This window comes from Impatiens glandulifera, chromosome 1 (assembly GCF_907164915.1).
Source record: "Impatiens glandulifera chromosome 1, dImpGla2.1, whole genome shotgun sequence".
NCBI lineage: Eukaryota > Viridiplantae > Streptophyta > Magnoliopsida > Ericales > Balsaminaceae > Impatiens > Impatiens glandulifera.
This window is the reverse complement of record NC_061862.1, coordinates 41,179,913-41,235,024: the sequence shown is the minus strand read 5'-3', so window position 1 is coordinate 41,235,024 and position 55,112 is coordinate 41,179,913. Positions and strand designations below refer to the sequence as shown.

Below are 55,112 nucleotides of genomic sequence, written 5' to 3'. Positions count from 1 at the left end.
GAGTCCATTAGACCGCCTGGTCTAATAGAATTAGACTTACGTCTAATTACAATCACTTCAGACTAATCTGAAGGAGTTAGATTTACGTCTAACTTTCACTTAATTAGACTACACGTCTAATTATCCAATAACCATTAGACTGCACGTCTAACTCCACTGAGTTAGACTAGACGTCTAATTCCGGTTCTACCTCAGACTTGTTTGAAGAAGTTAGACTTACGTCTAACTTTCACTTAATTAGACTACATGTCTAATTATCCAATAACCATTAGACTGCACGTCTAACTCCACTGAGTTAGATTGCACGTCTAATTCCGATTCTACCTCAGACTTGTCTGAAGGAGTTAGACTTACGTCTAACTTTCACTTAATTAGACTACACGTCTAATTATCCAATAACCATCAGACTGCACGTCTTACTCCACTGAGTTAGACTGCATGTCTAATTCTGGTTCTACCTCAGACTTGTCTGAAGGAGTTAGACTTACGTCTAACTTTCACTTAATTAGACTACACGTCTAATTATCCAATAACCATTAGACTGCACGTCTAACTCCACTGAGTTAGACTGCACATCTAATTCCGGTTCTACCTCAGACTTGTCTGAAGGAGTTAGACTTACGTCTAACTTTCACAATCCATTAGACTGCACGTCTAACTCCACTGAGTTAGACTGCATGTCTAATTCCGCACATATTAGACTGCACGTCTAACTCCGCTGAGTTAGACTGCATGTCTAATTCCGCATATATTAGACTGCCCGTCTAATTCTCTCATTCCAATAGACTGCACGTCTAACTCCGTTGAGCTAGACTGCACGTCTAATTCCAAATTCTAATAGACTACACGTCTAACTCCATTGAGTTAGACTGCACGTCTAACTCCATTGAGTTAGACTGCACGTCTGATTCCGAGATCTATTAGACTGCACGTCTAACTCCGTTGAGTTAGACTGCACGTCTAATTCTGTGCATTCATTAAACTGCACGTCTAACTCAACTGAGTTAGACTACACCTATAATTCTTTGCATTCAATGCCAAAATTGGTCTAATGACCCTCATTAGAGTCAAGTCTTACGACATATGATTTCGATACACTTGCATCAAAACTCATAAGTCATTTCATCATCAAAATCTCAGTGGTTAAATTATTTCAACACTTAGTCAAAATAATTTGACCCAACAATTTCCCTCTTTTTGATGAAGAAATTGGAAACCTGCATATATATATACCAAAATATGCATTCATCATATAAATAAAACAAACCCTTGTTCACTTACATCAAACTTCCAAAATCCAATATATTCAGAGAACCATTAAAGAAACATTGTTTGAAAGACTTAAATAGAGTAGAAGAAAATAAATTATTGTTCTTCCCTTTTAACTCAAGGATCGGTTGGGCTCATGTCTTGGTCGGTTAGCATGTTGAGAAAAGGAGGAAAGCTGCGACCACCACGACCGCTTCCACTTAATCCACCACCGTGATCACCAACACTAGCACGACCTCCTAGATCAACACCAGATAGCCTACTACGGCCACCACCACTACTTTTTCCTCCACAATAACCACCGCTTCGACCTCCACCCCTCTTGGTTGGTCTAGGATTATCATCATTGCTTGGAGCTCGTCTGGATCTAGTGTCGGTTGACACACCGTCACTTCTTCTACTTGACTCGTCTTGGGTGATTCTAGGTTGATCTCTTTCAGCATTAGTCTTTGCGTTCTCCTTTGCTTGAAACTTCCTTGCAATGGAGTCAACAAATTCTTGTCGTTCACTATCATTTCTACTTAAACAACCCTGAATTTCCACCATCTGATTCTTCACCAGACTGAATTCTTCCAAAGTCTCTTTATGACGTTCATCATTGATTTGCCCTTCAATGTCCAACTATTTAGTTTGACGGCTGAAGAGTTTCTTTTCAAACTTTGAGAAGTTTAAATTTGAGACATGAGTCTCATACGTGTTCTTCTTCAGGGTGTTATCCAATTCAGTAAAGACCTTGATAATCTCGCCAAAGCCCTTTCTTTCTTATTCCTTCGTATTCATGGCCTTTATCATGCTCTTCTGAAGAGATGAGATCACAGACTTCATAGATTTTAACAGCTTGTTACCTTCGGCAGAGGATTCTTCATTTGATGAAGTCTCTTGAGACTCTGCTGCCATACTCTAAATTGGCTCAAAGTTTGTATGAATCTGCAAGGATTGCTCCGGTTGATCCTTCTCAGCCACCTTAGCAGCTTCATTCTGCTCCTCTTCTAACAGTTCTTCTTCGGCTCTCTGAAATCTCTCAAATAGATTTCCAGAGTAGTGAAGAGGAATGTTGATATTTTTATGAACATTTCCCACAATGGTGTCGGGGAATAAGCGGGGCTTTTTATAGATTGCGTCTTGATCCTGCTCCTCAGATGAGGAACTTCCTTCTTCAGCATTCTTATCTTTGGAGGGTTCCCCCTCAGATCTCATAATCTCTGGCTGAGTTACCTCGACCATTTTTTCTTGAGCTTCCTCTGTTCTCACAATAGAGGATATCACAACATTTTCTTCAATAGGAGCTTGAACAGCCTCCTCAATCACATTTTCTTCATGAACCTCTTCTTCATTTATTACAAGAGCTTGTTCGGGTTCTTGGACAATTACTTCCTCTTCTTCTGTATGAGGATTCTCTTGAATTGGTTCATCCAGAATACGTCTCTCTTCAGTAGAAAGATTCCCGAATTCGATCAAAAGAGCAGCGTCTAGCTCATCGACATCATTGTCATCACCAAGGATGTCCATTGGTTCATCATCATCAAATGTCTTTGCACCAGAGCAATTAGCGCCATGAACGTATCGGGAAGTAACCGAGACATAACTGTCCATGATATCATCCAACCTCTTTAACAATTTCACTTCAATTTCAGAACATTTCTCAACAGAATTGAAATTAGTCTTTCTGGCTTCAAGAATTGGAAAAAGGGCTCTTCCATATAGGCATGCTTCAACGAGATCTTTTCTCTTCAGAGCCTCAGCTACCTCTGAAGTTTTAGCCCACTTGAAAACTTTCTTCTCATTGGCAACACGCTTCTTCCACTCTCGGGTTATCGCAGAATTTGACAGAGTTTCATCGTACTTGAAAGACAATCTTTCCAGGGACCATGATTCAAAGACTTCCAATTTTTCAGCCGCAATGGCCTTAACTTGATCCAACACGAGGTCAACAATGCTTGTTGCCTCCGATACTTCTTTAGGAACTGGAGTCGCAATGTCTTTGCCTTTTCCAACAACCTCGATGGGTTTTGGAGTAGGTCTGGGTTCACTGAACACAATTCCGCATGACTGCGTTGCGGACCGCATCAACTCATATGCAGATTGGGGTTTCTTACATAGCTCGGCAGGGAGCTCTACACGAGTAACCTTTCCGACTACTAAAGAGTCTTTTACAACAGATTCACCAGCAACAAGGGTAAGAACAACACCTCGTTCTGGTTGAGCACTTTCTGTAGCACCGACGGCTACTAGATCAGGTTGAACAACATGAGACACATTCCTATTAGCATTTTTATCATTTGAACCGGCTGAATCAACAGCGGTCCCTTCAGTAGATTCTCTTAAAGGAGAAAAAATGGATTCATCTTGTTCCACTACAGGAACATCAAACTTAGGCATAGAAGCCAAAGATTTAGAAGATGTTACCTTTAAAGATTTAGACGCGCGGGGCGCCTTCGTCTTCTTTTCCTTTGAGACACCGGATCTCGAAGGCTTTATTAAAATGATTGATGGAGTGGATAGAGAGGACATAGGAGTTGCAGCAAGAACGCCTAGACCTTGCTTTAACCTTGAATCGACTGATTTAGAGTCTTTCTTGTTTGAACTTTTCAGACTGGAGGAACTAGCCTCCGATTCATTTACTATTTTCGATCTTTTTGCCCCTGTTGACATGACAGAAGTAGACGGTTGCTTGGATCGGGTAGAGGGCTTTCCACCTGTTTGATAACTGAATGCACCAGAGGCACTTTTATGTTGTTCTTCATCCTTATCAGTGTACTAGCGACTGTAAGGGCAGGGAATACCCTCGGATAGTTGATCTGCTCTAGTTCTCCCACGGGAACTCCCAAATGCTCCATAAATAGACTCAGTTGAGCCGCATACGTTATGTTTTCCTTGTTTGATTGACATATCGAAAAGCAAAGGTTCTGGAAAAGGGTAGATGCCCAGTTTACCTGGATTCCCTTTGAAATAGCACACATATAGTCAAAACGATCTTGACTATAGAGATGGAAGGAGCCAGATTTCCCTTGTAGCGCTTTTGCTACCACGTCGTTCAGTAAAATGAAGTGGGGTTTGAGAATCTTCTTATTTCCATTAACATGGATCATCGAACCGTCAGCAGAAAAGGTCTTCTTCATCTCTTGCATGACTTCAGATGAAAGGATCAAGTCAAAAGTGTGCCCCTCCATCGGAAGTTCAAAGAACTCCGCATATACGGATTCATTGAAAGAGAACTCCACGCCGTTGACGGTTTCTACGATGGATTCACCCACCATAGATTTGAAGAACTCGCGAACTTCTTTCTCATAGAATATGAACAGACCACCGAGATATTTCCTCAACCCAGAATACTCAGGGTTCTGAACATATCCACCACTTTCGGTTGATCGAAAGTGTACACCGATGGAAAATCCACCTGCAAAGTACAATGATCCAAAGTGATTTTCTTGTTTACCATTTTTGAAAGAATATGAACCGACACAAGATTTCAGAGAGATTTAGAGAGAGAAATGCAAAGAAAACTAGGGTTCTTAAGGATTTCGAGAGATTGAAAACTTTCAAACTCATGCACTAATGTCCTAATATAGACAAAAAAGAGATACACAGAATAACCGTCACTTTTCTTAAGGGTATGGCCCATCAATAAATGTTAGACGTCCTTTTTCAAGGAGTCATCATTAAAAATGAGGGTATATTAGTCATTTTCTCTAAACTTGAAAGACATGTGTCTTCATGTTAATAAGAGATGACTGTATAATATTTTGAGCGGGAAAAACGGATATATCCTCACGTATGATAGCTGTCCTTGATCAGTCTAATCGGCACGTAGTTAAACGTTTTTCTTACAGCAAAAATTCATATATCCAAACGTCTATTAGATGGATGGGTCTATTAGACGCATACGTCTAATTCCATGTTGTATAGCAATATGTCTAATGTCTATTAGACGTGTGCGTCTAATCGCGTAGGTCTAACACCTCAACATATAGACTTAGATGTATAGATTTTGAGCAAAAATACGTCTAAGTACAAACCGTTTCGTTTAGACACACTTGTCTAATAGACCGATTAAGAATATTCATCTAGAGGATATCCTTACTTCCAAAGTAATTTTCCCTCCTCATTATGTATATGAACAAAGAGGCATAAGAAACAGTTTTTGTGGTCCAAAGACCAAAAACATTTTTAACAAATAAAAAAACATTTATCTACTAGAATGACAAAGGCCATTGTTGATCTTCCATACTGTGTACTCAAAAGAGTATTCTTCTTGCTCCCTTCCTGCAGTCCTCCTGCATCACCTACAAAAGAAACTATTTACACATTTTGGTACCTATACTCAATTGGGTCCTCGATCAATTAGTCCCTTAGGAATCCATATTTGAGTTATTCTTATGGATTTCCCGTTTTGTGTTGTGATTAATGCATAAGATTTTGACTTAGCAAATGACTTCCTGCTAGTCACTGATCCTTTAGCTTTTGAAGAAGACTTTCTTTTGAAACTCCTTGACTTAGAGTCAGGTTTTAAATTTCCAGACTTGTTAGCTGCTTCTAGCTTATTCTTAAGCCAGCTAACAGTAGGCGAAACATAAACTATTTCATTTTTGAAAGCAACTTCTTCATGAATAGGATCGGATTCAATGTCAGTCATACTCCATTTGACAAAACTTATTGGCTTAAGCTTGTCAGATGAGTTGGACTTTTTGCATGACAGGTTAGAGTCATTGTTATAAAACCCCAATCCGGATCTAGATCCAGTAGGTTTCAACATGCTGATCTGAAGTTTGACAACTTCTCCAGACCTTGTCCATGCACAGACAACATAGTTTAACCTTTTGTTTTCAGATGAAAGGGTTTGAATTTGTTCTTTTAGTATCTCATTCTCAGATGAGATCTCTTCAATCTTCTTTTCAAAAACATTTGACTCTTCAGCTTGAGACAGATTTGGTTTGTTTATATCTGTAGAAGATTTAGTTTCATTTAGGGATTCTGCTAGCTTTCTGTACTCGATGACCATGTCATCTAGTGCAGCTACCAGTTGTTTCCTTGAAAACCTTTTGGAAGAGAAGTCAAATACCCCAGTCTCCTTAGTTCTTTCTTCATCTTCTCTTGCCATGAAGCATGCCACCTCTTCTTCATCACTTTCACTGGATGAAAAGTAGGAACCACGGCTGCTTCCTCTGTTCTTCCCGTCACCTGCCATAAGAGCCTTCAGCTCTTTTCCGTCATCCTTGACATCTTCACGTTTTGGCTTCCGGCATTCCGATGCATAATGCCCATTAATACCACAGTTAAAACAAGTAACATTAACTTTAGATTTTTTTTATTGTCATTAGAATTTGAAGAGTTTGAGTTAGAGTTGCTCTTCTTCATGAAGTCGCCAAACTTCTTCACAAAGAGAGACATGGCATCGCTGCTCAGCTGCTGAGCTGCCATCTTCACATCCGGAGCGGTTGGTGGCTCTTCAGCAGTCACCAGCGCCTTGGCAATGATAACGGATGTGGGTTTATATTCTTCCATCCTACAGTTCAGCTCGAACTCATAGGCCTTGAGATCAGCAAAGAGATCAAGGAGAGAGATCTTGTTAAGATCTTTGGATTCTCTCATCGCCATTGTCTTTATATCCCATTCCCTTGGAAGAGCACGCATGACCTTGATAGAAAGCTCCCGGTTGTTATAGGTTTTTCCTAGGATAGACAGAGAGGAGACGATCTTGCTAAATCTGGTGTCGAAATCGTTCATTGTTTCACCAAGACGCATCTTGAAACTGTCAAACTGTTGAGTGGCAACCATGATCTTGTTTTCCTTGGTTTGCTCGTTGCCTTCACACAGTTGGGTGAGTCTGTCCCAGACCTTTTTTGGCAGTATCGCATTCGATAATGTAGTTGAACATGTTGTCATCGAGAGATCTGTACATAACATCAAGAACCATGTTGTTGAGGTTGTTCTGCCTCTTTTCATCAGCGGTTCAGTCAACCTTCTCCTTATCAATCTTGATAGGACCTTCTGTGACAACGCTCCACATGTCTTCATGAACAGAAGAAAGATGAGCACAAACTCTTTTCTTCCAAACAATGTAGTTTTCTCGAGAGAAAGTTGGAATGACTGTAGCACTGGCATCTTTGGTTATGGTCGACATATTTCAGGAAAGGCTTGAGAATAGAAACAGGGCTCTGATACCAATTGATAGGATCGGCTTTATCTATAGAGACGTGGGTCTGGCTATTGATGAAAGCTTATGAAAAACGGTTTGAAAGAAATCCTGTTAGGGATTTAATTAACTTTTTATTCTACGCAAACACTTGTAAACACTTGAAACAAATTCAAGGCGGAATTGTTTACTTGGGTTTGAAGTTCAATATGAAATATGAAAAGATGACAGAAGTGAAAGAACACATCATTTTGTTTATGGATGTTCGGAGAAACTCTCCTACGTCACCCCTTCTCCCAACCACCGGAAGGATTCACTATAATATGATTCGAATTAAATACAGTTTACACACACTTAACTTACTATTGAACAGTACACACTTTGTTCAATATACAATATTAAGAATATCACTCAGCTAAAGGTGTTTTTTGATTCTAGCTCTCTCTTTATTCACACACAGTACAATTAGAAAGCAGCTTCACGGTATGAATGTTCAAAGGCTTGAATTCTCTCTCTTGAATAGCAAGCAAAATTGTAGATTAACTCTTTGTAAAAACTGGCAGTTCGTGAGGCAGATTGTCCGTTGTCCTTGAGATTTGTTAAATACTGAACAGGAGCTAACGGTCGAATCTTTTAGAATGATACGTGGAACTCTTCTATTGGAAAGCCTCCATTGTACACAGCAGGTTCTGAGCACAAGGATCGTGGCCGTACACCACTGGTAGTGCGCCGAATATTCCATCAGAGATGTACCTGCAAAACAAGTAACATGAGGAAAATTCTCTTACGTGGCATTCGTTGGTTGGTTGCATATAGATGTTGTACTGATCTTCACTAGATAGTGGAGCAATAGTAGGGTACAACTATAGCACGTGGGTAGGCGGGTGCTAGCTTCAAGCATACTGCTTAAGCTGAGCATTAGACGTATTTCAGTTAGACGGATTGTGAAAATCAGTCTAATAAAATCAAACGTCTCCGTCTAATAAAAGAGTCCATTAGACCGCCTGGTTTAATAGAATTAGACTTACGTCTAATTACAATCACTTCAGACTAATCTGAAAGAGTTAGACTTACATCTAACTTTTACTTAATTAGAATATACGTCTAATTATCCAATAACAATTAGACTGCACGTCTAACTCCACCGAGTTAGACTACACGTCTAATTCCGGTTCTACCTCAGACTAATCTGAAGGAGTTAGACTTACGTCTAACTTTCACTTAATTAGACTACACGTCTAATTATCCAATAACCATTAGACTGCACGTCTAACTCCACTGAGTTAGACTGCACGTCTAATTCCGGTTCTACCTCAGACTTGTCTGAAGGTGTTAGACTTACGTCTAACTTTCACTTAATTAGACTACACGTCTAATTATCCAATAACCATTAGACTGCACGTCTAACTCCACTGAGTTAGACTGCACGTCTAATTCCGGTTCTACCTCAGACTTGTCTGAATGAATTAGACTTACGTCTAACTTTCACTTAATTAGACTACACGTCTAATTATCCAATAACCATTAGACTACACGTCTAACTCCACTGAGTTAGACTGCACGTCTAATTCCGGTTCTACCTCAGACTTGTCTAAAGGAGTTAGACTTACGTTTAACTTTCACTTAATTAGACTACACGTCTAATTATCCAATAACCATTAGACTGCACGTCTTACTCCACTGAGTTAGACTGCACGTCTAATTCCAGTTCTACCTCAGACTTGTCTGAAGGAGTTAGACTTACGTCTAACTTTCACTTAATTAGACTACACTTCTAATTATCTAATAACCATTAGACTGCACGTCTAACTCCACTGAGTTAGACTGCACGTCTAATTCCGGTTCTACCTCAGACTTGTCTAAAGGAGTTAGACTTACGTCTAACTTTCACAATCCATTAGACTGCACGTCTAACTCCACTGAGTTAGACTGCACGTCTAATTCTGCACATATTAGACTACACGTCTAACTCCGCTGAGTTAGACTACACGTCTAATTCCGCATATTTTAGACTACCCGTCTAATTCTCTCATTCCAATAGACTGCACGTCCAACTCCGTTGAGCTAGACTGCACGTCTAATTCCAAATTCTAATAGAATACACGTCTAACTCCGTTGAGTTAGACTGCACGTTTAATTCCGAGATCTATTAGACTGCACGTCTAATTCTGTGCATTCATTAGACTGCACGTCTAACTCCACTGAGTTAGACTACACGTCTAATTCTTTGCAATCAATGCCAAAATCGGTCTAATGACCCTCATTAGAGTCAAGTCTTATGACATATGATTTCGATACACCTGCATCAAAACACATAAGTCATTTCATCATCAAAATCTCAGTGGTTAAATTATTTCAACACTTAGTCAAAATAATTTGACCCAACAGAAACTTTTTTTTGAGAAATGGCTTACGCCATTATTTAAAAAGACCCGAAAAGGATAAAAGGAGTATAAGAGCTAAAATTGAGCTTACAATAGTTTATTCAAAGTCAACACACGATGGCCATAAGAAATCCACAATTGGCCTAAGAAATGCACACGAACATGAAATCATAGTACAAAAGTGAATATGGAATGAAACTAACAATCAATAAACTAAAACAAGATGATAGGGGTTGATTTCCTCGGACTCGTCTCTTGGAGAAATTTGGAGCACACTATTTTGAGAACATGCTCCAGAAGATCAACAAGTGGTACATTTGCCACTCTTATGGACTAAGTTTTTCTTCCTTAAAAATATTTTTGGTCTTGAAGACCTCAAATCATTTTTTTAATTATTTATTTTAACTATGCATAAATTGAGGGGAAAATTTAATATTTAAAATGCTCAGACAAATGCACGCAGACGAAAGCTTTAATCGGTCCATTAGACGAGTACATCTAAAAAAAGCAAGTACTTAGACATATATTTGCTTATGCGGTCTGTGATTCTGTGTTGGATATTTGTCTTGGTTTATAACCTACACAGGTTATACGTCTGAGTCTAATATAAGTTTAGACATCTATAAGACAAGTGTAGTTAGACGCTCACATCTAACCAGACACACATCTAATATGTGTTGTTTAAGCGTAATTAGACGTCTACGTCTAATAGACGCCTAAATGTTTGTAAGACAAACGTGATTAGACGCATGTGTCTAATAGACTCCTACGTCTAATAGACGTCCATCCAACATAACGCCAGAATGTAGAAGCAAGTTAGACGTCTAACTACATGTGCAGTTAGACACTTCATCTTCAGATTAATTGAGGATAGTTGTCAACATACGCTGTCATCCAATCTTTCCCACCCAAACATCAAAGCAATTATTTTCTAAACTCGAATAACTTAAAGACACGTGTCTTTCAATGTTAAAGAAAATAACTAATATACCCTTAAATTTTAAAATTATTTTTGAAAAACTCGATTAATGATGACTATTTTTTGGGAAAAGACGTCTACCATTAATTGAAGGGTTCTCTTTCTCAAAAGTGACAGTTAAACTTGTGACTTTTCAGATTCTTTTTAAGGACAGTTTGCATGTGTTCTGGATTCTTACGCTTCATATTTTCTTAAGAACCCTAGTTTTCTCTCTGCCTTCTCTCTAAGAAATCTTGTTCATCTTTATCTCCTATTCTAAAAAATGGTCGACAATAAGCTTATTTCTCTTGCTCACAATACCCTACAGGTAGATTTTGATTCGGTTTACTCTTTTGATCAACAGGATGTTGGTGATATGTTCTTCTCTCTTGAGTACTCTAGTCTTCGGAAGTATCTCGACGGTCCTTACGTTTTTAACTAAAAGGAGGTCCGTGAGTTTTTCAAGACGGCGAATGTTGTCAGAGATTCTATAACGACGATGATCAATGGAAAATCTATTTCCTTCAGTGAATCTGTATATGTTGAGTTCTTTGAATTTCTATTGGAGGAGGGTCATACCTTTGACACAGCGCTTACAGCCGAAACCATTTCAGAAATGTAGATCGTCTTCTCAAAAGATGGCACTTCTATCATACTAAATGGGAAGAAGAAGGCCCTGGAACCGCATTTTATTCTTCTTAACAACATTGTGGCGAAGACTCTTCAGGGCAGGGCAGGTTCGTTCGACTTGTACAGCCAAGACCGTTTCGATTATATGACGGTTATTTCTAAAGGTATGTCGATCAACTGGGCATCCACTTTATTTTTAAATCTTTGCTAGTTAGTTTATTAAAGGAACAAGCAAAGTGTGGGCTTCTTAGTCAAACTCGGCTAGTTTTTGGAGCATCTGAGTGTTCCTATGGGCGAGGGTGAGACTATTAACGATAGTCGCATATTCACTAGCTTCTCCGTGAAGAGAACCCTTGCAAGATTGAAGCTCTCGAAGGAAATGGTTTCTGGCTTATTTAGTCAAAAGACGAGTGGCCATTGGGTCACTCGGTCTAAGCGCCAAACCACATTCATCCATTCTACGAGGGCTAAAAGAGTCAAATCAGATATGGAGTCTGCGGCTAGCACTAATATCCAAAAGAGTACATTGAAGAAAGATTTTGGAGTTGTTGATTCCAGGGAAAGACAAGGAATTCCTCCCCTTGCCGCTCTTCCAATTTCATCTCTTTTTCCCTCCCCAGCCCGATGAAGAAGCAGACTAAATCTTATGGTCATGCTGTTGATCAGACTAAGGCGTCTAAGGAGTCTAAGGCGTCCAAGGCATCTAAGGCGTCTAAGAAGTCTAACAAGGTAATTTCCTCTTCCCCTCTGGCCACAGTGCCTAGTATTGATGTTCCTGTGTTGGAATAAGTTGAAGCATCGACTATTGAGCCAATTGGTCCAAATATTGAATGCTTTGACAGGAATTTATTGTCTATCCTTCCTAAAGAATCAGTAGCAGCTGAGGCTACTGATAAAGACAATATTATTGATGAAACATATCAGGTTATTGCTCCAACTCTTGTTGCTGTCATATCCTTTGAACAAGTTCCCATTCTGCCGAATGTTGAGCCGATTGTAAATAAAGTTGTTGAAGAACAATCCATTGTTAAGGGATAGGGAGTAGTGTTTGCGCTTCCAGAAGGGGCCATTTCAAAGGCTTTGTCCCCTTACGAAATTATGAGAGTGTTTAGGGGCGCTCCTGGCATAAACATCAGAGAACTCGTGCCCACTCCCAAACCATCTGTGATTCTTGGAAAGGGAAAAGACATTGCTAAGGAAGTTCCGGAAAAGGTTTTGGAGGCAAGCTCATTGTTAATCTAATAATGGAGCAAGTTGAAGTGAAAGCGGCTGAGAAGATTGAAATATTCGATACCTGGCTGAATCATAGGTTAGTCACTCAATTTGATGAAATTATTTCGGAAGGCAAAATTGAGAAAGAATGGAAAAGGTTGATCAAGATGGAGAAGAGAGTCTTGAAATGGGCTAAGACAGATGAGGTCTCTAAAGCCCTCAAAAGAAAGGATTTAGTGGTGGCGAATATCATGGGTCGTATTCTCTTTCCCACATTTGAGGCAAGAAAGACCAACTTCAACCTGCTTGACAGGGATGCTCTTGCAGAGCAGAATGCATTGAAGCGACTTGACTTGATTATGAACAACTATTGTTCAATAGTCTTTCAACACGTTCACTACACCAAGTCTTCCGGGTTGAATTTGTTTGATGATTTTTCTTCCAATCAAGATGAGCCGATGTAGATCTTTGAAGGTGATCAGATTATTTCCGAAGAAGATGAGAAGACTGTTGCCCATCTTATTGAGATGGCCACTATTTCATTTGAAGAAAAGCGGTTAATGGCCCAGTGTATGATTGAACAGACCCCGGTCTTGGTTCAATCCGAAATCAACTTAGAAGAAGAGGTGGTTGTTGTTGAAGCTATTCAGACGCCTATTCCATATAAGGAGACATCTAAAGTGGCTCCTCCTGATCTTGAAGTAGAAATATCTCTGTTGGATGAGAAAGAATCAGCAAAGTTGGTTGATCAGTCACCTAGATAAGAGGCTAAGGGAGAACCCTTGAAGCAAGTAGATTCTGAGAAGATTCCCTCTACTGAGGGGGAACAATCTGATGAAGATGAGTCATCCTCATCCTCATCTTCGGAAGAAGCAAAATCTCTACATGTGGAAGAAAGTCTTATTCTTTCTCCTCGATCATCACCCATCAAGACACCGGCTGACATTGTTGACAAAGTTGTTGATTTACCTCTTCACTCTAAGGGTATTTCAGAACGTATTCATCAGGTATGTGTCGACATTCTAAATGAAGAAGATCGCTCTAAGGATGGATCAAAGGCGCCTTCTTCTCCTCCCAAAGATAAAGAACCATAGCGTTCTTTACAAGTAAATGTGCATGTGAGTCCCATTCTCACTACCCCAGCTTGTTCCCAAGTCGTATCCTCGACTGCTCGATCTTCTGAAGAAGCTTCTCCCAGAGGAGAAAACTTTTGTAATTCCATGTTGGATGCGATGAATTCTATGCAACATAATATGTTGGAGATGTCGTCCAGATTGGCTAATCTTAAGAAGGGGTCTACCTCAAATAGAGAAGATGTGTCTTCCATTCTTTCTACCCAAAGAGAAACGAGGAAAACCCTGAAGCGGAATACATATGAAGTAAACATCTTGAATACTCAGTACAAAATGTTTGAAAATAACTTCTTTAATCGTCAATCGAAGCACCATGCTGAAACCAAGGCTTTCACTCTAAAGCTTCACCAAGACATTACATCAGCAATGGAACTCATTCGGGCTCGGGCTCAAATGATGGAGATGTCAAACGCATTAAATAGAGCAGAGGCTGAGAGGTTGTAGTATGTTGACACAGTTACAAGGGAATTCCAAACTAGAGAAGAAGATGAAATTGTTACCGAGAAGGAAAGAGCTCTTGTTGATTCTGAACCTGATAATGTTAAAAGGGGGGGAAGGAAGCACAAGAGGGGGGTTAGTGTCTGCTAGAGGAACTCGATCAAAATCAAAGCGAAAAGTTGTTGTTGATGCTGAAGATGACGAAGATGGTTGTAGACCAAGAAAAAGAGGTTCAGGACGTGGAGGCAAAAGAGGTGGTGGCAGTGGAGGCCGAGCAATCACTCGTTTCCATAACATCCTAAATGGAGAACCACTCGAATGAAATGCAGATCCAGTGTTGTAAAGGGAAGGACCCTTAATGTTTCTCTCTTTTATTTTTCGTACTTTAAACTTATGATTGAATACTTTGGTGAACTACTTTGATTTCAATTTTATTTTGATAGGTGTTTATTCTGCTTTACTAAGATTATATAGTTTTAACATCATCAAAAAGGGGGAAATTGTTGGGAAAAGTAAAAACAAAGTAAGAAAATAGTTAATTAAGTGAGAAGTAATTAACTTAGAAATAAACAAAAGCTTTGAAACATTAAAAAATGGAATTCTGATGATGTTTAGAACGGAATTTTGATGATATTTATTTGTGAATAAAGTTAAATTGTCTATTTGGTTTTGTACAGGTGTACTAGACTATGCTAACTTAGACGTGGTCTAAGCAGGCTCTAACTCCATTAGACTTGGTAGTCTAATGAATGTGTAGTTAAACGAGGACGTTTAACTCCATTAGACTTGGTAGTCTAATGTGATACGTAGTTAGACGAGGACGTCTAACTCCATTAGACTTGGTGGTCTAATGGGATGCAAAGTTAGACGTTGACGTCTAACTCCATTATTGGTGGTCTAATAGGATGCATAGTTAGATGAAGACATCTAACTCTATTAGACTTGGTAGTCTAATGTGATACATAGTTAGATGAGGACGTTTAACTCCATTAGACTTGGTAGTCTAATGTGACGCGCAGTTAGATGAGGACGTCTAACTCCATTAGACTTATTAGTCTAATGGGACGCGTAGTTAGACTTGGACGTCTAACTCCATTAGACTTGCTTGGTCTAATGGGATTCGTAGTTAGACGAGGACGTTTAATTCCATTAGACTTGGTAGTCTAATGGGACGTGTAGTTTGACGAGGATGTTTAACTCCATTAGACTTGGTCTAATGGAGCACGTCTAATGTCTTACTTCATCAGACGTTTGAAGTTAGCATACGTCTAACCACGATCAACTAGTTGTCTGCTACTCCTTCTCCACTCACTTTTGTGTAGTCTGACAAGCTAGCTAATTGTATCAAATGAACGAACGTCATGTACACAAATGTCCTTCCAACGGTTTGTCCAGTACAAGACAATATTAGGAGGCTATTCGGCGCACTACTAGTTCGGTACGGCCACGATCCATTTGCTCAGAGTTTGTAGATTTCTAATACTATAGAAGGCCTTCTAATTGTCTCTTGCCATGTGTCCATGAAGAAGATTCGACTGTTGATGTCCTTCTACTATAAATAGATGCTTAAGGACAACGGACGAATCACTCGTTACTGACTTGAACATTTTGCTTTCTCATTCACTCTTGATCTTACTAATTTCTTACATTCATAAAGTTCAAGAGAGAAAATCAATTACTGTCTAGTTGTGAGAATATTGTAAGTTGAACAGAGGTTGTTCTGTTCAATATAGAGTTAGCTAGCTCAGTAAGTTGTATTTGATTCAAAGTATTTAGTGGATATCATTCCGGTTGTGGAAGAAGGGGTGACGTAGGAGGGTTTGCTCTGAACATCCATAAACAACTCCATGTGTTCTTTACTTTCTGTCATTCATCTTCCATTGGTTCAAAGCATCAAATTCGACATTTCCGCACTTGAATCTATTTCAAGAGTTTGAAGAATTTGTGAAGAATAGAAACAGATAGTAATCCCTCACAAGATTAGTATCGAATCGTTTATCATAAGTTGTTATCAATAGTCAGACTCTAGTCTCTATTGTTAACACTGATCCTATCAAATAATATATAAAATAAACAATTTATAATATAAGTAAATATAGAAAATAATAATTAATAAAATTATTGTTATAAAAATTTAATTTAAATATTAAACTATTTAAAAAATACATTAAAAATGAATACTAAGTTATATATAATATTAATAAAGGGTATAATGAGAAATTAAAAATTAAGAAATGTAATGAATAATGATTTGAGGGTCGAAAGTGGGGCTCCGATGGTAGAGCGAATCTATGTGGCATTGCCATGCTGTTATTTTTTAATTAAAAAATAAAATAAAAAATCAAACAAGTGGTGACTCTTTTCCTTCCCTAACCTTAATCCCAATCAATCACTAACCACATTGTCTTTCTCTCACTACTCTCTTCTTGCTCGCTCCTGTCTAAACCCTAATCCTCACTGTCAGTTCTTCTTTGTCTCGTCGTGGAAGCCCTCAACTCTTTCCATCAAATCTCTTCTTTCCATCAGTTGTTCTCTGTCTTGCCGTGGAAGCCCCTCGCCGTCTATTTTTTTTCCGCCTCACCCCTTATTGTATTCTCGCCTGTCTCCAATATCAAATCTCTTCTTGTTGTGTATTCTCTCGCCGTCTAATATCAACATCAATGGATTCTTCCACAGATATCAATGTCCCCTCTACTGTCCCCCTTCTGGTATTGTTCTATTCGATAGAAACCTCGACACCACCGTTGTACCGATCCCGAACGCACGAAAGAGGAAGACCAACTGTGTTAACGACCAATATTTTGGAAGGTAAGTTATCATTTTCGTGTTAGTAGTTATATCTCGTAATAAATAGTTATATTGAGCGTAAAATGTAGTTATATGAAACGTAATAAATAGTTATATGAAATATAATATGCAGTTATATGAAGTTCATTAGATAGTTATATGGAGCATAATATGTAGTTATATTAAGCGTAATAAATAGTTTATATGGAGCATAATATGTAGTTATATAGAGCTAATTAGACAGTTATATATAGTGTAATATTTAGTTATATAGAGCTCATTAGACAGTTATATATAGTGCAATATGTAGTTAAATAGAGTTAATTAGACAATTATATGTAACGTAATATGTAGTTATATGAAGCGTAATAGATAGATATATGGAACGTAATATGTAGTTATATGGAGCGTAATATGTAGATATATAAAGCGTAATAAGTAGTTAAATAGAACTTATTAGACATTTATATGTAACATAATATGTAGTTATATAGAGCTAATTAGACAGTTATATGTAACGTAATATGTAGTTATATAGAGCTTATTAGACATATACATGTAGCATAATATATAGTTATATGGAACATAATAGGTAGATATATGGAGCGTAATAAGTAATTATATTCAGCGTTCGTCTTTGTTATTTTTTCAGTTTGAAGTTGTCAAATATAAGATTGCCGAAAGCAACGATTGCAATCATCCACACTTCTCCTCAAGGCCTCTATAAACTCGTTAATGGACTATCGGACCTCTAGAAGCAAGTTGTCAAGGACATCGGCTTCGGCTCTCTCCTTTCCCTACATGTCTCCAAATTGCCATGCGCAATTGAAATTTATTTGTTTAAACACTTCGATGAACTAACGAGTGCCCCGGTTCTGAGCAACTATCAGAATATGGTAATCGATGAGGATGATGTCCAATGCATACTGAACATCCTCAGATAAGAGATCGTGTAATAATAAACACCATATATCAAACTAATCTAGGTAATAATAATTAATCTGTGTTTTTTACAAGTAATAAATATTAATTTTGAAACACCATATATCAAAATATCTGCACTAATAATAAACACAAAAAAAATCTTAGAATAGTACACGACCAGACCTGACCCAAACCGTAACAAGATTTTACATACAAAGAAAATAATACATTGCTAAATTCTCAACAAAAACACAAATGAATCACATCGTCGATAGCACAACCAAGTAAAGTGATATAATTAAAGGTTAGGGTTTTCATTTCTTAACTTCATCATCAACACAAACAACCGCTTCGTTGCACTATTTCTGTAACTACCTCTGAGGGAGCATTGAAATATCTGCAATCATAAACATTTGTAAGTTGCGCGATGATCTTTCAAGAATAATAAACCATTTTGAGGTTCATAGCATTTGTACACAACTTCAATAATATCATACCAAAAAATCGAAAATCACTTCCAATTTTCAATTTGATGATTCTCCAATGGCAGTTTCCAAATAGACTCATAAGTCATAACAAACAACATAAATAACTAAAGGTAACAATGAAAGAAGGGTACTGTTTCGTTTGGAGTGGTCATAGTATCAATCAAAGAAGGTGAAAATTAGAAAATTCAAACTAGAGAGACTTATTAAGGGTTTGTTTCATTTACATGTAAATGTGGGAATATATTACATATTGAGCTCAATATAAAGGTGTATTTAGCTCAATATATCCGTGTATTGAGTTCGATATAAAGGTGTATTGAGCTCAATATATTCGTGTATTGAGCTCAATATAAATGTGTATTGAGCTCAATACACATTTATATTGAGTTCAATATAAAGGTGTATTGAGCTCAATATAAATGTGTATTGAACTCAATATAACGGTGTATTTAACTCAATATATCTTTGTATTGAGCTCAATATAAAGGTGTATTAAGCTCAATATATCCGTGTGTTGAGCTCAATATAAATGTGTATGAGCTCAATATAACCGTGTATTTAGCTCAATATATCTATGTATTGAACTCAATATATCTGTGTATTGAGCTGAATATAAATGTGTATTGAACTTAATACAAAGTTGTATTGAGCTCAATATATATGTGTATTGAGCTCAATATAAAGGTGTATTGAACTCAATATATCTATGTATTGAGCTCAATATAACCGTGTCAATATAAAGTTGTATTGATCAAAAGATAACTATGTCGAATAGAAGATAACGATGAAAGAAACACAGTATCAAAACACAATAGTTATATGGAGTTACTCGACCACCGTCGATAGGGTTCTCCGGAGCAACCACTGTCGATATGTATTTATATGGAGTTAGATCCTGGCCACCGTCAATAGAGTTCTCCGGAACAGACGAATTTGTTCTAGGGTTTGCAAGAAGAAAGGGTCGATAGGGTTCTCTAGAGCAGCCACGTCGATATATATTTATTTGGAGTTATATCCCGGCCACCATCGATAGTGTTCTCCAGAGGAGCCGAATCTGTTCTAAGGTTTGCAACAGGAAAGTGGTGGTCGTCGGAGAGGATAGTGGAAAGAGAGGGAAGTTTTTACTTTTTTTTCACTTTTAACTTTTCACTTTTTACATTATTTTTCGCACTAAAACCTTTTATATGATTTTTTTACAGTGTGGTAAACCTCTTGGCAGCCACAGAGGATTCGTTGTACGCTCGAAGGCCCAACATCGACCTCCCTATCACACTCTAATAATAGTGTTGTACCTAGGAGGCTAATTATTATTTTATATCAAATATGAGATATAAATTAAATAAAGGTATAAATTTATACCAATAATAAAAATATAACAAACACCATATTAAAACACTATTAAACTATACTAATAATATTATACCTCTTTGTACCACCAACCAAGCACTACCCAATAGTATTATATTGTAATTATCAATTATTTAAGTAATATAATATTTTTTTTAAGAGTTCGCTTTCTCTCTCTAGAGTTGTTGTGTTAAACATCGAGTGTTGCTTCAAATAAGGCTGACTAGTTACTCATTCTCACGAAGATCGTAACTAGTGTCGCACTGATCGTTGGTGTAAAGACCGAACCCGTGACATCCGTCATAGTTGTGTTATTTCCAATACTTAGTCTAGATCTCAATTATCCATTAAACTCTTGGATGTTATCATAAACATCAAAGGAAATGAATATGATAACATCCAAGAGTACAATGGATAATTAAGATCTAGACTAGGTATTGAAAGGAACACACTTGCGACGCAGAAAGGGCAAAAGGTGGCCATAAAATAAGCTTATAGGCATTAGGTTCTGGAGCTTCCGACTTGTTTGCCTCCATTAACATATACACTACATATCCAGATAAAAAAATATGATGACATCTAAGATTAAATAGATAATTTGAGATATGGACTAAATATTAAATTGAAATGCATCTGCTACAGAGAAAAGGCGGAATGTGGTCCTATAATAAGTTTATAGGAGGCGGAAGCCTATCTCCATTCAAGATTCAGAGTTTTGCAATTTAATTTATTAAGAAGATATGAGATGTGAAGTGAAACGATGTAGATTTGAGGTGTAAAAAGACGACGACGGAGGAATATCAACCGGGATACTGAAAGACTTAGATCGAAGGGTTATTAACTGAGATACTGAGCGACCTAGATCGAAGGAATATCAACTAGAATACTGAGCGACCTAAATCTGAGGTGCAAAGAACAATTACAACGAAGAAATCTAATTTCATAAGATTTAGGGTTTTTAGAAAAAAAATAAACAAACACTAAGATTTAAGATTATAGTAAAGTTTGGTTATTTCTTTCTTCATTTATTATTATTATTTTTTAATTAAACTATTGAGTCATATGCTGAGTGTATATCATTCCCCTATTAAATTATGGGTCTAGATATACTGTCCCACAATATATTTCATTAGTTGTCTCTTGTTCAAAATCTTTCAGAAATCATCACATCTAGTAAGATATATTGTAGTACAGTAGATCCGGTTCTTAAATTATCTCCTCTTATCACCGCTCAAAAGATTAATTGATACAGTGTCCCCTGCATAGATCGGTCCCTGGGTTAGAAAAATAGAAAAAACATTTTTGAAAAAAATAAAAGTATTTGTTTTACCTTGTTTATCTCTTTGGAACCTTACTTTACCAAAATGATTTTTTACTTTAAAAATTTATATATCTATAATAATAAAGATATAATTCTTTTATATATACTTTATGTTTAATGTAAAATAATATTTTTTTTTTGTTCCAATTGGAAGAGATGGGTAGAAGATAGGATATGTTAGTCATTAAATATGAATCAAAGAGAAAATATTACTACTACATAAATGAAAATGTTTAAAATAAGAAACCTCGTTTTCAATTCATTTTTCAAACTAACTTATTTTATTTTAAATTAACCTAGTTTACTTTTCAAACTCATTTTTTATAAATTTATTTATTTATTTACATTTAAACTCATTATTATATATATATATATATATATATATTAATTATTATTTTTATAAATTAAATTATTTATATTTTGATATATATTTTAAAATATTAATTTTATAAATTTGATTATTTATATTTTAATATATATATTTCAATTATTAATTTATATAACTTTTAATAAGAAAATTATTAAGTTCACCGACCACATTTATCAATTTTTCAGAAAAGATAATTGTATTGCCAAACATATATTTAAATTATTATTATTCATAAATATTTATTAAATACAATTTTTTTTATTATAAGCAATCTAATATAATTTTTTTATTGTGTTATTTATTCAAAATAAATTTAATATGAATATAAAATAATAATTTAAAATATATATCAAAATATAAATAATCAATTTTTTATTAAAATAATAATTTAAAATATATCAAAATATAAATAATTTAATTTATACAAATAATAATTTAAATATATCAAATCTATAAAAAAAAAATTATATATATAATAATAAATTTAAAAATAAATTAATTAATTAATTAAAAAAAATAAACTAAATTAGTTTGAAAATGAATAAATAAAATATGTTAGTTTGAAAGTTAAACAAGAAACACAGTTCTATGAAAAATATCTTCAAGATTTTTATTTTTAGTTTAACAAAAAAACAAATAAAGTGCTTTCACAAAATAGATTTTTTTTTCTTTCAAAACTTCATAATATAAAATAGTATTATTGATTAATAAATTTGTTGCATTCACAAAATTGAATAATTAAGAAGATCCTATCATACTAAGATAAGGCTTTTTACTTCAAGCTTGGGTTAGAATGGTGAGATGTGATTGGTCATTTCTACTCAAAAGTTTTATTATTGAACTAATATTTATTTAGTTAATAATTATAATCTTATTTTAAAAAATAATTATTTATATAAAAATAATAATAATTTGTAAAACAAACAGATTTAAAAATTGTGTTCCTTGTAATAGACTGTCCTGTGTTCAAAACCAATAATTTTGAGTCAGTTAGATACCCTAATTTTCAGGACTTAGTCCGAGTCGGGGAGGGCATCTGACACCTATCAGTTGCTATGCCTTTGGAATTATAGTTTTCCATTAAACATGTCATCATTCATGTTTTCCAAATAACATGAATAATAAAATGCAATATAATATAGCTGTTGAAGATTGAATTTGTTGGAGGTAGATAAGAATACATAAGAATGAGTGTCTTAACAATTTTGTGTTAGAAAAAATTTAAGGTGAATCAAACCAAACTTTCTTAAATCAATTTTTGACATAATCTTGTGCCATAATTATGAGAAAAATTTCATTCCACATTTTATTTCAGATTGTATTCTACAAACTATACTAATATGATCAGGTTAAGAAGTTTTGTAGAAGTGTGAAATGCATAACATATGTCAAACACCTTAAAGAAATAAATTATTATTTTTACAGAAAGACAAAGCCCCAATGACCATCATTGTGAAGTAAATTAAATACCCTAATTTTGAGGGTCTGAACCAAAGAGGAAGACAGTGGAGGTGTATGGGAGATTTAATGTTGAAAATATGAAAAATCCTCATTTTGTATAAATATGAAATGCCTATTAGGTTTAACCATTTTCTTTTTCAAAATTATCTGGTTAGGCAGTTGGGGTTGGTTTGATTTGCTTGACCCTACCCACATCATATGATTTTGAACAAAAAGCTGTCATAGCACAATTGATTAAGAAATGAATTTCTCAACATGCAAAATCCCATGCCAGATTGATATATGATAATAATAGTTCCCAAGTTAATGGCCTAGTCATAGTCATAGCAGTTGACATTGGCCTATATGGAAACATTTCTGTTTCTAAATCCGGATCTAATAGAGAAATGACAATACAAGTTCAAAAATATGAGTTATACTAAGTTCATATGCATCCCGTTTCAAATGAGATCCCATTTGAATACAAATCCGACAAAATGACAGGATGAACAATCTGACAAAATGATGTTTTTCCGATTAAAGCCATTAACTACTGATTTTTGCTTGCCTCATCCAGTAAATTAGCAAGCACATATTTGGCAGCTGATCCCCTTGCTAAAGGTGAGCTTGGTTGAGCATCGCCTTTAACTGTGAAGTTGAAACCCGTCCCTTTGACATTAACATGGGCTGTGAACCCGCCTGCATCAAAAGGGAAATCAACATTACTTGGGGTAGTCTTGTAAGAACAAAGTTTGCTGTTTCTTCCTTTTCCTAACAATAGTGCATATTTTGCTCTCTATTTGAGTCTATCTGATATAGCTTCTCCTGAACTTCCAAAAAAATCCTAATTTTGCTCTATTTGTAACCGAGACAACTTAATGCCGTCAAGTTTGGAAAAAAGAAAAAGAAATATTCACTGTGACCTACAAAATCCATTTTCAGAAAAGGTTAATTTCTCCTCTATGATTTTAGTTTATTTCTCCATTTCAACAACAAAATATTCAGTCTAAGTAGCTATGTGTAACAGACATGACAGCATTAATGTATCTCGGTTACACAGAGCAAAATCACTTCTTCATTTTTTAACTTCATGGATCCATATTGGCGAAAAATACTAAATGGAGCAAAATCTGACTTGATTGAATGTTCATAAAGAAAAATATCCCTTATCCCTAATATTAACAACGAAATTCAAGTAACTAAGTTGGAACAATGCAAGATGAATCCTTATTATGAACTGAACTGTATGATTATGTAACTTTGACAAAAATCTTACAAGCTGATGTCTTTATATTATATGTTGGTAAGGTCCAGTTGTTCTCATGGCACATATCATCCAGATGCTGACAAGAGAAAAAAGACACTTTATTATCATGTGAATAAATAAACCAAGGCAAAGAAACCCCTTATATAGTTTCTTAAGTACCCTTCATTATATTTACAATATCATTCTCTAAGCAACTAATTTGACTAATTTGTTATTTATAGTAAAAGGGACAGTTAAAAAGACAGATGATCTTATTTGACAAGAACATTAATTTTAGTTATACTATAAAAACTTATCATGGACAACACACGTTATAACATCTATAGAACGACGAATTACAAGAAATAATGAAGATGAAACTTACCTGACATGAATTCGTCAAACAGAGGACAGTTTCAGACGATATTTTTCCGTTGGATTTGTTTGAGGCATCTTGCAGATCAGTTTGTTCTTCAAGGTATGCATCATCATCAATACAAGGTTCTACAAAGGCCTTTACCATAGTGGCCAAGTTCTCCACACTGCCAGATAGTACTGAAAGAAAATGACATACATAAACCACTAAGTGTACTGGACGAATCCCACAACATATAATAGCAATAAAAGTAAAACTAATTGGTTAAGGATTAAGGAATAGTTAAGATTATACCGTAACCATTCTTACTACCAACAAAATCACTTTTACATATTAACACAATTAAGCTTATTTGGAAGCTAGATACATGATTCTGCTTCTGCTTTAAGTTTATTTTCACATATTAACATCATCTACAGTAAATTAAAACAGTTATTCTGAAAAGCTCTCAGACATAACATCAAAAGTCAATTAATACTAAAAACACAAATTGGCTAGAAAAGAATTGAAAGGATTAAGAAACTAGCTTAAAGACCATAAAAAATATACCATCTAAAATTTCCTGGATTTTTTTGTCACATGCAAATATTTCCTCTTCTACAGCTTGCCGTTGAGAGCACTGCAAAAGAAACAATAAAACAAACTGAATTTTACCAGCATATAAAGAACAACTACAAATCAAATGAAAAATATTTTAATACAAATTACTTCTTTTTGGATAAAATACTGCAGCCTTGGCAAGATTAACATTATTATTATTTTGTTTGAAGTAATGAAGAACAAACTGCAATTTGATCATGGATCTTTGCGAAAAGGATCAAATAACCCATTTCCAATTGGCTCAAATTGCCAATAGAACGTGGTCAAAAGGCTCTTTTTACCCACTAATTATTAACGGAGTGGAAACTCACGCAATCCATTGCAGAGGCTATTTTTAACAATCATAACCATTTTTTTTTTCAATCCAACATTATATCTCTTATAATTAACTGATAAGTTATCATGGGAAAACATTTCGTGATTGCATTACCAACTCAAGCTGGGACCAAATAATTCAGTTTCTAAACACAAATACGGTTTTAGTTCAAGATAGCTAAATGTAACTGTACCAATCTAGATCTTTCTTTAAAGACAACTGCAAGAGCAGATCGTGAAAAGGTCTTCTTTGAATCCAGCGTGACAGGAGACACTTCAATCACATCCATCCGATTAGACAATGTTACGCGGGTATCAGCACCCAACTTTTCCTTTCCAGACTCAGCAATAGAGGCCCTCAAAACAGTCTTCATAGGTGCCACCTGCAAATATCACCATCAGATGAAATCAGAGATCATATGGCAATACAAGATGTTAAGACCTCTTATCCTGCGGCATATGCAACTCCCGACTTCTAAATATAATAGCCTTTTACTAGTGAAGACTGAGATTTATCTAACAAAACAAATTTTTTTTTCCAAAACACAACTCAAAAATTGAAAATACATGCACATGCATAATCATATGTGACTCATTCTCTATCAACAGTTGAGATTCCAATAGGACATGTTAAAGGAAAATCTTCAACAATGCAAAAAATTCACAGAAGGAATGATCGACAGACTAAGAGGCCTTTCATTAACATGTTCAGCATTTCCGAACTTTAACTGATGTTCCATAAAATGGAGATATAATCTTACCTTGTTCTTTTCCTTACTCAACTTTTCATTACGATGAACCACTGCAGAAGAATACTTTTGTGGGCCAGATGAAGAATTAGATAATATGCTGAATGATTCGTTATCTTTTTGTTGTAGTGTAGCAGTACTAGATCTGATCTTCAGATTGCTAACAATATTCATTTCAGTTGATCTTTTAATGGGTTCATCTCTAACTTCAACTGGTTCTTTATCACATAATACATCTGTTTCCCTTGGACTGCCAACATCCATTCCCCTTGGGCTGCCAACATCCATATTTAGATCTTGCATCTCGTCCCTGCAACGTTTCAAATGTGTACATAGATCCCGATTAACTAGAATATTAGGATTATCCTAATATTAATTAGGTAGAACATTGTTCAGGATAATTATCCTTGCTCATGTTTATCTAGATAATAGGTTAAAAGGATGATTATATAAGAAACAACTATCACATAATTCTAGGAAAATTTCTCTATCCAAGAATACTTTGTGCAATGTGTATTTAAAGGGCATGACCCTAAATAATAAATACCACAATTTAATACACTCTAATTTCCTCATGGTACAGATAACATTAAAGGTTACCAAAGAAATCAGTAGCTTTTACCTTGAAAACCACTCCGCCAGAATGTCAGCATAAGGAAGCACATGAAAGTACTCAACAACTGGAGTGACTTCCCACATAGAACTCTTTCTAATCAAAGGGCCTTGTATGCTGACAAAATATCATTGTCATAAATTAGGAAGGACAGTATACATTATTGCAAATGCATTAAAAAAAAATAGGAAGATTCATACTTTTTAAGTATTGTCATAGAAGTCAAAATGGTAGCTTATCAGTTATCAATTATGTATGGCAATATTTATCTTTTTCATATAAAAAAATGTATGGCCATATTTATCTTTTTCATAAAAAAAAATGTATGGCCATATGTTAGCAGTGGAGCACTTTTCATCTGCTTCTGATTTATGGTTAGTTACATATTTCATGCATTCAAAAGGTAATTCAGCCTCTCAATCTTTATGTAATCATTATGCACATTAGTTGTCAAATGTCGTGTTAAGTTACAGGTTCATTCACTGATATATGTTACATCTCAAGGTCCTACAGATGTCTCAGCCCTTTTTATAAGAAAATGACATCAAGTACTTCCTTCTGAATTAGGTCACCACTAGCAGCACAGAATTAGAACTGGAGAGTGCACAAACGGACTTATAGAAATAACATATATGAAGAAGTATGCTATGAAATTTCAACCTAGAAACTATAGGATCTTGTGGAAATATGGAAAGAATATCTAGCTAAAGTCAAACAATTCCGAGAATGGAATGTTATCAGTAGCTAAATAATTGAAGATTTTCTGCTGGTTGTCAAATCAATTATAATTCATATGATTTTATTTAATTCATTGTTTAAATCATTTCCTTTCCTGTAAATGTAATTTTCATTATTTAACACTGGACTTCTTATGTACAAAATACAAGCAATACAATTCTACAGACTATTCTCAAAGTCTGTTCTCAAATCTTTCTTTCAATAACTTCATATCTATAGCTATGTCACCATGTCATATTACTAATCCACCAAAGGTTAATCCATTATGGAATAGATGGAGAAATATGTTATGAAATTTAACCTAGAAACTATAGGATCTTTAGCTCTGCCACCCTACCATGTTTCTAATCCACCAAATGTTAATCCATTATGGGATAGTAATGTATTTCAAAGAGCGGTTGACTTGTGCGCACACTAAGAAATGCTGGCATGTCTAAGAGTTATAATTCGATTATGGATGTGAAGCAAGTTGTACAAACTAACAATGATATTGATGTATGCGAGAGTTTTATACTGGTGAAATAAATTACATTTAAAGCTATAAGAAGAACTAGGAAGAGAAAAAGGTAAACATCAAGCTAGAAAAAATAGATAAAACATTATTGACAACTGGAAGACTAAAGCAAGAATGAAGATGGAAAATTCTGTCTGTAATCTGGAAGATATATGGATTTTACAAAAGAAAGAAAAGTTAACTTTTATGACAAGTAAATGCTACAAACAACTTTATTATTTCCTCAAGACAAAACATTGGGATATAAAAAGTGTGTTTATGAAGAATTGAATAATAATTATGTCGTCCATTTTCTAACAAATGGAAATGATGAAAAACCAACCTGTCAAGAATTTGTTGGATAGGAATTTGAGAATCCTCTCTCAGTGGTTGCTTAGTTTGCATAATATAGAATCGAACAGCTTTTTTTGCTTTACTCAAAGAGTAAACAACATGGCTTTCCAACACCACAAGATCACTGGGATTAATACCTGACAAAAAATGAACAAGTATATTGACTTCTAGAGGGACAGCGTAAATAGATGTCCATTTTACCACTATAAATAAATGAACATATATTCTATTGCAAACAAGCCTTCATCACTGCTTTGACTTGATACAACTGGGATTAATACCTGACAAAAATTGAACTTAGGCCTTGTTCAAAACCCAGTTATTTGAATAATCAATGGAGGTTATTCAAATAACCTTCTTCATTTTGAGTTATGAAAAAGTGAATTATTTGGGTAAAACTTGAATGGTATAAATATAATAAAAAGCAAAATTTAAAAGTAAATAGGGTATTTTGGTTGATAATTTGAATGATGTGATTGATGGATTGTGGATCATTTGAGACTATTTTCAAATAACCCAAAACAAAAAAGGTCTTATATATAAACTCTAGAGGGCCAACATAAACAGATGTCCTTTTCGTGAAGTTTTAATAAATGAACACATATGCTGTTGCAAACAATTGCCTTTGTCTTGATACCATTAGGATGCAGCTGCAACAATTATCCTATTTTCTAGTATGAACTGATGACTTGGTCTATAGTGATTTTATTGCAAAAGAAGGTGGAGTCCTCAAATAATTAATCCTATTCTAGTTTGTCCCAGAACATGAGAAGTTTGACATGACATGGTGAAGTGCATGACTACTCAATGTTGAGCATCTTAGTAATGATGAACTGGCAATTCACATAAAGTAAATAAACATTGCAATACCTGCTATTTCCTTGACAGCATAAAGAGCAAGTTGGTAACAAATGGCTTCATCAACATTTGATGCATCTGTTGCTGTTTTTTTCATTTTCTTTTGCTTTTTGTTCACATGCTTGCTCTCCATTTTCCCATCAAAGTCATCAGGAAGGTCGTCTAGACTTTTCTCAATTAGTGACCACACACCTTGTGTAGTTGAATTGAACTGCAAAAAGCAGTTCTGTTTCTGAGAGTCAGTTAACAGAACAACAACACTGGAAACTGGCCATCCCTCAATATTTGGCATTTCTTTGGAAGCATCAAGATAAATACATAAATCGCAGGCATCCATGATCGCTTTCTCTGTTACTGAAACATTAGCTTCATGATCATAATAATCAGCATTGTCAGACACTTGCATGAGCTTCATATGTGCCATTACTAGTGTTGGCTTCAGACTAGTTGCTATCTCAGAAAACTCCTGAAAACCCAGGAACTTGATTCCAGCGCATTGTTTCAGGAGATAGTAATTGTAGAGCAACACCACATCATGAACCTGAAGAAGACAACAAACACACTTGAATAAGACAATATAACTAAAGATGCCATTATTGACAACAAACCCAGCAATGATGAGTGAAAAGTAACCTGCTTCGCCACTAGCTTCTGTTTATAAAGAGGAGCTTCGGTAGTAGAAGCCTTGATAGGTAACATTGGATCAACAAAGTAATCCAGCAATGCCTTAACATAGCTATGTTCAAAACCCATCACAGCAGATACCTTGAAGAACAAGGAGAAGACAAAATGAAATAAAATGGTTAGGGTTTTGTAAACTGAAACAGAGAGCACTGAAGCTGGTGGAACGACTAGAAACAAAGTGGGTATCTGAAAAAGGGGGAAATGCAGCTTTTTAGAGGCGAAAATGGCGGTACATGGCTATGGAAAATCGGTCAGAAATCAGAAAACATGATGACTGAACTGACAATCAGAAAACCTCGCAGGTTGCGTGTTTTTAACACACATCAGAATGGCGCGCCAATTGACCGTTACTGGTTATATCAGATTGTTTATCTATATTATTTCAAAATGTAAATAAATATTGTACAAACTTATTTTTCATTATCAAAACCAAAACATATAATATCTATATTTTAAAAACTATTACAATTTCAACAATAAGAATACTATTTCAACTCAAAACGCATTTTAATTCAGAAAATTCATAATATAAATCGAACTCAAAATAAATAATCCTACACACCGATCAACAAGTGACTATACAAATATTCTTAGATCAGATAATTTTGTTAGAATAATTATTTCATGTTTGATTCTGACTAAAAACACTACAAATTAAAATTATGTCAGATGTATATGTGAAAAAAAATGGCTTAAAGTTATGAAAAAATAAATTATTTAACAATTTTGATTACAAGTTCAAATAATATAATCAATGAGAGAATATAAATTATTTTAAGTAACTCAAAAGGAAATAAGCTTAGATAATCTTCAATATACAAATAGACGGGGATGAGATACAACTAAATCTACAAGGATTTTTATTGAACAAATAAATTATTTGATTTTGTGGATTGAATATAGTTATTTTAAGAGTCTAGTGTTAATGGAAATGAAGTTGGATGATATATTGAAATAAGTTATATAGTTCTTCAATAACTTAGGGTGGTTAATGGTTACATGGTATTAAGGGAATTACAAATATTATAATCATTTTCCTAATAATCAGGGATTCAAATGGTCAACAATTGAAAAGAAATAAAGAATGCTAAATTATTGAGATTTTATAGATTTTGGTTTCAATTCCTTAGTATTTATTTTAGAATCTGTAACATCAAATTATTCATTCAATACCAATGCTATTATAGAATATGGATCTATTTCCTAGAGCCAAGAGGGGAACATTTACCATGACAAAAATACTAAATATTGTATGGAGCTCTTTTATTACAAGTTAGGGACTTACAAATATATTGAGTAGAGAACACCAGGTAATCACAAATTTGAAAGGATACGACTTTTACGATTTCGTAAGAGGTACCTCAAAACCGCCTCCGCCGATTGTTGAAAAAAATGAATTAGGCTGCGCTAGGGAAAGAACTGGCTAGGGCAAGAATTTGATGATTTAAATTGTTAACCCGAATGATGACCCTACATTACTTAGTTTTTCGGGAGAATCTAATTATGAAACGGCGTCGTTTTAACACGATATTGGGTTTTAACATAATGGGCCTAGTTCTGGACCTATTGTTGTTAGAAACATTGGACAAGCCCAACCCATTTTACGAAAATCTCAATGATACACGACCAACTTATACATTATGTGAGGTGTGATAAACTAGGATATCTTGCAAAAATAATAATAATAATAATGTTTGAGTAACCCACATGGCCAGATATGCAACTTCGCGATCACTCGACAAATGAATGTCATCATCTATCTCGCAAATATGCATATTCATTTTGATTATTCTGGTATCTCACAAATATGTGTATTCATGATTTTGGGGAGACCATCTTATATCCTTTCGCTCAATTTTAAGAATCTCAAACTTTTAATCAAGGAATGAGGCTGATGGAAAAACTTGATTTCCTTTATAATGAGAAGAAGACAATGTTAGACAAAGATCTCGCTGTATTTGGCTAAAGGAGGGAGACTTAACACCCAATTTTTCCATAATATTGCAAACTTTCGCAGGAAAACTAACTAGATCTCTATCATAAGGTCAATGTGGCCAAGATTGTTCACCCAATTGCCATTAAGAACTATGTTCTCACTTTTTACAAGGACCTTCTTACCAAACATAAATTTCTATTGAAAAAGACTTTACTATGGAGGAAATTTGGGAGGCCGTCGCTATAGCGATGGAGATAAGGTCCGGGGAATTTTGGGACAACTTGAAAAATGACTTCCTTATTCTTTTAGGAACTTTCACGCAATAGCCTCTTTTGAGAAAAGTTGACAATCCAGTTTCATTGTTCTCGTTAAAAAGATTGAAGGGGCAAGGGAGCTCAAGCATTTCAGACTTATCAGCTTCGTATCTAATTTCTACAAAATTCTGACAAAAACTATTGCGAATAGATTTAAGGTTACCCTAACAAATCTTATCTCTCCCTACCAAATAACTTTCGTGCAAGACAAACAAATTACATATGCGACTATCGTAGTCAACGAATGCATCAATTATGTCCGCTCCAAAAAGGAGGAGTTGGATCAAGACTTGTATATCTGAGGTAAGATTCTCCGTTATCATCAATGATGAAGTCTACTGCTTCTTCCAAAACTCGAGGGGCCTCAGTCAGGGTGATCCAATTTCCCCACTCTTGTTCACTATTGTTACGGAAGCCCTTTCCAAACTTTTTAGAAGACAAACAGTGCAACTTTACATGGTTCTAAATCTTGGGAATTCGAAAAGACCTAATTATTTATCTCACCTTCTTTTTTGTTGATGACACTCTTTGTCTTATGAAACCTAGTGTAAATAATCTTATGCCGCTTAAAAAGATTTTGATTATTTTTGAAGCTCGCTCCGGTGTCAAGATTAATAGGGATAAGTCTGAGCACTTTTTTATTGGCAACGAACACTTAAACTTTGTCCAGTATCCTTGGCTTCAAAATTGACCCCGCTTTCCTCAAAATACCTTGACTTCCCTCTTTGAGGCAAACCGAGTTGCAAGGACATCTAGAATCCCGTTATTGAACAGATGGAAGCTATATTGACTCTCTAAACAACCAATTACTGGTCCAAGAGTGACAGATTGGTTTAATAAGAACTCTCCTGCTACGATTTACACTTACATGATTCACTCTCTCACATCATTTTGCACTCCCAGGTCACAAGTTTAAGGTATGTGTCACACCTTTACACTTAAAAGGATAATAAGGATGAATCAATCACCTAATATTCCTCAGAATTAGCCATCAATTATTCTCCGAATAATCAGGGATTTTAAATAAAGTAAGAAAGTCAAATTATAGAGTTGGTAACAAATTTACTTAACTATTTATTTCAGAAACTGTAATGATAAATTATTCAATAAATAAAATTAATATTATACATCTTATACTTCTCTCCTACAACCTAGTTAGTTCTTCACTTAGTGTCTAATCAATAACTTGTACTGATAGGGGTTATTCCAATGTTGTTCTATAAATAGATAAATACAATTTAATTAGTTTCTTTTGTATATCAATTGAATTAGTTAACTCAACCCAGAAATACAAATCAATATTGTTCTTTACCAAATTTTCTCAATTTAGATTTATACTTTCTAAATCATGAAAATCTCACCAAACTTAATAATCATGTAAGAATATTGAAATAATACTCAATCTTAAAAATGTACTGAATCTGTAATAATTATCACTTGAGACATAGCTCTAAAATGCTTATTTATTATTTTTCAATAATAAAATAGAATTGTTAATAGTCAAATATGTTACCATACATAAATCAAATATGAATGTATAATGTGAATTAATATATAGTATGGATTTTAACATGCCTAATTCTTAAATGATTATATTTAATCTTTACAAAGATCAATCAAAAACAACTCTAAAATCTTGATAACTTTAAAAACACTGAACTTTAATATGCACATAATCTATAAAATGTAATATATAAGCATCCAACTATAAATCCCACTAAAACTATATCAATAAACAAATAAATATTTTTAGTATAACACAACAAAATTATTTTCTAAGTTTAGTGGTCTTTCAATTTCATCTATAATTTGCATTTATATAACAAAATTTTGAAATCATATCTTTAATTGCGCTTACGAGAAATAACTCGTTCAACTAGCAATTAAAATGTCATGGCACAAAATTTTTGATTATCTTGACATCCTATGAGATCTGAATTAAAACATAAAATGATCTCTAACAATTTTGATTTTCCTAATGTTCTAATAATCAAATTCAGGATCCTTTAAAAATTCTTCCAATAAACACAATATATTGATGTATACAAACTTGAACATGCATTATACCCTGTATAATGAATCTTACACATTTCTTTATTTTCAAGGCCAGTTTTGAATCCTTATTTGAGATTAAATTTGTCTCTCTTAGGGACATAATTATCACATAATTTTTCATTTTACATGCCCAAATTTGTTTAAAACTTTCTTCATATTAGCTCTTTTGTGACAACTCAAATACCCCAATTCCTAGTACAAAACAATGTCACCAAGATCTGATTATATCATTATTGACAATGTCATCCACAAATAAAATCATAAATATATATTATTCTCCCACTTAATTTGTGATATACACCATTATCAACTAATCACAATCATCAATTACATTCATCTAACAAAATGAGATAATTATTTAATGACATTTGTGATATCTATAACAAGAAACTTTATTCAATCCATAGGTTGATACAAAACTTTAATGTTGCTCTAAATAAATTGTCTCCAAATGGTTAGTATTCTGAGACACAATCTTTACATCCAGCTGATGTTTCTCAATGTCAAAAGGTGATAATTGACATTCTAATTTGAATAGTCTTTCGATAAAACCGAAGAGGATATCTCTTTATATTTAATTCTTTCGTTTTGTATGAAATTCTTTGAAACTAGACAGAATTTACATCTTTTCATTTTGCCTTTTGAATCCATTTTGGTTTTAAAACATCTATTTACAAGTAAATTTTGTACATTTAAACAACTGGACAAGATCCTAAATGTCATTGTCTTTCATTTCATGGACTTCAACTTTTTATTCATGAAATTAATCCACTTTTGAGGATTTGAACTATGTTCATGCTTGATGAAAATTGATATGATCATCTTTCATTGTGCTTACTTTTACTTCATGTCCATTGAGAAAAACAAAATAATCACATGATATCAGATTTCTCATATCTTTAGTGGATCTTTTTAATGAGATTGATTCTTGAAATTACACACTTTGTTCTTATGTAATAACATCCTTAATAGGGAGTTCCTTTTATAATCTCTAGTTCCGAATTCGTTAAGTACTTAAGCAATATCGATAAATACAAATCTGACTGAGCTCATCTGCAACCAGGAATGAATACATTAACTATTTCTCCTCAAAAATTCAACATTTTCAAATATCCGTACATTTTCCGTGTCGAAAATTTCATTGTAGAGGGATCATAAACATATATTTCTTCGTCTTTAAGAATATCCAACAAAATAACAACTAATATTTCTTGAGATCAGTTTCTTTCCATTTGACCTATAGGCATAACATTATCTGCATAACCCCAATAGTTTAATTACTATAGTTGAAAGTATATAAATGACAAGTCATGGGTTCGGTTTACATTTAAATCGTACTAGCTTCTAATATAAACATATTCATCTAAAAGACATACATCACACCTATGTCTCATTCAAATAATAATCGATTTAAAGAATAATCTCCGTATTACCTAAACTTCAATTGATTTGTCGTTGTCTACGCAGATGTGTGTTTCACTGACAATTTGTTTTTCTTGACGATTCATCTTACCCTATATCGTCAAGTCCAAATAATAATCGATTTTAACAATAATCTAAAATTCCGTATTACCTAAACTTCAATTGATTTGTCGTTGTCTACGCAGATGTGTGTTTCACCGTCAATTTGTTTTTTTCTGACAACTCATCTTACCATAAATCGTCGAGTCCAAATATTAATCGATTTTAACAATAATCCAAAACTCCGTATTACCTAATCTTCAATTCATTTGTCGTTTCTGCGCAAATATATGTTTCACTATTAATTTGCTTTTCTTGACAACTCATCTTACCGTATATTGTCAAGTCCAAATAATAATCGACTCCGTATTATTTAAACTTCAATTGATTTGTCGTTGTCTATGTAGATGAGTGTTTCACCATCATTTTTTTTTCCAGACAACTCATCTTACCCCCATATTGTCAAGTTCAAATATTAATCGATTTTAACAATAATCTAAAACTCCGTATTACCTGATCTTCAATTGATTTGTCGTTGTCTGCGCAGATATGTATTTCACTATCATTTTGCTTTTCTTGACAACTCATCTTATCTTATATTGTTAAGTCCAAATAATAATTAACTCCGTATTATTTAAACTTCAATTGATTTGTCGTTGTCTACGTAGTTGTGTTTCACCATCAATTTGTTTTTTTTCTGACAAATCATCTTAACCCTATATCGTCAAGTCCAAATATTAATCGATTTTAACAATAATCTAAAACTCCGTATTACTTCATGTTGTTGTCTGCGCAGATATGTGTTTCACTGCCAATTTGCTTTTCTTGACAACTCATCTTATCATATATTGTAAAGTCCAAATAATAACTGATTTTAACAATAATCTAAAACTGCTTATTACCTGAACTTTAATTAATTTGTCGTTTTCCACGCAAATGTGTGTTTCATCGTCAATTTTCTTATTTTTACAACTCATCTTATCCTATATCGTCAAGTGTGTTTCACCGTCAATTTTCCTTGTTTGACAACTCATCTTACCCTATATCATCAAATTCAAATAATAATCAATTTTAACAATAATCTACAACTCTGTATTACGTAAACTTCATTGATTTGTCGTTGTCTGTGCAGATGTGTGTTTCACCCTCAATTTTCCTTTTTTGACAACTCATCTTACCCTATATAGTCAAGTGTGTTTCACTGTCAATTTTTTTTTTGGCAACTCATCTTACCACATATCGTCAAGTCCAAATAACAATCAACTTTAACAATAATCTACAACTCTGTATTACATACACTTCATTGATTTGTGCGCAGATATGTGTTTTACCGTCAATTTGCTTTTTTTGACAACTCATCTTACCCTATATCGTCAAATCCAAATAATAATCGATTTTAACAATACTAAACTTTGTATTGCAACTTCAATTGATTTGTTGTTGTCTATTATGACGTGTTTCATGATTGACAGAGGAAGAAGCTAAAAAGTCACTAAGCAAAAAATCCCACTTTCCTCAACTGGGATGATGAGGCCTGCTATGATAAGGGAGAGACAGGCACCACCTCTAACAAGGTACTCCTATGACGATATACATGACCTCTGTATATGACTCAAGAATCAACCATTATCTATCTTCTGTTTACCTTTGTTTGAGCACTACGAATCATTACGCGACAATATATCTTCCTCACTGGGCGCGTATGTTGTAGGTGAAAGAGAGGGTGTCAATTTGCTTTTTTTGACAACTCATCTTACTCTATATGGACACACTTTATCACCATCACTTTCGTTTTAAGACATAGATGATTCGATGAACATCTATATATATATAATACTTATATATGGTGGTATGCCAATGTGGAGTTTTTAGTGGAACCAACTTAAAAGACAAAAAAGAAGAAGGAAAAGTAAGCTCTGGGTTGTTCAACTTCAAGACTTTGACTTATCAAGAGTGGATAAGTTAAAGATTGTTTTTGATAATTATCATTTGTTAAGATATTTGGATATTTAACTTTTGGAGTTTAAGGTCTTGGCCAATCAATGCAGGATATTTTGTTATCTTGATGTTGAGTTTTGCTACAAACTCCAACATAATCATTTTGTTACTATATAAAACTTCATTAATTAACATTTAACTTATCACATCTAAAAATCATATACAAAATCAGTTGGTATCATTGAATGAAATGAAAAAAAAACATATCTAATAATACTATTTAATGAAATGTTAAAAATGTACAAATATTTTAACATAAAAACTTATTATGGACAACAACACACTTAATAACATCTATAGAATAATAATGAATTACAAGAAAACCAATGAAGATGAAACTTACCGTTTGTCTTGTAAGGCGTGCATCATCATCAATACAAGGTCCTACAATGGACTCTATCCTTATGGCATTGTTATCCTTACTGCCTGATGATGATCCTGAAATTGAACAACATATATTTATTTGGTATCAGGTCAAGGGTTATAAAATAGTTTTTCTTTTAAAACAAGAGTTTATTATCGGGAAAAAACATGGCATTGCTAAAATCAAAGACTTCATTCTTCTTACTCTCGCAACTATCAAGAAGAAAGGAATATGTAACGGATGAGACTTATTTGAGCTTATTGGAATCTAATTTTTTGTAATTGTGTTCCATTTTTCTTTTTCAATTCTTTTTGTTTCTTCCGAATGTTTCTCCCATTCAAACAATTTTCTCATTAATGAAAAGTTTACCCCTTATTAAAAATAAATTATCGGGGGAGGAAGATAGCACGACTCCACAGTTATGTCTCACATTTCAATTTAAAATGTTTTTAATAAAATCGAATCTAATATCATTGGTCTCATAGGCAAACACTCTTTCTACTTTAACTACCACTTCAAGCTTAAGGCGTTTTTAGTGGCAATCGAATCTGATATCTTTAGTCACTTAGTTAATACTCTTCCTACTTGAGCTACTCTAGTTGGTTGATTTAAGGAATATAATTTGTTTTTATCTGAGTTTATTCTCAGGAGTAAGCTAACATGACCTCATTTAAATCAAAACGTTCTTAGTGAGAATCGAGTCTAAAACCTTTGAACTCTTAAATAAACACCGTCATGGGTCAAAGTGATTTTTACATATTAGCACTTATTTGGAAGTTACATACATGATTTTAAAAATATACTTAAATTTGTTATGAACAATAAAACAGTTATTCTGAAAAGCTCTCACAGACATAACATAAAAAATTAACTAATAATAAGCCTAGAAAATAATGAAAGGATTAGGAAACATACCCTTTAAAATTTCCTGGACTTTTTTGCCACCTGCAACTGTTCCCTCATGTAGAGCTTGTCGTTGATAGCTCTGCAAAAGAAACAATAAACAAAACTGAACATTAACCAGCATATAAGGAATAACTACAAATCAAATAAAATATATTTGAATAGCACTACTTTTTAATAAAATAATGCAGCCTTGAAAAGATTAACATTATTATTTTTTTTGTTTGAAGTAATGAAGAACAACCCTTCATTTGATCATGGAACTATGCGAAAGGATCAAATTACCCACTCATTCTTAACGGTGTGGAAACTTATTAAATTCTACACTTAATCCGTTGCAGTGGTTATTTATTAACAATCATAAACATTTTGTTTGTTCAAATAGAGCATTATATCTCTTTCAAAAAAATTGGATCATTTATCGATTTGCGCATGTCAGGCCATGCTAATTTACTCTGTATCATGTCCCCGAAGAGTGTTGCCTAAGTGAAAACATCATTTGTAATTGCATTACCACCAATTGAATCTTGGACCAAATAATCGAATTTCTAAACACAAATATGATTATAGATTTAGCAAAAGAAAGGTGTTGGCATAGTTCAAGAAAGCTAAATGTAATTGAACCAATCTCGTTCTTTGTTGAAAACTTATTTAGCGATAATTCCAAGGTTAAAAGATGTAATGTTATTTCAATAGGAAATGTAAAGAGTGTAACTAATTAAAGTTTGTAGAAACCAACTTAATAAAACGCAGTATCTATCAAAATTAATTTATTTCTTCCAAAACTCGTAAATCTAAAATTGAAAATTAGACATAATCACATGCATATCATGTGTGACTCATTGTCTATCAATGAGATTCCAATACTCATTATGGTGTCTTTCCTTCTTAAATATGAATCAGCAATATATATAATTGGCTCTTGCAGATTTAGGAGCACATTTAATAATGGTAAAAATATTTCTATTTCTACATCTTAGTGTCCAATAACACAATAATCTACACTATTGGACAAGCAATAGATAAAGAAACAGTATTCTACACAAGAACTATTTATTGAGAAATATTTGACTTATCGTGGAAAAGAATCACAGTGAAATGATCATGTTAAAGGCAAATCCTCAACAGTGCACAAAATTCAAAGCAGGAATAAAAGACAGACTAAGAGGCATTTCATTATCATTATCAGCATTTTCCATTAGTTCTACTGAGATATGATCTTACCTCGTTCTTTTCCTTACTCAACTTGTCTTTACGATCAACCTTTGCAGAAAAATGGTTTTGTGAGCTGGTTGAAAAGTTGTCAGCAACCATATTTTGTGGGCCAGCTGAAGAATTAGAAAAGATGTTTAGTGCTTCATTATCTTGTTGCTGTAGTGGAACAGTACTAGACTCACTCTGCAGGTAATTAACAGTATTTGAGCCAACTGAGCTTTGAGGTTCCTCTTTAATTTCAACTTTGATATGTGGCATCTCGAGATTCCTGGGTTCATCTTTAATTTCAACTTTGATATGTGGCATCTCGTTCCTGGGTTCATCTTTAATTTCAACTTTGATATGTTGCATCTCGTTCCTGGGTTCCTCTTTAACTTCAACTTTGATATGTGGCATCTCGTTCCTGGGTTCATCTTTAATTTCAACTTTGATATGTGGCATCTCGTTCCTGGGTTCATCTTTAACTTCAACTTTGATATGTTGATCTTGCATCTCGTTCCTGAAATGGTTCAAATGTGTATATAGATCCCGATTAATTAGAATATTGGGATTAACCAAATATTAATTTAAGTAGAAAAGTGTTCAGGATAATTATCCTTTCTAATCTTTATTTAGATAATAGGTTAAAAGGATAACTCTCTAAGAAACAAGGAAAAGTTCTCTATTCTAGAATACTTTGTGCAATGTGTATATTAAAAGACATGACCCATGAATAATAGATACCACAATTTAATACAGTCTAATTTACTCTTAGTATTAAAGACACAATTTAGTCACAATCATCAAGTGTTGGACGATCTAGAAAGAGACAAAAGAGTTTTCGATGGGAAAAACTACAGATACAATTGACTCAAAGGTTCATGATGTAGCCGTTTGCTCATAATTTGGTGAACAATGGAAAGATAGCACCAAAATGACATCCCATGGGAAGAGGATAAGCAAAGAAAGAATCAAGGGCTTTGTTTCTCAATATGTTTGCATCAATCAAAAAGAAGGAATATCTGTCAATATGTGCCGGATGAGACTTTTTGGACTTTATTGGGATTTAAATTGACTTATTATTATTGACATTTTCCCTTTCCTCTCTCTCTCTCTCTGTAACCCTGAATGTTTAAAATGAGCTCGCTTTGTGTTCACCTCTTTCATCAATAGAAAGTTGACACTCTCTTAAAAACCAGTACTTATTAAAGTAGTATTGATAGATTTAGGTTTTCTGGACCTATATGAGAAATAAGATTACATTATTAATTTCTGATGAAGAGTTCATGATTTTGGCCTCTCATCCCAGTTCCCTCATGCTCTCACCCTAATTCACTCTAGTTCATAACATTGGTTCTTCCTCGCAGGTGTGATGCCAAAAACACGACTACAAACAGAAAATACTATGACCCTATTTAAAAAACTTAAACCAAATCCTAATCAAATATTAATAAAAAAAAAAAGATAATTAAAAGACTAACATAATTATGCTAACTACTAATAATAATTATCTACTAATTATTTGATACTTTTAATTAACCAACAACTTGTCATCCTATGATTGGCCCTTCAAAAACCTAATCTCTATTTTGTATCACTACCCCTTAGTCAAAGTGTTCTTGTGGTAGGCCACATCAGGTAAAGGCACATGCACACCCAATGTAAGCTAAACAAATGAATTGGACAACTAGAGGACAAATCAAACAAACCATAATACAGATAACATTAAAGGTTACCACAAAGAATAGTATCTTTTACCTTGAAACCCAATCAGCAAGAATGTCAGCATAAGGAAGCACATGAAAGTACTCAACAACAGAAGTGACTGTCCAGATAGACATACACTTTTCAACCAAAGGGCCTTGCATTCTGAAAAAAATACCATTTTCATAAATTAGGAAAATTAGGACGATTCATACTTTTTATAGTTGTACACTCAGAAACTAGCAATGAGATATCACAAGCAGAATTTCAACTATACAACTAACTTATAGTTAAAATAAATGTCACATAACAATGGATGTCAACAAATGCAAAGAAAAGGACTTTAGATCACAATCTCTAAGAAGGGCTTAACTCTAATTCTGTGCATGCTTCTAAATTCGATCCATAACCTAATTGTCAATGAATTGGTTTCAAGAGCATTCTACCTGTAGTCTGGAAGACATATTATGGATTTTACAGAAGAAATAAAGGTTAACTTTTATGGCAAGTAAAGCTACAAACAACTTTATTATTTTCTCAAGACATAACATTGGGATATAGAAAGGTTTTTTACGAATGAAGACTTGAATGATAATTATGTCATCTATTTTCTAACAGATGGATAATGATGAGAAAACAACCTGTCCAGCATTTGTTTGATAGGCATTTGAACATTCTGTCCCAGTGATTGATTAGCTTGCACAATATAGAAACGAACAGCTGTTTTTGCTTTACTCAAAGAGTAAACAACATGGCTTTCCAACACCTCAAGATTACTTGAATTAATACCTGACCAAAAACGAACAAGTATATAGACTATTAGAGGGACAGCGTAAATAGATATCCATTTTTCCACTATAAATAAATGAACACATGCTCTTACAAACAATTGCTTTGTCTAGATACCATTGGGATGCAGCTACAATAATAATCCTATTTTCTAGTATGAACTGATGACTTGGTCTATAGAGATTAGGGACTTTATTGCAAAGGAATGTGGAGTCCTCAAAACTTACCTCTGTCTCAATAATTAATCCTATTCCAGTTTACCTCGCTTGAGGGATGAACAAATAAGTGAGGAATTTACCTCGTCCAACAATAAACTATCTGCAGTAGTTTGAGATACAGAAGCGGTCTAAAATGAAATTGATAGATTCATATCTAACAGAATGTAACAGGTACTGATTGAACTATTGTTCCAATACAGAAACAAATATTATTGTCTATAATTACACATCAGCCATATTCAACATCTTTAGTATTAATCAGGACACAACCTGCTAATATGACCTGGAAGGCTGTGACAGTCCTATTGAACAAACGAATTACTATATGACAACTTAATAGAAACAAAGGCTTATATCTTTCAAACCTGATATAAGCAATATTCCTTGTCAATAAATGTGAAGTTTGACATGAAATGATGATAATCGGAAATTCACAGAAAGTAAATAAATAATGTAAAACCTGTTTTTTCCTTGACAGCATAAAGAGCAACTTTCAAACAAAGGGCATCGACATTTGGTGCATATACTGCCGTTTCTTCCGTTTTCATTTTGCTCACATGCATGCGCTTCATTTTTTCATCAAACTCATCAGGAAGGTTGTCCAGACTTTTCTCAATTAGTGAATATGCACCTTTTGTAGATGAATGAAGCTGGAAAAAGCAGTTATGTTCATCATCGTCAATTAACAGAACACAAACACTGGAAATTGGCCATCCCTCCACATTTGGCACTTCTTTGGAAGCATCGAGATATGCAGATAAATCACAAGCATTAATAACTGCTTTCTCTGTTACTGAAACTTTAGCTTCTGGATAATCAACATTAGCACAGTCAGGTAAGTGCATGGACTTCATATATTCCATTAGTGATGGCTTCAGCGTAGTTGCTAACTTAGAGAACTCCCGAAAACACAGGAAATTCACTCCATGGAATTGTTTCAGGTAGTAGTAATTGTAGAGCAACACAACAGGATGAATCTGAAGAAGATTACACACTTAATAAGACAATAAATGGATCATAATACAGATATTGTGTCTTTCTTCAATGTGTAGGCTAAGATCTAGCAACTTAGTTTCCACATTTACTGAATACAACTAATGATGATGAATTAAAGGGAGAAGAAATCAGGAACCTGCGTCGCCACTAGCTGTTGGTGCTGAAGAGTAGGTTCGCTACCAGAAGAAGGCTTCAGACGTAACAATGGAGCAACAAAGTGATCAAGCAATGCATTAAGCAAATCCTTGTTGGGAGCCATCGCGTATACTAGAACAAGGATGATTAGGGTTTCGCAACTGAAACAGAGTAGAAAATGTTAGAATTCAGAAAGAATGACAACTGAATTGACAAAATGAAAACCTAACTGATGCCAGTTTTTAACACACCTCACAAAAGGCGCGCTAAATAACCGTTTATTTTGGAAGGAGAAAAAATTGCAAATTAAAAATAAAAAATAATTATATACAAACTCAGTTTTACATTTTCATATTGTAAAGATTTACATAATTATCACAAATGTAAACAAGAAAGTATATGAACTCATTCCAGATAAACATATAGTATGGGGTTCATTCGAGATTCAGCAACAAATTTAAATTCTAGAAGGTGAGAATTAGACATAGAAACGTGTTTATAAGTGTTAAAGATGTTCGTGATGTTAGAAGCAATGAAATCCTTCGACAATCGAACGAGAGGATTAGAATATCTAACTATATTAATCTCGAAATGAAACGAGATAGTAATTTGATGAAATTTGTCCGATCCATCCCACTATATCATAATCGTTATGAATCTCAAAAGAGAATTATTAATTAAATTTCTTCTAAAACAGATTCACTGTATCATATGATTTTTTTAAAAAGTAAAACAGATTCACTGTATCATAATCGCTATGAATCACAAAATCACAAAAGAGAATTATTCAAAAGTGTTATATTGAATGTGAACCAGATTTCTTATAGAAGTGAAACAAATTCACTATATTGTGATTTTTTCAAAAAGTAAAACATATTTACTATATCATAATCGCTATAAATCTTAAAAGATAATACATTATTTATGTGTCCATAATTATTATATTAAATTTGAATCAGATTTTGGTAAACCCAAAATTTATCTAAATTATTTATTATCTCAACTTCAATTGACATGTTATTGACTCATTATACTCCAAATAATATGTTTTTAACAATAACCTATATTATTTATTAAACTCCTCTCATCTTCAATTGACTTTCGAAGACTCGTTAAACTCTACATTAACACACTCTCTACAAAAGTAACATCGAAAATTTATCGACTAGGTAACCAAGTTAAATTAACCTAAACAAACAAAGTGTATTTACTGTTTCATATGCCACTTATTTTAGTAGTTTTTTAAGGTAAGCTAAATGAACACACATTTTGTTACCATTTCATTTTCTTACACAATATGATATAAGTTCATTTAAAAATTAAATAGAACTCAAATTAACTAAAGTGTTCACAGCCAAACTAAAATTACATACATTTATTTAGCTCTAACTTGAATACCTGAAAAAAAAATAATAATAATCACCAAAGTAGTCGAATTTAAGTATCTAACTAGACTCATACTTAATTTTGTTATATCCTATTACTAATATACCATGGGTTTAATAAAATTGTTCTAAATCTATAAATATCATATTCTAAACATAAAACAAATCATTTGTGATTTAACAAATCACTAAAATATATCTTAACTATCAAAATCTAAATATAAAAATACAAAACAATCAACCAATAAGAACCTGTTAAATATAATCCCTAACCTCAATTTCCACAAACAAACATGTTACAAATAAAATAAAAATAAAAAGATAACAGGACATCCTAACACGTTATTCTTCTTCTTAGTTCTGATAGAAAATCTGTCATTTTGCAAATAAATATAATTGATTCCTCGTTTTCAAATAATTCCTCAAAACAATCTAAATCCATAACTATATACTAATTAACTACTAAATCTTAAATGCCTTTTTTTCCGACCACTTGCAAATGAAACTTTCAGACATTGAAAATGAAACGGCTGATTATTTTCCGTTACAAATCCATAACAAAATATGTATATAATGTACATTCAATCTATCTATCCAATAAACTTAATTCACAAAACAATTGTAACCCTAGATACATACCATTAGTTAGATTTCTTAGCAATTTTGTTACAACATTGAAAAATTATAATAAAAATCGAGAAAACGTACCTAAATCTGTGTCGAATGTTGACAAAGTTTTTCGGCGGCGGGCATGAACAGTACTTGTGATATGATGAAATAGAGGTAGACTATGTGACATATAACCCTAATATATTAATTTACTATTTTGCCCTTCATCAAATAATAAATAATTTAACTTTTAACTTTTATATTTTATATTTTAATCATTTTAATTAGCTTAATCTTTATTTGATTATGATAATAAATGATATATATATCAAAATATTTGATTAATCAATCAAGGATAAATGGTTTTTCATTTTATTCTATCGCTCAGTTAAGATTTAAGAAAGTCTTTTTTATCATTTCATTTATTAAAATATTTGGATATTTAATTTTTGAGCTATAAAGTATCCTAAAAGAGAATATTATTTTAATTCTTTATCTATTTATTATTTATCCTCCTGGAGAGAATATTATTTTAATTCTTTATTTATTTATTAATTTTATTAGCTTATTTTATTAAGGAGGAGAGAATATTATTTTAATTATTTATTTTATTTTGTTTTAATAGCTTATTTTATTAAGGTAAGAGTTAGGCAGTTTTGCCAAATTATTTATACTATCGTGCAATGTTCTATTATCTGACTTATACATTATTTATTTATTATTTTATTATTATACATTTTATTTTATTTTTTTATTTTATTTTCTAAATGGAAGTGTATCACAAAATTTGATCGAAATAAATAAAACGTATTACAAAACAAACTCAAATTTGAGTGGCGCAACAAAATCAAGACATATTTTCATGTTAGAAAAAAATATTAGAAGTGACAAAAAGAAAAATTAATAATAAATAAATAAAATAATAAACAAGGTAATAAATAATTTACAATAAAAATAAATAAAAAACAGCAAATGTTGATTACATTGTTCAAACATATTGGAATGATATAATTGTACAAATTTTCATTTAATTGAAGAGACGTGAAATGAGATATTGTTTTTTTTTATATGGAACTTGTTATTTAAATTAAATAATAAATTAAACTCTTTACAAAAAAACATAGTTTATAAATTATATCTACACAATTTATTTTATTTGTGAAAAATGCATCAAATTGGTTACTTTAGTTTATTTTACTTCAAAATTCTCACCTACAACATTATTATTTTTACTCATAAAAACAACACAAACAATAAAAATGTTACAAGTTACCAATCTCCTAAACTAAGTACAAAATAATAAATGAGATTTTTCCATGATAACAAATAGCCATAAATTCACTCTATCTTCATTTATATATTTCTTTATTAAGTATGTTTGATTGACATTTGATAATGGACTATTTGAGATTTTTATTTATTTAGAAAAATATCTTATTTGACGAAAAATAGATTATTAAAATTTTAATTCCATAAATACTCTATTTTGTTTAAAATTTGAATTTTATATTGAGTGATTAGTCGAGCACTTAAAGTCAATTTTACAAATTTGGCTTACAATTATTATATTTTTAAGATTTAACTTTTAAAGAAAATATTTTTCATATTTTTGGATTATAAAAAAATTTTACATGTTGGAGGTTGAATGACTGACAATTTTGTATCCTATCTAATTAAATTGTTTGAAGAATTTTTAAATAAATGACTTTTTTTTTTTTATGTATACTCCTACTTATGTTTCGATTGACCTAGAGATTGACAATAAGTTTTTTGATCGACTTTTCGATTTCAAAACTGCCTACATTTATCATGCTCCCTTTCAAAGGACTTTATCCTGGTTTTTTTTTTGAAAATATGTGTGAAAACAAAAAAAAAAATCATAAAAAAATCTCGTATTTTTTGTCTAGAAAATTATTAAAGTAATAATCTTGACATCTAATTACAAACTGAAAAATGAAAGAAATTAACCTCGCTAGTAGATGCAACATTTGTATGAAAGTGAAGAATCCATTGATCATATTCTTTTTCATTGCGACTTTCAAGGACGGACCCATGATTTTGACTTGGGATGGACTTAAATTTAATGTACTTAATTATATAAATATATATGTATGCAAAATATTATATTTTTAAATAAGTTGAGCTTTACGAGATTGTATAACATAAAATTCATCTATCATAGAATCTACATTTATATATTTAAATAAATCTTATTCAATATAGAGTGTCAAGCAGTCGACAAGAAAATTATCTTCCATTTTATTGCAAAGTTCCGTCTTTACCTTATTTATTGCTAAAAATGATCGCTCAGTAATAGCAGTAGAAAGAGGTAATGTTAAAACAAGATGTTCGCTTAGTAGTGACAATAGAAACAGTAGAAACAGGTAATGTTAAAACAAAATAAATTATGTTCATTATTAAAAGAGGAAATTTAAAGACTTTCACTAGATTGATTTTGGATTGTAGAGACCGCAGATGAAGAATTTTCACTAGTTTGACGATCTATCTTTTTAAAGAATAAAGATATCAATGTTCTTCATTTTTTCTAGCAAATTCATGTTTCATTTTTGTATATACATATACACAATTTTCAAGATTGAATATTTTATTAAACAATTGGAATGTAAGATAAAAAAAATATTAAAAAACTTAAAATAAATATTTAATCGAATAGTTAAAGATTTAAAGTATAATGATGAAAAAGTAGAAAGAAAAAAGTAATACTAACATGATAATTTCTCAAAATTTTACATTAAATCAAACATACATAAAATCAATTACAAATATGATATATATACTTAAATTGACGATTATACCAATTAAAAACATAAGAATTAGAAGAAAAAAATTAAAAAAAATTAAAAAGAAAGGAATTTTACTTTTCGAAAAATATGTTTATTTGTAAACTAATTAGAAAGGAAATTAAAAAAAAAAAATCAATAATAAAATTAGGAAAGAATTATGATATATAAAATAATTGAAATATATATACTAGGAAAGGTAAGGATTTTTAATTTTATTTGATATATATAATATATTATATTAATACATATAATATAATATATTATATATAATATATATTTTTTAATTTTTTTTATTTTTATTTCATAGGTGGACTTAAGCCCACCTCAGCCACTCCTTAAATTTGTCTTAAATTTGTTATGGCACGTTACAAAAAAATATGAGAGTTTCGTATAACACTATAACCTCATTTATTTTCAATTGGATACATCAATATTCTAAATCAATTGAATGAAATTCTAACATTTGACAAATATTTTGAGTCCATTCAACATCTGACAAATTCTTATTATCATGGGGAACTATTTAAAAAGTAAGAAATAAAAAATATTTTGAAAAAAAAGAAAAAATTATAGGTACGATCGTCTCAAAAAATTCAGCACGTTCGTTTCAATCCGACAAAAGGATCTTGTACGAGAGAGAAAAAATTTCAATCTTATTCACATTTAAATTTCATACCTTATTTTCTTATTTATTGTTTTTTTCTTTCTTTACTCTTTTTTTTATTTTTTATTTTGTAAAGTTTCAATTCATCTTACACTATTTTTAAAAAAAAATTATCTTATTTTTTTTTATATTTTAATAATTTGAAGAAAAATTACATGAATCAATCTAACTAACAACCAAACTAATTGACTTTTATATATAGAGTAAAAAAAAACTAATTGTAGAAGTAGAGAATTGTTCTATATTCGTGCTATATTCTTCTTCCAGAATAAATTTTGGTTTCAAAAGTATAAAAATAAATAAGGAATGCTGCAATATTCAATGCCTTTTCTATTTTCTATGTTTTCATTAGCATAACTTTGACTAAACTCCACTGTAACAATTTACAGTTGTGCAACAAACTCTCTTTTTCTACTGCTTCTTCTTCTCCTTCTCGGCATATTATTTATTGATCGTCCATAGACAAAAGAACAAATGAATAAAATTCTCGAGTTAGAATTACTTACTTCATTCATGATTTGGTTTTGGCTCAGTTCTTTCATTTCGAGAAGAATTTCCAAACCTCTCTGTCTGCTGTCTCTTTCACTATATGTGTCCCAAATATTCCTTCTTCATCCACCAAGCTTCTTAGTTGCCTTGCAGCACTGTTGAATCCCACATAGTTCTTTCTCATCCCGAGAAATATCACCCCATAAGGAGGCTTCAAACACTGTTAAACAACAAATTACATAGAATTAATTGTATACTCTTATCAGAAGATCCAAACATAGTGGGGGCTGACTGTTTTAGTATGACTCGAAAAAGTTATATTGGTCTAGAATCACAATGATAGAGAATAGATGAACCTTTTTGATGAGGGCATATATCTTCTTCAATGATGTTAAGGAGCAAGGGATTTCATTCATTAAGATCACATCATATCCATCTTCATCCTGTTCAGTCTCACAAGCTCTCTCCCATGCCCTGCTGCTTCTTGAGAGCTTTCGCGACCGCCTTGAGGAAGACTCGTGTGCCACTATGCTTTCATCTTGGCTGCTACAAGCATCCATGAGATCCTCTTCAGAGTAGCTTAGTCTTGGAACAGTTGGCACTTCGGAAGGTTGATCACTTCTTACAACAGATAGAACAGTAGGAAGTTCTTCCCATCCTCCTGCAAAATATTGTACTGATGGGGTGAGGTTTTGCCTTGATGGAGTCAATGGGGTTTCTGGTTGTCTGCTTTGCCTTTCACGAGCCTGTTCAAGATTAGCCATCACATTCGGGATGGTTGTGCATCTTACAGTTTCTGCATTAAGGTCTTGGAAGTGAACTGTTGCTGCTCCCTGTTTTGAATTACAAGACAACTAGTGGAATTAGAATCGTCAAACTATTGTATACAAACTTTGGCCAGCAATTATTGGCTTCATTTTGAAAACACTATTTCATCTCGGCATGGATTCTGATGAGATGCCATTTGGAGGGCCTACTTGGAAACACTTTTTGTTTCTGGATTTGAATCTGAATCAGGATGAGAAACCGCCAAAAGAATTCTGAATATGTGTTTGACTAAGTTATGTTTCCTAACATTAATATGATATCTAACAGAAAAAATGTTACCAAGGTTGAGCGGTTTCTGGTGTATCCAGATTCCCAACTAGCCACACCTCTCTTACCAAAATTATCTAAATTGTATCCAGAGATTCATTTGACAGTTTCTTACCTAGATCTAGATCAAGGTACAAAAGTGTTTCCATACGAAGCATTAAGTTTTCCTATTGTCTGGAATCAACTTCATCCAATCTACCACAATTAGGTTCATACAATACAAACAAATCTTCAAAACTTGTTCATTTTTTCCCAAAGGTCTGAGAAGGAAAAACATGTTTCATAAAGGTCTGTTCATAGTGTGCCAAATAGGGCTGTTTAAAACTGAAACAAAAAACTAAGTAGCAGTTAAGAGAGCAATATGAGAAGCTAATAAGCAATAACACACCTTCAAACAAGCAAAAATCCCAGGAAGACCATAGCTGCAATTCAACTGAAAAATCACAAACAAAAATATCAACTCTGGTGCCCAAATAGGTGAACCTAGTTCAAGTGGAATAAACTTCAACTTTAACTTCTGTAATAGAGAGGATAATTGAAAAAAAAAAAAATATACCTCAAGCACCCTTTTCCCTCTAAAGCTTAACTGCCCATCTCGAATCTCATGTTTAAGAACATTAACAAGATCAATTGAGATTTCCCCAGCTTTAACCGATCCTGCAATGAAGCCACAATTTAGGTTCACACTAAAAACTATATAATTCTGACAGCAAGTAGTGTTGGCTCCTGCATAAGAACCCTTTAAAAAATGGAATTTCACAAAAAACCACAAGTTACACAAATCTTCTCCATAAGAACTAATGATGTGGCGGCTTGCAGGAGTTATGATGTTCAAATGTTCAGTTAGAGTAAAAGAGACAAAGTTTGACCAAGATAGCATACCGTCAGGTTTTGAAGGCATGATTTCTGAACCAGCTAACCCAATTAGGTCCGCAACACTAACCCGTCCCTGCAATAATACATGCATTAACGGATATAGAGAAGAACAATCTAAAGAGAAAGTGGGAAACAAGCAAGACATGACAAAAAGAATAGGTAAGAATGTGGATGATCCAACTAATGTTCCCTCTAAATAAAAATACTTGTTTGGATGCACAGTGGCAACACTAATGCGATGTACCTTGAAGACATTGAATCCATGTAAGTCAATACTCTCCCCTGCATATTTATACGGCTGAGTCATCTGCACAATGGAAACCCATAAACACCTGAGAATCTAACCTCCACAATTCCATTTTTTAAAGGTAACAATTCCACAGCATGTTAAGGTAACATACCTTAGATGGGATAATCTCCACAGCTGGTGAGGAAATATTCATATCTCTATCAGAAATGGCAGACAAGCTGTGACTCCCCTGGTCATGAGGTAGTAGCAAGCCAGGCAAGCACTGTGCAAAAAGTGATGGTGCACGCATTGTGGCTTAATGTTTGTAAGAATACCTTTTTCCCACTAATGAATAAAAAAAATAAGGCAAGAGTTAAAGTTGAATATAATCAAAAGGAAACCAATCTAACATGTCATATATTCAAAATTCTAACCTAAAGCTGGAAACAAGATATCATATTTTATGAGTACAATCATCCCCAATAAGAAAAAGTAAAGGATCCTATTGACCACATCCACATAAACATTCAATGAACATAACAAACAAAATGGGTGCTTGATGATCCAAGCAATAAAGTGATATAAGCGATTAATAACATAAGATGACTTAAAATATGCTAAGATGATGATCATCATCATCTCAAGCAATTGGTAATGATGAATCAGAGCAGGAGATACTTAAAGAGAAAAACTGAATTGAAGAATTCATCTGAATTCCGTAATATAATGAATGAAACAGGTATATAGTAAAGAGAGAATACCGAAAACAAGAAGAATATGGCAGGTGATTTGTAAAGAAGAAAGACAGGGGGGGATGTGAATGTTAATAAAGAAGAGAAGGAAAGGAAAGGAGAGTCCTTACTTACGTAGCCAACACGAAAATCAAAGATCGCAGGCGGGTAATTTTGACGATGAAGATCGTGTTATGACCGGCTGTGCTGGAGTCAAAGAGTGAGAATTGACAAAGATACAAACTTTCAAGAAAAAGAAGAAATTCACTGAAATATATTTTATTCAAAATTAAAACAAAACAAAACAAAACTACAAATTCTTTGCCGGTAAGAAAGTCAATATCATTACAATTTTTCTCCAACCAAAAACATGTTGAAATAGATTCATCAAACATTTCATATCTTTACTGTTTGACTCGGTTTTTATCCAGGGTTGTTGATCAACAATTAGAAAAAGATGGTATTTGTTTAGGAAACTATTAAATAAAAACATTAACAATATATTTATTTATATTTTATAAAAAAAATTATTTATTTATAATAACATTATTTTTTAATGTATGTTATATTAAAAGAAGCTGATTATATAATTTTATTTATTATTTGTTTTTATTAGAGAATATATTATAAAAAGAATTCAAAGTAAACAAGGTGTTCATGGTAAATGCTTCCCCATTTTATCTCTATTCCTCGTCCTAATATTTTATTTTAATTTTTATAAAAATTATACTATAATTTTTTTCAATAATTTAATTTATTAATTAAAAATATTTTTACTTTATTTTACAAGATTTAAATTTTAAAAAATATATTATAATAATTTAAAAATTTAAAAATTCAATAAAATTAATTATTTTTAAATATATATATTTAAATTCAATAAAAATTACAAATAACTAACATCAAACAAGTTTTAAGGTAAAAATATGTGAATATCTTCAGCTTTCTTGAGGTTCTGGGTTTGAGTATGTATTTCGGACGATAAGTTTCACTCGACTAATTAATTGATTAAGTGTGTTTGCGAGTTATATGTTTAATTTGCGGGGATTAGTCGCTCTTCGAAGTAGAAGCGAAATCTATTGTTCTAAAAAGAGTTATAAGATAAGTATTTTTTTTTTAGAACCGCTGAGTTTCGCTTCTTCTTGAAGTTCTCGCGGGTTAAGCATATAACCCGCAACAACAACACCATGTAATTAGGCACAAAAATTTGCCGACGGCTCGAATCCAAGACTTCCATCGAGGCTATGGATGACAATGGTTACCCATATGTCCGATACCCGTGGGTACCCGATAGTCGGGTTCAGATATTTTAAATCACGGGTCAGGAATGGGGAGGGGGAGAAGATACTTCGGTCGGGTTCGAGGATGGGTAGTGTGCGAAAACCCAAACTCGATACCCGATTATATTAACATTAAAATTATTTTTTATTAAAGTTAATGTGTAACTTTTAAATGCTCCATCATTACAATTATATGATAAATATATCATTTAATTTGATCTTATCCACATCGTCATAAATACTACACTCCAATTTTAATTTTTTATATTCCCCAAAAGAATTTTTTTTATATTAATTTTCAATTTCAACTTTTATTTTAATGACAAAATATTATTCTCTCTCGTGTTCAATATCTTATTATTTTTTTAAAATTTTTGTTCTTATTTTTCTCCACTCTAGTTTATCTTCTTCAAGACTTACAAAAATAAGTATATTGGTAAGTAATGTTTTTATTTATATTTTTTTAACATTTATATATTACTAATTTTAAAATTATTTATTAAAGTTATGTTTATTTTTTATTCCAATATTTATAATACTTAATCGGGTAATGGGGTACCCGTCGGGGATCGGGTACCCGACGAATCGGGGATGGGGATAGAAGTAGATATACCCATCGGGGTCGAGTAGTAAAATGAAAATTGGGTTCGGAAATAGATACTTAAATACCCGTCAGATAGAGTACCCATTGTCATCCCTAATCGAAGTTGATGATATACACTTCTTGTTGCCGCTAAGCTAGAAGAGAGGATAAAATGTAGCAATAAGGGAGTTAAACTAGGGCTGTGTAAAAAAACCGGAAAACCGATAAAACCGATAACTCAACCGAACCGATAGCTTACCGATTTCATTTTAATGATTTATTGGTTAATCGGTTCTAACGGTTCTGGTTAACCGGTTTAACAGTTCAGTTTTTGGTTGAACTATTTTTCTAGCGGTTTAACCGGTTTACCGACAATAATTTAATCATATATATTTATATTAGTTATTTTGTAAATATAAGATATATTATAAATAATATTT

General features: G+C 33.0%; 2 protein-coding genes across 4 annotated transcripts; both read right to left on the bottom strand.

Annotated features, from left to right (window-relative positions):
• Nucleotides 1-23,113: 23,113 nt before the first annotated feature.
• LOC124921507 lies at nt 23,114-30,142 on the bottom strand. The gene is made up of 10 exons (XM_047462179.1): nt 29,810-30,142; nt 29,189-29,717; nt 28,308-28,455; nt 26,743-26,850; nt 26,133-26,430; nt 25,566-25,754; nt 25,006-25,075; nt 24,466-24,635; nt 24,111-24,177; nt 23,114-23,533 (listed from the first exon to the last, which is right to left on the bottom strand). The coding sequence occupies exons 1-10, from the start codon at nt 29,927-29,929 to the stop codon at nt 23,385-23,387; spliced, it is 1,848 nt and encodes a 615-aa protein (XP_047318135.1). The 5' UTR covers nt 29,930-30,142; the 3' UTR covers nt 23,114-23,384.
• A 19,635-nt stretch (nt 30,143-49,777) lies between these two features.
• Nucleotides 49,778-53,054, bottom strand: LOC124921196. Of its 3 annotated transcripts, none has more exons than XM_047461822.1 (8): nt 52,941-53,054; nt 52,251-52,423; nt 52,094-52,156; nt 51,856-51,922; nt 51,530-51,630; nt 51,362-51,406; nt 50,235-50,711; nt 49,778-50,098 (listed from the first exon to the last, which is right to left on the bottom strand). In XM_047461822.1, exons 2-8 carry the CDS (start codon nt 52,386-52,388, stop codon nt 49,928-49,930), a joined length of 1,062 nt encoding a protein of 353 aa, XP_047317778.1. In that variant the 5' UTR covers nt 52,389-52,423; nt 52,941-53,054; the 3' UTR covers nt 49,778-49,927. The 3 variants fall into 3 exon arrangements, with proteins under 3 accessions (XP_047317778.1, XP_047317779.1, XP_047317780.1); XM_047461823.1 differs by having other exon boundaries at nt 52,945-53,034; XM_047461824.1 differs by lacking the exon at nt 52,941-53,054 and adding an exon at nt 52,840-52,891.
• Nucleotides 53,055-55,112: the final 2,058 nt, after the last annotated feature.

Excerpts from the sequence above, each read along its gene's own strand:
- LOC124921507 (XM_047462179.1), bottom strand. The coding sequence starts at position 29,929 with ATGGGTTTTGAACATAGCTATGTTAAGGCATTGCTGGATTACTTTGTT. Across the intron at positions 25,755-26,132 it reads TGAGTAAGGAAAAGAACAAG|GTGGCACCTATGAAGACTGT; the intron begins GTAAGATTATAT and ends TGATATTTGCAG. Across the intron at positions 25,076-25,565 it reads TTAAAGAAAGATCTAGATTG|TGCTCTCAACGGCAAGCTGT; the intron begins GTACAGTTACAT and ends TTTCTTTTGCAG.
- LOC124921196 (XM_047461822.1), bottom strand. The coding sequence starts at position 52,388 with ATGCGTGCACCATCACTTTTTGCACAGTGCTTGCCTGGCTTGCTACTA. Across the intron at positions 51,407-51,529 it reads GAGGGAAAAGGGTGCTTGAG|TTGAATTGCAGCTATGGTCT; the intron begins GTATATTTTTTT and ends GTGATTTTTCAG. Across the intron at positions 50,099-50,234 it reads TATATGCCCTCATCAAAAAG|TGTTTGAAGCCTCCTTATGG; the intron begins GTTCATCTATTC and ends GTTGTTTAACAG.